We start from the raw sequence: 72,089 nt of genomic DNA, 5'->3' as shown, positions 1-72,089 counted from the left end.
GAGAGTAGTAGAGAGTAGTAGAGTTGTAGAGAGTGAGTAGTAGAGAGTGAGTAGTAGAGAGTAGTGGAGTAGTAGAGAGTGAGTAGTAGAGAGTAGTAGAGAGTGAGTAGTAGAGTGAGTACTAGAGAGTAGTAGAGAGCGAGTAGCAGAGAGCAAGTAGTAGAGAGTCTGTAGTAGAGAGTGAGTAGTAGAGAGTAGTAGAGAGTGAGTAGTAGAGAGAGAGTAGTAGAGAGTGAGAAGTAGAGAGAGTAGTAGAGAGTGAGTAGTAGAGTGAGTAGTAGAGAGTAGTTGAGAGCGAGTAGTAGAGAATGAGTAGTGGAGAGTGAGCAGTAGAGAGTAGTAGAGAGTGTGTAGTAGAGAGTGAGTAGTACAGAGTGAGTAGTAGAGAGTAGTAGAGAGTGAGTAGAAGAGAGTAGTAGAGTGAGTTGTAGAGAGTAGGAGAGAGTAGAAGAGTGAGTAGTAGAGAATAGTAGAGAGTGAGTAGTAGAGCGAGTAGTAGAGAGTAGTAGAGTAGTAGAGAGTGAGTAGTAGAAAGTGGGTAGCAGAGAGAGTAGTAGAGAGTAGTAGAGAGTGAGTAGTAGAGAGTGAGTAGTAGACAGTAGTAGAGAGCGAGTAGTAGAGAGTGAGTAGTGGAGAGTGAGCAGTAGAGAGCGAGTAGTAGAGAGTGAGTAGTAGAGAGTGAATAGTAGAGAGTGAGTAGTAGAGAGAGAGTAGTAGAGAGTAGTAGAGTGAGTAGTAGAGAGAGAGTAGTAGAGAGTGAGTAGTAGAGAGAGAGTAGTAGAGTAGTAGAGAGTGAGTGGTAGAGAGCAGTAGAGAGTAGTAGAGTGAGTAGTAGAGAGTAGCAGAGAGTGAGTAGTAGAGAGTGAATAGTAGAGAGTAGTAGCAGAGAGTAGTAGAGAGAGAGAGTAGTTGAGAGTGTAGTAGAGAGTGAGTAGTAAAGAGTAGTAGCGAGTGAGTAGTAGAGAGTAGTAGAGAGTGAGTAGTAGAGTAGTAGAGAGTGAGTGGTAGAGAGTAGTAGAAAGTAGTAGAGTGAGTAGTAGAGAGTGAGTAGTAGAGAGTGAATAGTAGAGAGTAGTAGAGAGTGAGTAGTAGAGAGAGTAGTAGTAGACAGTGAGTAGTAGAGAGTAGTAGCGAGTGAGTAGTAGAGAGTGAGTAGTAGAGTAGTAGAGAGTGAGTAGTTGAGAGTGAGTAGTAGAGAGTGAGTAGTAGAGAGTGAGTAGTAGAGAGTAGTAGAGAGTGAGAAGTAGAGAGTGAGTAGTAGAGAGAGAGTAGTAGAGAATAGTAGAGAGTCAGTAGTAGAGTAGTAGAGAGTAGTCAGTCAGTGTCAGTCAGTGTCAGTCAGTCAGTGTCAGTCAATCAGTGTCAGTCAGTATCAGTCAATCAGTGTCAGTCAGTTTCAGTCAATCAGTGTCAGTCAGTGTCAATCAGTGTCAGTTAGTGTCAGTCAGTCAGTCAGTGTCAGTCAGTCAGTGTCAGTCAATCAGTGTCAGTCAGTGTCAGTGTCAGTCAGTGTCAGTGTCAGTCAATCTGTGTCAGTCAGTGTCAATCAGTCAGTGTCAGTCAGTCTGTGTCAGTCAGTCAGTGTCAGCTAGAGCAGCTCTGCTGACCTTGTTCTCTGGCTCTAAAGCAGCTCTGCTGACCTGGTTCTCTCTCTCTAAAGCAGCTCTGCTGACCTGGTTTCTCTGGCTCTACAGCAGGTCTACTGCCCTGGTTCTCTGGCTCTAGAGCAGCTCTGCTGACCTAGTTCTTATGCTACAGAGCAGGTCTGCTGATCTAGTTCTCTGGCTCTACAACAGCTCTGCTGACCTGGTTCTCTGGCTCTAAAGCAGCTCCGCTGACCCAGTTCTATGGCTCTGAAGCAGTTCTGTTGACATGGTTCTCTGGCTCTAGAGCAGCTCTGCTGACCTGGTTCTCTCCCTCTAAAGCAGCTCTACTGACCTGGTTTCTCTGGCTCTGCAGCAGCTCTGCAGACCTGGTTCTCTGGCTCTAGAGCAGCTCTGTTGACCTGGTTCTTAGGCTCTAGAGCAGCTCTACTGACCTGGTTCTCTGGCTCTAAAGAAGCTCTGCTGACCTGGTTCTATGGCTCTAAAGCAGCTCTGCTGATTTGGTTCTCTGGCTCTAGAGTAGCTCTGCTGACCTGGTTCTCTGGCTCTAAAGCAGCTCTGCTAACCTGGTTCTCTGGCTCTAAAGCAGCTCTGCTGGCCTAGTTCCCTGGCTCTAAAGCAGCTCTGCTGACCTGGTTCTCTCCCTCTAAAGCAGCTCTGCTGACCTGGTTTCTCTGGCTCTACAGCAGCTCTGCTGACCTGGTTCTCTGGCTCTAGAGCAGCTCTGCTGACCAAGTTCTTAAGCTCTAGAGCAGCTCTGCTGACCTAGTTCTCTGGCTCTACAGCAGCTCTGCTGACCTGGTTTTCTGCACTCACGATGCACGCACCCAACTTCGCGAAAATATATTTAAAAATAATATAAGTTTATTATAAGTACAAATATATTATTTTGATGAATATCTTACATAATCTCTTGCCTTAATATGTATATTAAAGACACATACATATCATTTTGGAACATACTTTTTTTTGTGGGAGTCGCGCACCCAGCGCGCCCCAGCACGTATATGATGTCAAGCCGGACCCTCAACCGCGCAAACATCTTGTACCGTAATGCGCATGTGTTGCAAATGCACGGGAGCAGGAGTCGCAGACTGGTCGCATACCAATCGCGCATATCACGTGATATTAAATGTATATGATGTAACTGAAAAACACGCAGCCGTCACACACCATACGCAGATCCTTCATGACTTTTCTAAAATGGTGGCTAGAATGCACGCACCCACCGTGATGTGTACACTTCGAGTGCGCAACTCCGAAAAAAATTGTAATTTAAAAAAAAAAGAAAATAATATAAATATATTAAAATAAAAAACTGAAAACAAGAAAATTAATCAATATTTCAGATTTAATTAAAAAACAAATTTTTTTCAGAAAAATATATAATGTTATTTAATGAATAAAATATTTATAAATAGTTAAAAAACTGTAGAAAATCAGTACAAAAAAATAGATATAACTACTGTCACACTTAAAAGTTAGCATTTAAAAAACCTTTGGAATTCACTGAAAAAAAACATAGGTTTCTGAGCCGTTATAGTTAGAAATTAGCATTTAAAAAACCTTACAAATTCACAGAAAAAAACATAGGTTTCAGGGGTGTTATAGTTAGCTGCCCATTTCACTCATACAAAACCATAGAAATTCCTCCGTTATAGTTAGTTTTGCTAACTATAACTCACGCGCCCGCAATGCACTGCTGATGATGTCACATATTGCATCATTCATGACATGGACAGTGACATCACTGATGACATCTCAAATGACATCTCAAATGACATCACTGACATCATCCACTTGACAATCTGATACACCTCATCATACACTAGTATAACCTTTCATCACTCACTGTAAAATACAGAGTACCATATTTGAAACCATTAACACACCAATACCAGTTACTACATACCCACTCACTGATTCCTAAGTCTACACACACAACTACCCATTCAACAACAGAACCATCTATACATGCAGTCATTAATTAATAGAACACTATCAAATGCACTTATACACATATATAGACATTGACACATCAGCAGTCATCTTAGTCGGTTATGCAGTCATCCTACTCACTCATGAAAAAAATGTATCACACTTAAATTTACTCACACAATTATCCAACAACACCTCATTTATTCAAACACATAGTAACTCATTGTTAATATGTTAAAAAACCACCATTACAATTATACACTCATTCATATAGTTACTCTCACAATCACTGACTCTTACACATACTTATTCATATACACCAACTCTCACATACAATGCCTTTTATTTTTTTACTTTTTTACTTTGTTGAAGATGGACAACTAAAACATATATTCGCTCACCAACACACAAATAAATACACTCAGTCACCCAAACAACTGTTTCCACATGCAGTCTTAAACCCATACACCTAGTCAATCAACCATTCACACATCTATGCATAGAGTTACACACACCCCATCCAACCACACACAAACTCAGTGTCCCATACAAATACTCACCCAACTAATCAATAACTAATATACACAATCATGTAGTTAGTGACCAACTGATGCAGCCTGTTATACAACAACAGAGACAGTGCTGCACACATTCACATAGTTTAGTTACTAATCCATGTATTAAGTGAGACACTTTTAATTACTCACTTAAAAAGACAGTCAGACAGCTCCTAAATCCTCCATCCAGACAGTTATATATCCACTCAATCTTCAATACAGATTGGTATATATATAATACATATTTAAATTTCAAACTAAACCACATTCAGTGGATGATGTCATCAGTGATGTCATCAGTGATGTCATTTGAGATGTCATCAGTGATGTCATTGACCATAAAAAAATAAATAAAAAAAAACAAAGGAAATGATGAACATTGCAAGCAATCACCCCCAGTCAACTGATCTGGGTTTAATCCATCACCGTTCTTTAGCCCACTCTGCCACCCCAGTTCAGGCATGGCCATATGCAAATCAGTCTGACCCTGTGCCTCAGGTAGAGGTGTAGAGGTAGAGAGGTAGAGGTAGAGAGTAGTAGAGAGAGAGGTAGAGAGAGGTAGAGAGGTAGAGAGTAGAGAGCGAGTAATAGAGAGTAGAGAGTGAGTAGTAGAGAGTAGTAGAGAGTAGTAGAGAAAGTATCAGAGAGTGAGTAGTAGAGAGTAGTAGAGTGAGTAGTAGAGAGTGAGTAGTAGAGAGTTAGTATTAGAGAGTGAGTAGTAGAGAGTAGTAGAGAGTGAGTAGTAGAGTGAGTAGTAGAGGGTAGTAGAGAGTAGTAGAGAGTGAGTAGTAGAGAGTAGTAGAGAGTGAGTAGTAGAGAGTGAGTAGTAGAGAGTGAGTAGTAGAGAGTGAGTAGCAGAGAGAGAGTATTAGAGAGTAGTAGAGAGTGAGTAGTAGAGAGTAGTAGAGAGAGAATAGTAGAGAGTGAGTAGTAGAGTGTAGTAGAGAGTGAGTAGAAGAGAGTAGTAGAGAGAGAGTAGTAGAGAGTGAGTAGTAGAGAGTAAGTAGTAGAGAGTAGTAGAGAGTACTAGAGTAGTAGAGAGTGAGTAGTAGAGTGAGTACTAGAGAGTAGTAGAGAGCGAGTAGCAGAGAGCAAGTAGTAGAGAGTGTGTAATAGAGAGTGAGTAGTAGAGAGTAGTAGAGAGTGAGTAGTAGAGAGAGAGTAGTAGAGAGTGAGAAGTAGAGAGAGTAGTAGAGAGTGAGTAGTAGAGTGAGTAGTAGAGAGTAGTTGAGAGCGAGTAGTAGAGAATGAGTAGTGGAGAGTGAGCAGTAGAGAGTAGTAGAGAGTGTGTAGTAGAGAGTGAGTAGTACAGAGTGAGTAGTAGAGAGTAGTAGAGAGTGAGTAGTAGAGAGTAGTAGAGTGAGTTGTAGAGAGTGAGTAGTAGAGAGAGAGTAGTAGAGAGTGAGTAGTAGAGAGTAGTAGAGAATGAGTAGAAGAGAGTAGTAGAGAGAGATTAGTAGAGAGTGAGTAGTAGAGAGTAGTAGAGAGTGAGTAGTAGAGAGTAGTAGAGAGTGAGTAGTAGAGAGTGAGTAGTAGAGAGTGAGTAGTAGAGAGTAGTAGAGAGTAGTAGAGTTGTAGAGAGTGAGTAGTAGAGAGTGAGTAGTAGAGAGTAGTGGAGTAGTAGAGAGTGAGTAGTAGAGAGTAGTAGAGAGTGAGTAGTAGAGTGAGTACTAGAGAGTAGTAGAGAGCGAGTAGCAGAGAGCAAGTAGTAGAGAGTCTGTAGTAGAGAGTGAGTAGTAGAGAGTAGTAGAGAGTGAGTAGTAGAGAGAGAGTAGTAGAGAGTGAGAAGTAGAGAGAGTAGTAGAGAGTGAGTAGTAGAGTGAGTAGTAGAGAGTAGTTGAGAGCGAGTAGTAGAGAATGAGTAGTGGAGAGTGAGCAGTAGAGAGTAGTAGAGAGTGTGTAGTAGAGAGTGAGTAGTACAGAGTGAGTAGTAGAGAGTAGTAGAGAGTGAGTAGAAGAGAGTAGTAGAGTGAGTTGTAGAGAGTAGGAGAGAGTAGAAGAGTGAGTAGTAGAGAATAGTAGAGAGTGAGTAGTAGAGCGAGTAGTAGAGTAGTAGAGAGTGAGTAGTAGAAAGTGGGTAGCAGAGAGAGTAGTAGAGAGTAGTAGAGAGTGAGTAGTAGAGAGTGAGTAGTAGACAGTAGTAGAGAGCGAGTAGTAGAGAGTGAGTAGTGGAGAGTGAGTAGTAGAGAGCGAGTAGTAGAGAGTGAGTAGTAGAGAGTGAATAGTAGAGAGTGAGTAGTAGAGAGAGAGTAGTAGAGAGTAGTAGAGTGAGTAGTAGAGAGAGAGTAGTAGAGAGTGAGTAGTAGAGAGAGAGTAGTAGAGTAGTAGAGAGTGAGTGGTAGAGAGCAGTAGAGAGTAGTAGAGTGAGTAGTAGAGAGTAGCAGAGAGTGAGTAGTAGAGAGTGAATAGTAGAGAGTAGTAGCAGAGAGTAGTAGAGAGAGAGAGTAGTTGAGAGTGTAGTAGAGAGTGAGTAGTAAAGAGTAGTAGCGAGTGAGTAGTAGAGAGTAGTAGAGAGTGAGTAGTAGAGTAGTAGAGAGTGAGTGGTAGAGAGTAGTAGAAAGTAGTAGAGTGAGTAGTAGAGAGTGAATAGTAGAGAGTAGTAGAGAGTGAGTAGTAGAGAGAGTAGTAGTAGACAGTGAGTAGTAGAGAGTAGTAGCGAGTGAGTAGTAGAGAGTGAGTAGTAGAGTAGTAGAGAGTGAGTAGTTGAGAGTGAGTAGTAGAGAGTGAGTAGTAGAGAGTGAGTAGTAGAGAGTAGTAGAGAGTGAGTAGTAGAGCGAGTAGTAGAGAGTAGTAGAGTAGTAGAGAGTGAGTAGTAGAAAGTGGGTAGCAGAGAGAGTAGTAGAGAGTAGTAGAGAGTGAGTAGTAGAGAGTGTGTAGTAGAGAGTGAGTAGTACAGAGTGAGTAGTAGAGAGTAGTAGAGAGTGAGTAGAAGAGAGTAGTAGAGTGAGTTGTAGAGAGTAGGAGAGAGTAGAAGAGTGAGTAGTAGAGAATAGTAGAGAGTGAGTAGTAGAGCGAGTAGTAGAGTAGTAGAGAGTGAGTAGTAGAAAGTGGGTAGCAGAGAGAGTAGTAGAGAGTAGTAGAGAGTGAGTAGTAGAGAGTGAGTAGTAGACAGTAGTAGAGAGCGAGTAGTAGAGAGTGAGTAGTGGAGAGTGAGTAGTAGAGAGCGAGTAGTAGAGAGTGAGTAGTAGAGAGTGAATAGTAGAGAGTGAGTAGTAGAGAGAGAGTAGTAGAGAGTAGTAGAGTGAGTAGTAGAGAGAGAGTAGTAGAGAGTGAGTAGTAGAGAGAGAGTAGTAGAGTAGTAGAGAGTGAGTGGTAGAGAGCAGTAGAGAGTAGTAGAGTGAGTAGTAGAGAGTAGCAGAGAGTGAGTAGTAGAGAGTGAATAGTAGAGAGTAGTAGCAGAGAGTAGTAGAGAGAGAGAGTAGTTGAGAGTGTAGTAGAGAGTGAGTAGTAAAGAGTAGTAGCGAGTGAGTAGTAGAGAGTAGTAGAGAGTGAGTAGTAGAGTAGTAGAGAGTGAGTGGTAGAGAGTAGTAGAAAGTAGTAGAGTGAGTAGTAGAGAGTGAATAGTAGAGAGTAGTAGAGAGTGAGTAGTAGAGAGAGTAGTAGTAGACAGTGAGTAGTAGAGAGTAGTAGCGAGTGAGTAGTAGAGAGTGAGTAGTAGAGTAGTAGAGAGTGAGTAGTTGAGAGTGAGTAGTAGAGAGTGAGTAGTAGAGAGTGAGTAGTAGAGAGTAGTAGAGAGTGAGTAGTAGAGCGAGTAGTAGAGAGTAGTAGAGTAGTAGAGAGTGAGTAGTAGAAAGTGGGTAGCAGAGAGAGTAGTAGAGAGTAGTAGAGAGTGAGTAGTAGAGAGTGAGTAGTAGACAGTAGTAGAGAGCGAGTAGTAGAGAGTGAGTAGTGGAGAGTGAGCAGTAGAGAGCGAGTAGTAGAGAGTGAGTAGTAGAGAGTGAATAGTAGAGAGTGAGTAGTAGAGAGAGAGTAGTAGAGAGTAGTAGAGTGAGTAGTAGAGAGAGAGTAGTAGAGAGTGAGTAGTAGAGAGAGAGTAGTAGAGTAGTAGAGAGTGAGTGGTAGAGAGCAGTAGAGAGTAGTAGAGTGAGTAGTAGAGAGTAGCAGAGAGTGAGTAGTAGAGAGTGAATAGTAGAGAGTAGTAGCAGAGAGTAGTAGAGAGAGAGAGTAGTTGAGAGTGTAGTAGAGAGTGAGTAGTAAAGAGTAGTAGCGAGTGAGTAGTAGAGAGTAGTAGAGAGTGAGTAGTAGAGTAGTAGAGAGTGAGTGGTAGAGAGTAGTAGAAAGTAGTAGAGTGAGTAGTAGAGAGTGAGTAGTAGAGAGTGAATAGTAGAGAGTAGTAGAGAGTGAGTAGTAGAGAGAGTAGTAGTAGACAGTGAGTAGTAGAGAGTAGTAGCGAGTGAGTAGTAGAGAGTGAGTAGTAGAGTAGTAGAGAGTGAGTAGTTGAGAGTGAGTAGTAGAGAGTGAGTAGTAGAGAGTGAGTAGTAGAGAGTAGTAGAGAGTGAGAAGTAGAGAGTGAGTAGTAGAGAGAGAGTAGTAGAGAATAGTAGAGAGTCAGTAGTAGAGTAGTAGAGAGTAGTCAGTCAGTGTCAGTCAGTGTCAGTCAGTCAGTGTCAGTCAATCAGTGTCAGTCAGTATCAGTCAATCAGTGTCAGTCAGTTTCAGTCAATCAGTGTCAGTCAGTGTCAATCCGTGTCAGTTAGTGTCAGTCAGTCAGTCAGTGTCAGTCAGTCAGTGTCAGTCAATCAGTGTCAGTCAGTGTCAGTGTCAGTCAGTGTCAGTGTCAGTCAATCTGTGTCAGTCAGTGTCAATCAGTCAGTGTCAGTCAGTCTGTGTCAGTCAGTCAGTGTCAGCTAGAGCAGCTCTGCTGACCTTGTTCTCTGGCTCTAAAGCAGCTCTGCTGACCTGGTTCTCTCTCTCTAAAGCAGCTCTGCTGACCTGGTTTCTCTGGCTCTACAGCAGGTCTACTGCCCTGGTTCTCTGGCTCTAGAGCAGCTCTGCTGACCTAGTTCTTATGCTACAGAGCAGGTCTGCTGATCTAGTTCTCTGGCTCTACAACAGCTCTGCTGACCTGGTTCTCTGGCTCTAAAGCAGCTCCGCTGACCCAGTTCTATGGCTCTGAAGCAGTTCTGTTGACATGGTTCTCTGGCTCTAGAGCAGCTCTGCTGACCTGGTTCTCTCCCTCTAAAGCAGCTCTACTGACCTGGTTTCTCTGGCTCTGCAGCAGCTCTGCAGACCTGGTTCTCTGGCTCTAGAGCAGCTCTGTTGACCTGGTTCTTAGGCTCTAGAGCAGCTCTACTGACCTGGTTCTCTGGCTCTAAAGAAGCTCTGCTGACCTGGTTCTATGGCTCTAAAGCAGCTCTGCTGATTTGGTTCTCTGGCTCTAGAGTAGCTCTGCTGACCTGGTTCTCTGGCTCTAAAGCAGCTCTGCTAACCTGGTTCTCTGGCTCTAAAGCAGCTCTGCTGGCCTAGTTCCCTGGCTCTAAAGCAGCTCTGCTGACCTGGTTCTCTCCCTCTAAAGCAGCTCTGCTGACCTGGTTTCTCTGGCTCTACAGCAGCTCTGCTGACCTGGTTCTCTGGCTCTAGAGCAGCTCTGCTGACCAAGTTCTTAAGCTCTAGAGCAGCTCTGCTGACCTAGTTCTCTGGCTCTACAGCAGCTCTGCTGACCTGGTTTTCTGCACTCACGATGCACGCACCCAACTTCGCGAAAATATATTTAAAAATAATATAAGTTTATTATAAGTACAAATATATTATTTTGATGAATATCTTACATAATCTCTTGCCTTAATATGTATATTAAAGACACATACATATCATTTTGGAACATACTTTTTTTTGTGGGAGTCGCGCACCCAGCGCGCCCCAGCACGTATATGATGTCAAGCCGGACCCTCAACCGCGCAAACATCTTGTACCGTAATGCGCATGTGTTGCAAATGCACGGGAGCAGGAGTCGCAGACTGGTCGCATACCAATCGCGCATATCACGTGATATTAAATGTATATGATGTAACTGAAAAACACGCAGCCGTCACACACCATACGCAGATCCTTCATGACTTTTCTAAAATGGTGGCTAGAATGCACGCACCCACCGTGATGTGTACACTTCGAGTGCGCAACTCCGAAAAAAATTGGAATTTAAAAAAAAAAGAAAATAATATAAATATATTAAAATAAAAAACTGAAAACAAGAAAATTAATCAATATTTCAGATTTAATTAAAAAACAATTTTTTTTCAGAAAAATATATAATGTTATTTAATGAATAAAATATTTATAAATAGTTAAAAAACTGTAGAAAATCAGTACAAAAAAATAGATATAACTACTGTCACACTTAAAAGTTAGCATTTAAAAAACCTTTGGAATTCACTGAAAAAAAACATAGGTTTCTGAGACGTTATAGTTAGAAATTAGCATTTAAAAAACCTTACAAATTCACAGAAAAAAACATAGGTTTCAGGGGTGTTATAGTTAGCTGCCCATTTCACTCATACAAAACCATAGAAATTCCTCCATTATAGTTAGTTTTGCTAACTATAACTCACGCGCCCGCAATGCACTGCTGATGATGTCACATATTGCATCATTCATGACATGGTCAGTGACATCACTGATGACATCACTGATGACATCTCAAATGACATCACTGATGACATCATCCACTTGACAATCTGATACACCTCATCATACACTAGTATAACCTTTCATCACTCACTGTAAAATACAGAGTACCATATTTGAAACCATTAACACACCAATACCAGTTACTACATACCCACTCACTGATTCCTAAGTCTACACACACAACTACCCATTCAACAACAGAACCATCTATACATGCAGTCATTAATTAATAGAACACTATCAAATGCACTTATACACATATATAGACATTGACACATCAGCAGTCATCTTAGTCGGTTATGCAGTCATCCTACTCACTCATGAAAAAAATGTATCACACTTAAATTTACTCACACAATTATCCAACAACACCTCATTTATTCAAACACATAGTAACTCATTGTTAATATGTTAAAAAACCACCATTACAATTATACACTCATTCATATAGTTACTCTCACAATCACTGACTCTTACACATACTTATTCATATACACCAACTCTCACATACAATGCCTTTTATTTTTTTACTTTTTTACTTTGTTGAAGATGTACAACTAAAACATATATTCGCTCACCAACACACAAATAAATACACTCAGTCACCCAAACAACTGTTTCCACATGCAGTCTTAAACCCATACACCTAGTCAATCAACCATTCACACATCTATGCATAGAGTTACACACACCCCATCCAACCACACACAAACTCAGTGTCCCATACAAATACTCACCCAACTAATCAATAACTAATATACACAATCATGTAGTTAGTGACCAACTGATGCAGCCTGTTATACAACAACAGAGACAGTGCTGCACACATTCACATAGTTTAGTTACTAATCCATGTATTAAGTGAGACACTTTTAATTACTCACTTAAAAAGACAGTCAGACAGCTCCTAAATCCTCCATCCAGACAGTTATATATCCACTCAATCTTCAATACAGATTGGTATATATATAATACATATTTAAATTTCAAACTAAACCACATTCAGTGGATGATGTCATCAGTGATGTCATCAGTGATGTCATTTGAGATGTCATCAGTGATGTCATTGACCATAAAAAAATAAATAAAAAAAAACAAAGGAAATGATGAACATTGCAAGCAATCACCCCCAGTCAACTGATCTGGGTTTAATCCATCACCGTTCTTTAGCCCACTCTGCCACCCCAGTTCAGGCATGGCCATATGCAAATCAGTCTGACCCTGTGCCTCATGGGAACAGTCCAGGGTATGCTCTGACGTGAGTCCCTTGCTCACTTTGCCACTGGATTCAAGCAAGCCTGGCTGAAGACGGCTGAAATGCCAGAAACCGGTCCTAGGAAGCTTGTTTCCGGTCCAGGGAAGGCATGGCTTGGCAGTTCGGGCTGGACTGTTCCCATGAGGGACAGGGTCAGACTGATTTGCATACGGCCATGTCTGAACTGGGGTGGCAGAGCGGGCTAAAGAACGGTGATGGATCAAACCCAGATCTGTTGACTGGGTGTGAGTGTTTGATTGGTTCTGATGCTCCGTCCATCACCACCCCCTTTTGTACCGCTTTGTTCGCCATAAGTTGGCAGGGTATGCTCAGACGTGAGTCCCTTGCTCACTTTGTCACTGGATTCAAGCAAGCCTGGCTGAAGACGGCTGAAATGCCAGAAACCGGTCCTAGGAAGCTTGTTTCCGGTCCAGGGAAGGCATGGCTTGGCAGTTCGGGCTGGACTGTTCCCATGAGGGACAGGGTCAGACTGATTTGCATATGGCCATGTCTGAACTGGGGTGGCAGAGTGGGCTAAAGAACGGTGATGGATCAAACCCAGATCTGTTGACTGGGTGTGAGTGTTTGATTGGTTCTGATGCTCCGTCCATCACCACCCCCTTTTGTACCGCTTTGTTCGCCATAAGTTGGCAGGGTATGCTCAGACGTGAGTCCCTTGCTCACTTTGCCACTGGATTCAAGCAAGCCTGGCTGAAGACGGCTGAAATGCCAGAAACCGGTCCTAGGAAGCTTGTTTCCGGTCCAGGGAAGGCATGGCTTGGCAGTTCGGGCTGGACTGTTCCCATGAGGGACAGGGTCAGTCTGATTTGCATATGGCCATGTCTGAACTGGGGTGGCAGAGTGGGCTAAAGAACGGTGATGGATCAAACCCAGATCTGTTGACTGGGTGTGAGTGTTTGATTGGTTCTGATGCTCCGTCCATCACCACCCCCTTTTGAACCGCTATGTCATTGACCATGTCATGAATGATGCAATATGTGACATCATCAGCAGTGCATTGCGGGCGCGTGAGTTATAGTTAGCAGAACTAACTATAACGGAGGAATTTCTATGGTTTTGTATGAGTGAAACGGGCAGCTAACTATAACACCCCTGAAACCTATGGTTTTTTCTGTGAATTTCTAATGTTTTTTAAATGCTAATTCCTAACTATAACGTCTCTGAAACCTATGTTTTTTTTCAGTGAATATATATATATATATATATATTCCCCAAGTCGATTGGCTGTTCCCGAGCCTCTTCATACGGCGGGCACACGACAGGGGTAGCCACCCCCAATGATACCAATAAATCCACTGCGTCTCACTTTCCACAGATAAGGACGAAAGAACAAGCACTGGAGTCGTGGCCTCAATCCAAAAAGTGTGTTTATTTTAACACTAGGTCCGACGTGTTTCGGAGTTTACTGGCACTCCTTTATCACGGGCAACATATATATATATATATATATATATATATATATATATATATATATATATTACCTACTAGACGTTGCCAGTAGGTAGTTATAGTTTGGACCTATTTTCCATAGGAAATCTGCAACATTCTATTCCCAATAACATTGACGCCGGTTGACGAATCTTCGCAAAATTTCCGAAACTTTTGGCCAGCTCCAGACCGCTCCTATCCTGAAAGTCTTAGGGTGATTCGTCAAGCGGGGCCAAGAAAAAAGGGGGTCCCAAAACATGTTTTCCCCATGCAATTTTCCATAGGAACGTTTAGTCGCAGCTACAGCCCGAACTGCTGAACGGAATTACACCAAATTTGGCAAAAAGGTAGCCCTTGGTCGTGTCTTTTGGTGAAATGGTGTAAATCCATTCCGTAGTTCCTGAGAAAATCAAAAGTAAAATCACATATATATCTGGGCGGAACCTAACCACACATCTCATTGTGATATCTGATTGGCTGTCAGCACTTCATCCAAGAAGTGTTGGCAGCCATCTTGGGACGAATATACATGATAGCACCTCATTAAAAAGCATTGCAGTTAATAGGTTTTAAGACTTTAGTTACATTATAAATCATTTGTTGATGGTGCCATACTAATTTTAGCAATTGTGGTGTGTTCTAAGGTGATTTTACCATGTGAAAAATCCTTCTGCTGGGATATCATGAATCATGTTTGAGAGAAAACTATTTTCTCATGCATTTCCCACAGAGGTTTGGAAGGTGGTCTATAAGCTAAACTGAGAGCATATTTTCTGTAAATTCACATTATCTTTCTCAGTCATGTGAGAATGAAGTCTGACATTCTCAGTAAAACATGTACATCCAACAAGGGCAGAGACTGACAGTTGATTCCTTTTTGTTATACTGCAGCTTCCCAGAGTGTTCGAAAGAACAACTAGAGCGCTAACAGTCCTACTTATGACAAACGGAATGCACACCTGAAGCGATCTTGAGTGGAATAAAGTGGTAACTCTTAAAACATTTAATTTAAAAAGGAACAAAATGAGGGGGTTCATTTTGCCATAGAAACTATGACTAGTGCTGCAGAAAGAAAAATGAAGGCACATTTTGAGTGACTTCTCAAATCCTCTTCTATTTCATTAAAAAATTCTGACATGCAGACTGAAACATGCACTTTCAATACCAGCAGCAGACTTCCGTGGTGAGCAGTAGCTTTACTACAGTGATCTAATGAGCAACTAGAGTGCTAACATTCAGAATGTATGGCAAATGTGTGACATATCTGAATACCTTCTTGATGGAATCAAAGTAAAAAACTGAAAGCATTTCCTACTGAGGAGACTGCAGTAAATGAGGAAATTAGGAAACTTCATAACAAATAAATCTCCCAAGATGGCCACCAGAGACAAAAGAGCCCAAATGTGGCACAAATATCACCCAATGTAGCTCACATGTAGCCCAATGACAGAGAGAGCAAAACACATTTTATTTTTTGTGTTTTTGCAGTTTAATATAGTGCAGACTTATCAGTTATTGGAGTGCTTTACATGAGCATTGGCTACATCACACAATAAAAAATTCAAGTTGGTTGTAGACATGGGGAGATTAAGTGATTTGACCAGAATCACAGAATGTCGAGCTGAAGCAGAAACTCCAACCTGGTTCCCCAGTTGCAAAGTCTGCAGCTCTGGAAGTAACACCACATCCTCTCCCCTAAGTGCAACATTTAATCAAGTGGTCAACTAGATAAAAAAACATAAAGATAACAAATAATTTAAAAGTGCTTTGTCGCTATGTGAAAACTCAGAAAATATGTCCTCATTTTAGTTTTTTAGAGCACTAACCACAATTTTGATGCACATAAGACCCTCTCATATATGTAATGTCTAAAGGAAATGCTCTAGGTATACAGTTTTTATTACATCAAGATGATGTCAGGCTTTCCACACTTTTGTAATAAATATAGAATGTTAGCAATCTAGTTGTTCATTAGGATACTGTTGAGAGGCAGAGGCCAGGGGCACAGACACTGAAAATTGAAGGCAGGTAGGAGGGTGCAGAGGCAACAATTTAACCACACTGGGCAGGCAGGAAGGGCAGTGGCAGCACAACAGTCTATGGAGGGCAGTGGAAAGGAGGGCAGGGGCAACAAACCAACAATACAGGACTGGCAAGAGAGGCTGTGGCAATATAATAGTCCATTGTGGGCAAAAGGAAGAGTCAGTGGTAGTACAACCATGCATGCTAACAGGCCCGATTCAGGCAGGAAACGTCCAATGTTTTTAAGCCCAAATGGGCTTTATTTGATCTGTCTCCTGTCTACAATCTCCTCTTTTTCAATGTAAGTCAAAGGGGAAAATCAATACCCCAGTTTCTTTTCAAAATCTCCCTCATACCAAGTTCAAAATGTTAGCAAGTATGGTACATTGGATCATAGAAGGCAGGAGGAATTGGGGTAGGGACATGGACTCGGATAACAGAGGACAGGTGGGACATGGAGAGGTGCACCAAACTGACCCTACAGGGCAGGCATCAGGGTTTGCAGCAGCACAATACACCACACAGGGCATGCGGGACGGGAGTGCAGCACAACAATCCATAGAAAGCAATAGGGGGGGACAGGACCATGCACATGGACAACAGAGAACAGAGGGGAAAGAGGCAATGGTAGCTAGCTGACCATAATGGACAGACAGGAGAGAAAGCTGCAGCATAACAGACAATAAAGGGCAGGAGGGACGGATCAGGGGCATTACGATGGAACAGACAATCCAGGAGGGAGGGAATAGGGGTCTGCACATGGAAACAGAGGGCTGGGGGCAAGGGGGCAGGGCAGGAGCAGCAAGATGACCATGGAGGTCAGGCAGGATGGGCACTAGAAGCAAGACACACCATGGAGAGCAACAGTGAGACTATGATGGCATACACACAGACCATGGAGGGAAGGTGGGAGGGGGTCTGGGGCAGCTAGCTGACCACACATGGAAGGTGGGAGGGGCCGTGGCAGCACAGAAGACCATGCATGGCAAGTGGGAGGGTTAGTGGCAGCACAATGGCTATGATGGGCAAGCAGGAGGGTGCAGGGGCATGCACAAAGGACCATGGAGGATAGATGGGAGGATCAGGACCTGGGCACAGACAAAAGAGTTCAGGGGAAGGGGCCTCACAACAGACCACAGGGGGCAAGCAGGAAGAGCAGTTGCAGCACAACAGACCAGGGAGGGCAGAAGGGGGGGGGCAGTAAAATGGACCATGGAGGACAGGAGGAAGGGGATAGGGGCATGGAATGTGGACAGGCAGGGACAGGTTACAGTTATCTGACAATGCTAGGCAGGTGGGAGGGGAGTGGCAGCTCAACAGAACACTCAGAGTAGATAGGAGTGGCAGGTCCATGGAACATGGTGGGCAAAAAGGATGGAGCAGGGGCATGCACAAAGACATCGAAGGGCAGGGGGAAGGAGAATAGGGGCAGCAAGCTAAGCACAGAGGCTAAGCACAAGGTCAATGATGGGGAATAGAATTGGGCAATGGAGGGCAGGAGGAGTGGACTGGTACATCATGCTAAATGGAGGGCAGTGGCAGCACATCAGACCATGCATGGCAGGAGGGAGGAGGCTAGTCCATGGATTCAGACAACAGAGGATAGGGAGGAGGTGGATGGGGCAGCAAGCTAACTGTTCAGAGAAGGCGGGTAGGCCTGTGGCAGAACAACAGCCACACAGGGCTGTAATAAGGGAGCAGGGACATGGACTTGGACAATGGATGGCTAGGAGGAGGGAAGGCAGGAGCAGCTAGCTTGGGTGGGGCCAGCACGATGCCAGGCCCTGCTTCCAACCCCCCACCATCCATTGTGATATGCATCTTACTTAACGTAAAAAAAAAACCTAGAAATTTGCCGAAAAAAACAAAGATTACAAGGACGGTATAGTTAGACTCAGATTTCACTCATACACAACCAGTGAAATTCAGCAGTTATAGTTACCTGAGCTAACTATAACTTACGCCCCCGCAATGCACTGCTAATGACTCAGACATTACCTCATTCATGACATGGTCAGTTACATCAATCATGACATGTCAAATGAGCTGTGAATGGAATGGAACTATAATCGCTAGAACTTTATTTAGGGATAGTGTGTGTATATTAACACCCCTTTTTTTCCTTTTCTTCCGTGTAAGAACCATTATAATACGCAACGCGCCCAGAATAATATGGCCGTTAGCCTTTCACTTTAAAGTAATGTGTAGTCCATTGTTTATGTTGATGTTTGCAATTCTAAGTGTGTTTATTATGAATAAGTCACGTTGACGAACATACAAGTATGGCGGCCACGGGGCAAGATATGCTGAAATGACATTGTGTGCATATTAACACTTGTTTTCTTTTCTTTATTGTATCAATTCCTGAATTTTCACATCGTGATCAGGCCAATATGGCCGCCAGCTTTTTGGATTAAAGTAATGCACTGCTGATGACGTCACATATTACATCACTCATGACATGGTCAGTGACATCACTCATGACATCACTGATGACATCTCAAATGACATCACTGATGACATCATCCAGTGAATGTGTGTTTTTCTGAAAATTACATATGTTTTATATATGTATATCTCAAGATCGATGGAAGAATAAATGGGTATATATGGGCATCTAAATGGATGATTTGTTTTTGAAAATTCGATTGTATAACTGACTGATTAAGTGTATCTTAGTGAATACATGGCTTAGTGAGTAATGATTAAATGTGTAAATATCTGTATCAGTCTCTCACTTTGTGTATAAGTGGCTGCATTGGTTGGTGAGTAGCTACATGAGTGTCTATATAGGGTATTAGTTGGTTTTTTGAGTATCAGTATGAGTGTCTGAGTGTCTGTATGGTTCGGTGGGGGGTATTACGTAGTGCATAGGTGCATGAGTGAGTGACTCACTGTTTGTATGTGTTGAAGACAGCATGTGTGCAGGACTGTATGGGTGGATGAGTGTGTGCATGGGTGTGTTAGTGAGTGATAGACTGTCTCAATAATGTCTTTATGAGTAACTACATATGTTTTAAACTAGTATATGTGACTATTGGTGTATATAAGTGAGTATATGTGAGAGTGAGAGATTGAAATAGTTCCTGTATGAATAAGTATGTCTTTCTATAAGTGATTGTTTAAAAGACTAAGTATGTGTAAGTTTCTGTAGAAGTAAGTGTGGTGGTGTGTGTATAACTGTATATGCAAGTAAATGGATGTTTGATTCTTTATTAGCATGAGTGACTATGTGTGTGAGTAACTCTATGGATGAGTGGCATTGTGTAACAGGATGTATAGGTTTGTGAGTACATATGATGAGTGATTACATGTATGAGTGACTGTATAGGACTGTTGGTGAATGAGTGGATGTGTACGTGGATCTTAGAATTACTGAATAGGTTGTTGTAACTGGTATTGGTATGTCCATTGTTTTGAACATTGTAGTTTCTATTTTTGAATGTGTGTATCAAAGGTTATATTAGGGGAAGAGGAGGTCTGCCACTCTATCACAAGGATGATGTCATCAGTGATGTCATTAGTGATGTCATTTGAGATGTCATCAGTGATGTCATGAGTGATGTCACTGACCATGTCATGAGTAATGTAATATGTGACGTCATCAGCAGTGCATTGCGGGCGCGCGAGTTATAGTTAGCTGAACTAACTATAACGGGGGAATTTCAATGGCTTTGTACGAGTGAAAAGTTCAGCTAACTATAACGCCCCTGAAACCTATGGTTTTTTCAGTGAATTTCTAAGGTTTTTTAAATGCTAATTCCTAACTATAACGTGTCTGAAACCTATGTTTTTTTCAGTGAATTTCAAAGGTTTTTTAAATGCTAATTTCTAACTATGCCTACAGAGATAGGACATGTGAAGAAAGAAGAAAAAACGCACAGAAAGAAAAAAAAGAAATGCAGAATGAAGCAACAGAAGTCCTCAAAGACGAAGAAAAGTGCAGGAAGAAGGATAACGTGCAGAAAGAACAAACAGAAGAGCAGAAAGAAGCCTTGTTGCAAAATCATCCTGTACCCTCAACTTTTTCAGACGGATACTGGTGGTAACTGAGTCTGACTAACCAGTCCTAGAGCCAGTGCTATGTTAAAAGACCCTCAGAATACAGTGAAAACACCTACATACACTAGGGAACACTATGCGTTGGGGTCCCCCTGTGATCAGCATGACCTCCTCTGTAAGCCCCTAGTATATAATAGGGCAGGGGATTAAAACTACCTCTTAAAACGTGCCAAAGTGCGTGTTTGCACACGTCACCTCAGGCCCCGTCCCCTCACTTCCCCACTGTGTAAACACGCCCTGTGGCCGTTTTAAGTTGGGAGATTAAGTTCATTTGGATCCTGAGGGTCCCTAGGGTCCAACTAGCCCACACGGTACCTCCAATATGCGCCACAGAGCTGCGTTTCAGAGAGGTGTAAAAAGTGGCACGGCCTGGACCACCTCTCTGCAACGCAGCTCAGTGGCGCTTACTGGAAGCACCTGGTGGGCTAGTTAGCCCCCAGGGGCCCTCAGGATTGAAGGGGAATTATTTCCCCAACTTAAAATGCGCCACAGGGCTTGTTTGCACACGTTAACTCAGGCCCCGTCCCCTCCCTTCACCACTGTGTAAACACGCCCTGTGGCCGTTTTTTAGTTGGGAGATTAAGTTAATTTGAATCCTGAGGGTCCCTAGGGTCCAACTAGCCCACTAGGTACCTCCAGTATGCGCCACAGAGCTGCGTTGCAGAGAGGTGTAAATAGTGGCACGGCCTGGACCACCTCTCTGCAATGCAGCTCAGTGGCGCTTACTGGAAGCACCTGGTGGGCTAGTTAGCCCCAGGGGCCCTCAGGATTGAAAGGGAATTATTTCCCCAACTTAAAACGTGCCACAGGGCGTGTTTGCACACGTCACCTCAGGCCCCGTCCCCTCCCTTCACAACTGTGTAAACGCGCCCTGTGGCCGTTCTAAGTTGAGAGATTAAGTCCCCTTGAATCCTAAGGCTTCCTAGGGTCCAACTAGCCCATTACCTCCAGTAAGCTCCACAGACAAAATGGAATAGTATGTTAAGCAGGCCGGGGGAGGGATCATATATCCGGATTGTCTTCTATTACTCAACGTGTTAAAAATAAGATGATGGGGGTTCGTCCACGGATATTAAGAAGGTTATAATAATAGTGGGGTCTCGACGGGACCTAAGAGTAATTTCTTTTGTTGTTTAAATTTTTGGTTTCAACGGCTAGCCGTCACTGCAAATCACGCGCACCATCCTAAGCACAGACTAGGTCTGACCGCTTCACTAGAAGGGGGGTGGCACAGGGGGAGGGGGGGCAGGGAGGGTAAGGGTGGTGGGTCAACAAAAAATGGAAAATATGGATGCAGTACGATGTTTATAGAAATTTGTCATTTTTGTAGGCAGGTAAGAGTGATTAAAACCAGTGCTAAATCGCCAAAGGATCAGATGGTCTTTGTTATATGTATATATTTTAGGGATGACAGGTATTAAAATCTGTTCAGTCAATATTGGGGGGATGAATGATTGGAGGAAACGTAACAAACTGGCATCGTTTGTGAGGCTTAATAATTTTGACATTTTGTGCCTACAAGAAACTCACCTCCCCTGGGCTCGGAGAAGCCTCATGCATATCAATGTCTTTGAGCTATTAGCTTGTACTACCCAATCATCAACAATTAGAGGGGTCGCTGTTTTAGCCAGGACCTCCATGGGGGGTGTTAGACGAATTAAAACTGACAGTAGTGGGAGATGGCTATTGGTGGAGATGGTAATAGGCTTGACACTGTGTGTTGTCTATGGATCAAACTGTGACGACCCGGAGATTTTTGATTTCCTAGAAATAGAGTTGGTAAACTGGATACCCCCTATAATTATGTGTGGGGATATGAATATCTCGGCTGACTGGGTCAGTAACATAATGTATACCGGACGGAAACCTAGAGTTTTCAGGGCTATAAAAGCTCTTATGGATTCACATGGGATGATTGATGTGTGGGGTGTGAAAGAACCTTCTAAATCTGGCTTCACTTATTTTTCGAATCCTTTTCGAAAATACTCAAAATTGGATTATTTCTTTACATCCTCCTCAGAAATTAACAAAGTAGAAATCTTTAAACTTCCCAAATTCCTGTCGGATCATAACCCTTTGGTATTGTCATTTCAAATGGTAGGAGTACCTAAAACTCGGACACGTTGGACGTTTGAAAGAAAGCTGTTATTGGATACCCGCTATGTTGGTCATATCAGGAAATGGTTGGTTGATTTTTTTGATGCCAATAGATATAGCGCATCACGAAATGGAGTTTGGGAGGCGTTTAAGGCCGCTTTTAGAGGTGAAACAATAAGCTGTGCAGCAAGGTTGAGAAAAGAGGATAGGAGAAAGGTCGAAAAATGTCTGGAGGATTTATCAGCTGCAGAGGAACAACATACCTCTGATATTGCTCAAAACCGGGCTAGCAACGAGAGTTATAGGCTACTATTGGTAGCCAGAGCCGAACTACAGAAGGAGATTACTCAGAGAGCAATGTTGGAGTATCTATCGTCTAGGGCTAAACGGTATGAAACAGGGGAACAGGCAGGCAGAATATTAGCCTTACAAATAAGGCAGGGCAAGTCTAAAAATATTATATCTCAGATGGAAGAAAATGGTATAGAATATTCAGACCCTCCAGATATTCTCCAGGTTTTTAAGAATTTTTATCAAAAATTATACACAGAAACAATATTAAATGAACCTGGGACGGAGGAGATTGGGACGGAGGAGATTGCTGATAATGGCCCTCGTTTAGGGGATGCTGCAATAGAAGAGATAGAGAGTGAGATTTCCGGGAGGGATATAGCGGAAGCCCTGCAAGAGTCAGCCATTGGCAAAGCGGCAGGCCCTGATGGAATACCTTTAGAAGTCTATCGATGTTTTGAGGCAGAGATTACCCCGCTTCTTAGTGATCTTTTCAACGGGGTAATGGGAACAGGGGTGGCCCCGGATTCATGGAAAGAAACAAATATAGTGGTGTTCCATAAGAAAGGGAAACCAAAGGACAAACCGGGCTCCTATCGCCCAATTTCGCTAATTAACTCAGACACAAAGTTATATTCTAAAATCTGGGCTAAAAGACTGGGCAGGGTCATTGGTGATCTCGTCTCCCCTTGGCAGCATGGATTTGTACCTGGGCGAGGTACCACAGATCATATTAGGAGGGCAATAGCCTTATTTGATATCCAGTCTGCAGTGGGAGGAGAGATGGCCATGATCCTGCTAGATGCAGAGAAGGCCTTTGACCGTGTCTGTTGGAATTATTTATGGCGGATTTTAATCGGTAGAGGCTTTGGTAAGAACTGTATTACAGCTCTGCGGGCAATGTATCGCGATCCAGTTGCCCGGGTTGTGGTTATGGGAGAGCGTTCTGAGAAAATTTATATAACGAGAGGTACGCGCCAAGGTTGTCCTTGTTCCCCTATCCTTTTTGCTCTTTATATCGACCCTCTTATTCGGGAGATCTTAGGCAGCCCCCGGATAGAACCAGTGATACATAATGGATTTGAAAACAAAATCATGGCATATGCCGATGATTTGGCTGTGATTACAACGAACCCGCAACAGACACTTGGGGTTTTGGTTCAGATGGCTTACATTTTTGGCATGAGGTCGGGGTATCTGTTAAACGAATCTAAAACCCAAATTATCTGTACAGCAAATATAGATAAAGCCGACTCTAGATATGTGGATTCAGCAATTTATCTGGGAGTTAGAATTAATGCCGCGGTTAATAAGATCACAGCAGAGAATTTTATCCCACTTGGGAAAACGATAGAAGTAGATCTCAAAAGAATCGATGTTTTACATCTCTCATTGATAGGCAGGGTCAATGTTCTCAAGATGACAATGTTTCCAAAAATCTTATATCTCTTTCGAGCTATACCTTTGTTAGTAGAGGAAAAAACTATTAAGTGGCTAGAGTCAATATTCATTAGATTTGTTTGGCAATACGGGAAACTTAGACGCTCCACCAACCTTTTATCACTTCCATGGGATAGGGGGGGGCTCTCCTTACCCAATTTAAGATTGTATCATTGGTCCTGTCAGCTGGCAGAAATGTTTATTCTTTTTCAACCAACTCAACCCAATGATTCAGGGCAAGGTGATCTACAGACCCCACCATCTATATATGAGCTATTAGTTGGAAGTAAGGCATATGGTCTCCTGATGTGTGAGGTTGAACGGAGGTATTATAAAAGACCACGTTTTAAGATATTGGAAGGAGTATGGGGACTCTGGAGAGCTATATCTTGCTTTTGTAAAATTACCAAAATCCATGCGCATCTGCACCTTAGTAATTCAAGCTTATTTCGGGGTAGAGGTCTTGAGAGGAATATCCGGATCTGGCAGGAGCATGGAATCAGCACATTAGGTGATATAGTGGGGGCAGATGGGCTGATCGGCTTCGAAGCACTGCAGAGTAGAGCTGCCATCCCTTCAAGTCACTGGCTCTCCTATGTTCAGCTGGCCAGTGTCATTAAAGTTTTAAGAATCAGATGGCCAACAGTGTTAAAAGTTCCTCTGATTGATATGTTGGTAACAGGGGGTATAAGAATTAAAAATGTCTATTTGTCGTTGCTGGATGCTTTACAGAGCGATATCGAGAAAATGGAGAATACTCTTGTACGGAAACTGGATAACCCCGATGTGGATCTCGATAAGGCACTCTATTTAAATAAAAAAATCTTTCGCTCTACGAATTTGAGGGCCCAGCATTATAAAACCCTGTTTGATTTATATTTCACTCCAGCAAAGCTTTTTAGGTGGGGGGTTAAAGATGATGACAGGTGCCCCAGATGCAATTTGGCCCAAGCAGACTTGACGCATATGTTTTATAACTGTAGCTCGTTATTAGCTATTCAGGGAGAGATAGCGAAATTTTGGGTGGAGGTGCTTGGTCGAAGGGTTGAATGGTCCTCCTCGTTGATGATATTGGGTCTAGATAATAGTTTAAAACTTGGGAAATCTGAGGAAGCTTTGGTCTTTTTAACTGTAGCAGTACTTCGGATATTAATTACCTCAGGGTGGAAAGATGTAAATGCCCCTTCTTTCCAGCTATGGTTATCTAGATTATTGGCTATATATAACATTGAAATTTCTTTATATGCTCAGAAAGGGAGGAAAAAACAGGACATCGGTAAAAAGATATGGTCTCCAATCTCTGACTGGATTGCTGGAAGACCAAGAGTTTGATGTATATTGTATTGGATTTTCGAATGTATGTACATAATGCCTCCCCGTCTCATGTTTTGATATGTTCTTACCGGGCTTTGGTGCCTCTTGAAGATTTAGCATCTGTTTAATTGTTGATAATATATGGTTCTGTCTAATGTATTATGTAACATCTAAATTGCATCAATAAAAAAAATTGAAAAAAAAAAACAAAAGAGCTGCATTGCATAGAGGTGTAAAAAGGGGCGTGGCCTCAGAACACCTGTCTGCAACGCAGCTCCCTGGCGCACACTGGAGATACCTGTTGGGCTAGTTGGCCCTCAGGGACCCTCAGTATTGAAGGGGAATTAATTCCCCAACTTACAACTGGCCAGGGGGTGCGTTTGCAGAGTGCTGCAAGGAGGGGGTGTGGCCTCCAGCGCGATGCCAATCTTTTATTTATTTTATTTTTTTAAGAAGGAGGGCTGTGTGGCCCCCCTTCTTTTTCTAATTTACTGGCCCTGGGCCTGCACCCTAATTTTTTTTGTTGAAAAAAATAAATTTGGTCCTCCCAAGGCCTTAATCTGCCCCGGGGACCCCAAACCCCGGGTCATGGCCTTTTTTTAATTTAAATTCTTTAGGAGGGGGCTGCGTTGCCCCCCTCCTCAGGCCACTTATGGCTCCGGGGACCCCATCCCCCGGGGCCGGCCTTTGTTTTTTATTATTTTAAAAATATATATATTTATAGAAACACCTAGGACATGCTGGACAAACCGTATGTACCTATCACCATGACGATTTGCATGATATTCATTAAAAGGCGACTATGCATAGAATGAATCCACATGGAATATATTTACACCGCTAGTGAAGCTCTAACGTGTCTGACGCCCTACTGTGCCTAATCCCGGCGCCCCCGCCGGTGGGTACTCTCCAAGTAGACACCCTTGTCGTTTATTTATACAAACATGGGTAGCTATTGACGGGCACATTTAATATACACGCACACCAAGCCATTCAAAGGGGATTCGACAAAAATTCGACCAAACTATGCAAGAAACCCCCCTCAAGGTTAATAAAAAACACATCCACCGCCGGATGTGTAATACTTTTTATTTTACTCTCTGGAAAGGAGACGAACCTCACTTGAGAGTAACCCTGGGTGTAGTTCGCGAAGTAGCACTTCGCGAAGCTACGCAAAGTGCACTTCGCACTATGCGTAGCACTTCGCGAACTGCGTAGTACCTTGTTCGCACTGTGCCAGATGTCATTTTTAATGATTGCACAGTGCGGATAAGCAACCGTCACTGTGCAATCATTGAAAATGGCATCTTGCAACGTGCAAGCTGTAGTTTTCTGCTGCTCGAGTAGATTTTTACTCGAGCGGCAGCTTTCTCAACGCGAACTGGTAGTTTCTCATCGTGAGCGGTCCCGAGCATACGCGACCACTCGCAGTGAGAAACCTGACCTCCTCACGTTGGGAATCTCGCCGGGAGGTTTATTTTCCATGCTCGCGATCGCCAACTTGAAGTTGCTGATCGCGAACAAGGAAAAAGTCTCGCCGGGATGTCATTTTGCTTGTCCGCGGTCGCCAACTTGACGTTGAGGACCGCAAGCAAGCAAAAAATGACCGCAGCACTACGCAACACTACGCTACGCGTGTTCGCACTGTGCTACGTGCAATTTGCGTAGTGCGAAGTAGCGCGAACTTCGCAAACTACGCGAGCGTAGCGTAGTGCTTTGCCCAGGCTTACTTGAGAGTCACAGCGTGCTCCTGGCTGAGCCCAATGCTGTGTTACACCCACCAGTGCCCGCCGATTGCCTCACACCTCTGTGTTGTATTCCACCAGCTAGTGCGTATGCTATGACACTCTCTAGCCCATGTGCACTGTAACACCACCCCGTGAATATGTCATGCCACACTTGCCTTTGCACAGGTTATATTGCCCCATCTAACGTGCCTTCTTCGATGTGTATGTTATAATGCACAACATATTACAATCTGGGATCCATATCTTTGTCACAGTGCATATGCAACATTACACTCCCCAGCACATATTTTATATTACAACTTTAGAGACTAGTTATGTTACACAACACTGCCCTGTGCATATTACACTCCAAGGCGCATATCGCATAGCACGCGCTAGTGCCTGTGCTATCTCGCGCTCTCCAATGAATCTGCCATTGCGCACAATGTATTGCATATTATATTTCACGCCCCAGTTCATCTTATATCACACTTTTTGGTGCATAGTTTATACCATATACTATATCTAGTTTTCATTTTCAATCGTGCTCTCAGGACTATGTTCTATATAACACTGCGTCCACCTACCATTTTCACGGGCATTACATTTTGCGATGGGGGGTGGAGGGTCAGGGGGTGTTTCTGCCAAGTGAGCCCGAAGTCACAGTCACAAACGTCCTCTTCTTCCTGAATAAAAGTGAGATTATGCTGCATACTTGTTCATATTTTAAGTAGTTCGCACAGACATACATTTTAAAAACAATAAAGTTCCTAATACCCACCTTCTCTGAACAGTTAACTTGCTGCCCCATCCACCTCCTCCCTATCCTCTGTTGTCTGAATACATGGACTAGCCTCCTCCCTCCTGCCATGCATGGTCTGATGTGCTGCCACTGCCCTCCATTTAGCATGATGTACCAGTCCACTCCTCCTGCCCTCCATTGCCCAATTCTATGGCCCATCATTGACCTCCTGCTTAGCCTCTGTGCTTAGCTTGTTGCCCCTATTCTCCTTCCCCCTGCCCTCCGATGTCTTTGTGCATGCCCCTGCTCCATCCTTTTTGCCCTCTATGTTCCATGGCCCTGCCACTCCTATCTACTCTGAGTGTTCTGTTGAGCTGCCACTCCCCTCCCACCTGCCTAGCATTGTCAGATGACTGTAACCTGTCCCTGCCACCTCCACCCTGCCTGTCCACATGCCATGCCCCTATCCCCTTCCTCCTGTCCTCCATGGTCCATTTTACTGCCACACCCTTCTGCCCTCCCTGATCTGTTGTGCTGCAACTGCTCTTCCTGCCTGCCCCGCTCGGTCTGTTGTGAGGCCCCTTCACCTGAACTCTCTTGTCTGTGCCCATGTCCTGACCCTCCCTTCTATCCTCCATGGTCCTTTGTGCATGCCCCTGCACCCTCTTTCTTGCCCATCATAGCCATTGTGCTGCCACTAACCCTCCCGCTTGCCATGCATGGTCTTCTGTGCTGCCATGGCCCCTCCCACCTTCCCTGTGTGGTCAGCAAGCTGCCCCTGACCCCCTCCCACCTTCCCATCCATGGTCTGTGTGTATGCCACCATGTTGCTCTCCATGGTGTGTCTTGTTTCTAGTGCCCATCCTGCCTGACCTCCATGGTCATCTTGCTGCTCATGCCCTGCCACCTTGCCCCCAGCCCTCTGTTTCCATGTGCAGACCCCCTATTCCCTCCCTCCTGGCTTGTCTGTTCCAGTGTAATGCTCCTGATCCGTCCCTCCTGCCCTTTACGGTCTGTTATGCTGCAGCTTTCTCTCCTCTTTCCCATCTGTTTTCTGTTGTCCATGTGCATGGTCCTGTCCCCTCCCTATTGCGTTCTATGGATTGTTGTGCTGCACTCCCGTCCCGCATCCGCTGTGTGGTGTATTGTGCTGCTGCAAACCCTGATGCCTGCCCTGTAGGGTCAGTTTGGTGCACCTCTCCATGTCCCTCCTGTCCTCTGTTATCCGAGTCCATGTCCCTACCCCAATTCCTCCTGCCTACCATGATTCAATGTACCATACTTGCGAACATTTTGATCTTGGTAAGAGGGAGATTTTGAAAACAAACTGGGGTATTGATTTTCCCCTTTGAGTTACATTGAAAAAGAGGAGCTTGTAGAAAGGAGACAGATCAAATAAAGCCCATTTGAGTTTAAAAACATTGGACGTTTCCTGGCTGAAAAGGAAAGGTCTGTTGGCATGTATGGTTGTACTACCACTGCCTCTTCCTTCTGCCCACAATGGTCTATTATATTGCCACAGCCTCTCTTGCCAGTCCTGTATTGTTGGTTTGTTGGCCCTGCCCCCCTTTCCACTGCCCTCCATAGTCTGTTTTGCTGCCACTGCCCTTCCTGCCTGCCCACTGTGGTCAAATTGTTGCCTCTGCACTCTCCTACCTGCCTTCAATTTTCAGAGTCCGTGCCCCTGGCCTCTGCCTCTCAACAGTATTGCAATGAACAACTAGATTGCTAACATTCTATATTTATTACAAAAGTGTGGAACGCCTGACGTCATCTTGATGTAATCAAAACTGTAATACCTAGAGTATTTCCTTTAGAAATTACATATATGAGAGGGTCTTATTTGCATCAAAATTATGGTTAGTGCTCTAAAAAACTAAAATGAGGACATATGTTCTGAGTTTTCAAATAGCGACAAAGAACTTTTAAATTATTTCTAATCTTTATGTTTTTTTATCCAGTTGACCACTTGATTAAATGTTGAACCTTGGCGAGAGGATGTGGTGTTACTTCCAGAGCTGCAGACTTTGCAACTGGGGAACCAGGTTGGAGTTTCTGCTTCAGCTCAACATTTTGTGATTGTGGTCAAATCACTTAATCTCCCCATGTCTACAACCAAAATGAATTTGATCTTGTGTGATGTAACCAATGCTCATGTAAAGCATTCCAATACCTGACAAGTCTGCACTATATAAAACTGCAAATACACAAAAAATAAGTCTTTTGCACACTTCTGTCATTGGGCTACATATGGGCTACATCTGGGTGATATTTGTGCTGCCTTTAGGCTCTTTTGTGTCTGGTGGCCATCTTGGGAGATTTATGTGTTATGAAGTTTCCTAATTTCCTCATTTACTGCAGTCTCCTCAGTAGGAAATGCTTTCAGTTTTTACTTTGATTCCAACAAGAAGGTATTCAGATATGTCATACATTTGCCATAAATTCTGAATGTTATCACTCTAGTTGCTCATTAGATCACTGTAGTAAAGCTTCTGCTCACCACGGAAGTCTGTTGCTGGTATTAAAAGTGCATGTTTCAGTCTGCATATCAGAATTTTTTAATGAAATAGAAGAGGATTTGAGAAGTCACTCAAAATGTGCCCTAATTTTTCTTTCTTCAGCACTAATCATAATTTCTATGGCAAAATGAACCCCCTCATTGTGTTCCTTTTTAAATTAAATGTTTTAAGTGTTACCAGTTTATTCCAATCAAGATGGCTTCAGGTGTGCCATACTTTTGTCATAACTAAGACTGTTAGCGCTCTAGTTGTTCGTTAGAACACTCTGGGACATTCTGTCATTGGGCTATACTTGGGCTACATCTGGGTGATATTTGGGCTACATTTGGGCTCCTTTGTCTCTGGTGGCCATCTTGGGAGATTTATTTGTTATGAAGTTTCCTAATTTCCTCATTTACTGCAGTCTCCTCAGTAGGAAATACTTTCAGTTTTTTACTTTGGTTCCATCAAAAAGACATTCAGATGTGTCACACATTTGCCAAACATTCTGAATGTTAGCACTCTAGTTGCTCATTAGATCACTGTAGTAAAGCTACTACTCACCAGGGAAGTCTGCTACTGGTATTCAAAGTGCTTGTTTCAGTCTGCATGTCAGAATTTTGTTTATGAAATAGAAGAGGATTTGAGAAGTCACTCAAAATGTGCCCTAATTTTTCTTTCTGCAGCACTAATCATAATTTCTATGGCAAAATGAACCCCCTCATTTTGTTCCTTTGTAAATTAAATGTTTATGTGTTACCACTTTATTCCAATCAAGATGGCTTCAGGTGTGCCATACTTTTGTCATAAGTAAGACTGTTAGCGCTCTAGTTGTTCGTTAGAACACTCTGGGACATTCTGTCATTGGGCTATACTTGGGCTACATCTGGGTGATATTTGGGCTACATTTGGGCTCTTTTGTCTCTGGTGGCCATCTTGGGAGATTTATTTGTTATGAAGTTTCCCAATTTCCTCATTTACTGCAGTCTCCTCAGTAGGAAATACTTTCAGTTTTTTACTTTGATTCCATCAAGAAGGTATTCAGATATGTCACACATTTGCCATAAATTCAGAATGTTAGCACTCTAGTTGCTCATTAGATCACTGTAGTAAAGCTACTGCTCACCAGGGAAGTCTGCTGCTGGTATTCAAAGTGCATGTTTCAGTCTACATGTCAGAATTTTTTTATGACATGGAAGAGGATTTGAGAAGTCAAAATGTGCCCTAATTTTTCTTTCTGCAGCACTAATCATAATTTCTATGGCAAAATGAATCCCCTCATTGTGTTCCTTTGTAAATTAAATGTTTTAAGTGTTACCACTTTATTCCATTCAAGATGGCTTCAGGTGTGCCATACTTTTGTCATAAGTAAGACTGTTAGCGCTCTAGTTGTTTGTTAGAACACTCTGGGACATTCTGTCATTGGGCTATACTTGGGCTACATCTGGGTGATATTTGGGCTACAGTTGGGCTCTTTTGTCTCTGGTGGCCATTTTGGGAGACTTATTTGTTATGATGTTTCCTAATGTCCTCATTTACTACAGTCTCCTCAGTAGGAAATACTTTCAGTTTTTTACTTTGGTTCCATCAAAAAGACATTCAGATGTGTCACACATTTGCCAAACATTCTGAATGTTAGCACTCTAGTTGCTCATTAGATCACTGTAGTAAAGCTACTACTCACCAGGGAAGTCTGCTACTGGTATTCAAAGTGCTTGTTTCAGTCTGCATGTCAGAATTTTGTTTATGAAATAGAAGAGGATTTGAGAAGTCACTCAAAATGTGCCCTAATTTTTCTTTCTGCAGCACTAATCATAATTTCTATGGCAAAATGAACCCCCTCATTTTGTTCCTTTGTAAATTAAATGTTTATGTGTTACCACTTTATTCCAATCAAGATGGCTTCAGGTGTGCCATACTTTTGTCATAAGTAAGACTGTTAGCGCTCTAGTTGTTCGTTAGAACACTCTGGGACATTCTGTCATTGGGCTATACTTGGGCTACATCTGGGTGATATTTGGGCTACATTTGGGCTCTTTTGTCTCTGGTGGCCATCTTGGGAGATTTATTTGTTATGAAGTTTCCCAATTTCCTCATTTACTGCAGTCTCCTCAGTAGGAAATACTTTCAGTTTTTTACTTTGATTCCATCAAGAAGGTATTCAGATATGTCACACATTTGCCATAAATTCAGAATGTTAGCACTCTAGTTGCTCATTAGATCACTGTAGTACAGCTACTGCTCACCAGGGAAGTCTGCTGCTGGTATTCAAAGTGCATGTTTCAGTCTACATGTCAGAATTTTTTTATGACATGGAAGAGGATTTGAGAAGTCAAAATGTGCCCTAATTTTTCTTTCTGCAGCACTAATCATAATTTCTATGGCAAAATGAATCCCCTCATTGTGTTCCTTTGTAAATTAAATGTTTTAAGTGTTACCACTTTATTCCATTCAAGATGGCTTCAGGTGTGCCATACTTTTGTCATAAGTAAGACTGTTAGCGCTCTAGTTGTTTGTTAGAACACTCTGGGACATTCTGTCATTGGGCTATACTTGGGCTACATCTGGGTGATATTTGGGCTACAGTTGGGCTCTTTTGTCTCTGGTGGCCATTTTGGGAGACTTATTTGTTATGATGTTTCCTAATGTCCTCATTTACTACAGTCTCCTCAGTAGGAAATACTTTCAGTTTTTTACTTTGATTCCATCAAGAAGGCATTCAGATGTGTCACAAATTTGCCATAAATTCAGAATGTTAGCACTCTAGTTGCTCATTAGATCACTGTAGTAAAGCTACTGCTCACCAGGGAAGTCTGCTGCTGGTATTCAAAGTGCATGTTTCAGTCTACATGTCAGAATATTTTAATGAAATAGAAGAGGATTTGAGAAGTCACTCAAAATGTGCCCTAATTTTTCTTTCTTCAGCACTAATCATAATTTCTATGGCAAAATGAACCCCCTCATTGTGTTCCTTTTTAAATTAAATGTTTTAAGTGTTACCAGTTTATTCCAATCAAGATGGCTTCAGGTGTGCCATACTTTTGTCATAACTAAGACTGTTAGCGCTCTAGTTGTTCGTTAGAACACTCTGGGACATTCTGTCATTGGGCTATACTTGGGCTACATCTGGGTGATATTTGGGCTACATTTGGGCTCCTTTGTCTCTGGTGGCCATCTTGGGAGATTTATTTGTTATGAAGTTTCCTAATTTCCTCATTTACTGCAGTCTCCTCAGTAGGAAATACTTTCAGTTTTTTACTTTGGTTCCATCAAAAAGACATTCAGATGTGTCACACATTTGCCAAACATTCTGAATGTTAGCACTCTAGTTGCTCATTAGATCACTGTAGTAAAGCTACTACTCACCAGGGAAGTCTGCTACTGGTATTCAAAGTGCTTGTTTCAGTCTGCATGTCAGAATTTTGTTTATGAAATAGAAGAGGATTTGAGAAGTCACTCAAAATGTGCCCTAATTTTTCTTTCTGCAGCACTAATCATAATTTCTATGGCAAAATGAACCCCCTCATTTTGTTCCTTTGTAAATTAAATGTTTATGTGTTACCACTTTATTCCAATCAAGATGGCTTCAGGTGTGCCATACTTTTGTCATAAGTAAGACTGTTAGCGCTCTAGTTGTTCGTTAGAACACTCTGGGACATTCTGTCATTGGGCTATACTTGGGCTACATCTGGGTGATATTTGGGCTACATTTGGGCTCTTTTGTCTCTGGTGGCCATCTTGGGAGATTTATTTGTTATGAAGTTTCCCAATTTCCTCATTTACTGCAGTCTCCTCAGTAGGAAATACTTTCAGTTTTTTACTTTGATTCCATCAAGAAGGTATTCAGATATGTCACACATTTGCCATAAATTCAGAATGTTAGCACTCTAGTTGCTCATTAGATCACTGTAGTAAAGCTACTGCTCACCAGGGAAGTCTGCTGCTGGTATTCAAAGTGCATGTTTCAGTCTACATGTCAGAATTTTTTTATGACATGGAAGAGGATTTGAGAAGTCAAAATGTGCCCTAATTTTTCTTTCTGCAGCACTAATCATAATTTCTATGGCAAAATGAATCCCCTCATTGTGTTCCTTTGTAAATTAAATGTTTTAAGTGTTACCACTTTATTCCATTCAAGATGGCTTCAGGTGTGCCATACTTTTGTCATAAGTAAGACTGTTAGCGCTCTAGTTGTTTGTTAGAACACTCTGGGACATTCTGTCATTGGGCTATACTTGGGCTACATCTGGGTGATATTTGGGCTACAGTTGGGCTCTTTTGTCTCTGGTGGCCATTTTGGGAGACTTATTTGTTATGATGTTTCCTAATGTCCTCATTTACTACAGTCTCCTCAGTAGGAAATACTTTCAGTTTTTTACTTTGGTTCCATCAAAAAGACATTCAGATGTGTCACACATTTGCCAAACATTCTGAATGTTAGCACTCTAGTTGCTCATTAGATCACTGTAGTAAAGCTACTACTCACCAGGGAAGTCTGCTACTGGTATTCAAAGTGCTTGTTTCAGTCTGCATGTCAGAATTTTGTTTATGAAATAGAAGAGGATTTGAGAAGTCACTCAAAATGTGCCCTAATTTTTCTTTCTGCAGCACTAATCATAATTTCTATGGCAAAATGAACCCCCTCATTTTGTTCCTTTGTAAATTAAATGTTTATGTGTTACCACTTTATTCCAATCAAGATGGCTTCAGGTGTGCCATACTTTTGTCATAAGTAAGACTGTTAGCGCTCTAGTTGTTCGTTAGAACACTCTGGGACATTCTGTCATTGGGCTATACTTGGGCTACATCTGGGTGATATTTGGGCTACATTTGGGCTCTTTTGTCTCTGGTGGCCATCTTGGGAGATTTATTTGTTATGAAGTTTCCCAATTTCCTCATTTACTGCAGTCTCCTCAGTAGGAAATACTTTCAGTTTTTTACTTTGATTCCATCAAGAAGGTATTCAGATATGTCACACATTTGCCATAAATTCAGAATGTTAGCACTCTAGTTGCTCATTAGATCACTGTAGTACAGCTACTGCTCACCAGGGAAGTCTGCTGCTGGTATTCAAAGTGCATGTTTCAGTCTACATGTCAGAATTTTTTTATGACATGGAAGAGGATTTGAGAAGTCAAAATGTGCCCTAATTTTTCTTTCTGCAGCACTAATCATAATTTCTATGGCAAAATGAATCCCCTCATTGTGTTCCTTTGTAAATTAAATGTTTTAAGTGTTACCACTTTATTCCATTCAAGATGGCTTCAGGTGTGCCATACTTTTGTCATAAGTAAGACTGTTAGCGCTCTAGTTGTTTGTTAGAACACTCTGGGACATTCTGTCATTGGGCTATACTTGGGCTACATCTGGGTGATATTTGGGCTACAGTTGGGCTCTTTTGTCTCTGGTGGCCATTTTGGGAGACTTATTTGTTATGATGTTTCCTAATGTCCTCATTTACTACAGTCTCCTCAGTAGGAAATACTTTCAGTTTTTTACTTTGATTCCATCAAGAAGGCATTCAGATGTGTCACAAATTTGCCATAAATTCAGAATGTTAGCACTCTAGTTGCTTATTAGATCACTGTAGTAAAGCTACTGCTCACCTGGGAAGTCTGCTGCTGGTATTAAAAGTGCATGTTTCAGTCTACATATCAGAATGTTTTAATGAAATAGAAGAGGATTTGAGAAGTCACTCAAAATGTGCCCTAATTTTTCTTTCTTCAGCACTAATCATAATTTCTATGGCAAAATGAACCCCCTCATTTTGTTCCTTTTTAAATTAAATGTTTCAAGTATTACCAGTTTATTCCAATCAAGATGGCTTCAGGTGTGCCATACTTTTGTCATAAGTAAGACAGTAAGCGCTCTAGTTGTTCTTAAGAACACTCTGGGACATTCTGTCATTAGGCTATACTTGGGCTACATCTGGGTGATATTTGGGCTACATTTGGGCTCTTTTGTCTTTGGTGGCCATCTTGGGAGATTTATTTGTTATGAAGTTTCCTAATTTCCTCAATTATTGCAGTCTCCTCAGTGGGAATACTTTCAGTTTTTTATTTTGGTTCCATCAAGAAGGCATTCAGATGTGTTACACATTTGCCATAAATTCTGAATGTTAGCACTCTAGTTGCTCATTAGATCACTGTAGTAAAGCTACTGCTCACCAGGGAAGTCTGCTGCTGGTATTCAAAGTGCATGTTTCAGTCTACATGTCAGAATATTTTAATGACATAGAAGAGGATTTGAGAAGTCAAAATGTGCCCTAATGTTTCTTTCTGCAGCACTAATCATAATTTCTATGGCAAAATTAATCCCCTCATTGTGTTCCTTTGTAAATTAAATGTTTTAAGTGTTACCACTTTATTCCATTCAAGATGGCTTCAGGTGTGCCATACTTTTGTCATAAGTAAGACTGTTAGCGCTCTAGTTGTTCGTTAGAACACTCTGGGACATTCTGTCATTGGGCTATACTTGGGCTACATCTGGGTGATATTTGGGCTACATTTGGGCTCTTTTGTCTCTGGTGGCCATCTTGGGAGATTTATTTGTTATGAAGTTTCCTAATTTCCTCATTTACTGCAGTCTCCTCAGTAGGAAATACTTTCAGTTTTTTACTTTGGTTCCATCAAAAAGACATTCAGATGTGTCACACATTTGCCAAACATTCTGAATGTTAGCACTCTAGTTGCTCATTAGATCACTGTAGTAAAGCTACTACTCACCAGGGAAGTCTGCTACTGGTATTCAAAGTGCTTGTTTCAGTCTGCATGTCAGAATTTTGTTTATGAAATAGAAGAGGATTTGAGAAGTCACTCAAAATGTGTCCTAATTTTTCTTTCTGCAGCACTAATCATAATTTCTATGGCAAAATGAACCCCCTCATTTTGTTCCTTTGTAAATTAAATGTTTATGTGTTACCACTTTATTCCAATCAAGATGGCTTCAGGTGTGCCATACTTTTGTCATAAGTAAGACTGTTAGCGCTCTAGTTGTTCGTTAGAACACTCTGGGACATTCTGTCATTGGGCTATACTTGGGCTACATCTGGGTGATATTTGGGCTACATTTGGGCTCTTTTGTCTCTGGTGGCCATCTTGGGAGATTTATTTGTTATGAAGTTTCCTAATTTCCTAATTTACTGCAGTCTCCTCAGTAGGAAATACTTTCAGTTTTTTACTTTGATTCCATCATGAAGGTATTCAGATATGTCACACATTTGCCATAAATTCAGAATGTTAGCACTCTAGTTGCTCATTAGATCACTCTAGTAAAGCTACTGCTCACCATGGAAGTCTGCTGCTGGTATCGAAAGTGCATGTTTCAGTCTGCATATCAGAATGTTTTTATGAAATAGAAGAGGATTTGAGAAGTCACTCAAAATGTGCCCTAATTTTTCTTTCTGCATCACTAATCATACTTTCTATGGCAAAATGAACCCCCTCATTTTGTTCCTTTTTAAATTAAATGTTTTAAGAGTTACCACTTTATTCCAATCAAGATGGCTTCAGGTGTGCAATACGTTTGTCATAAGTGGGACTGTTAGCGCTCTGGTTGTTTTTTAGAACACTCTGGGAAGCTGCAGTAGAACACAAAGGAATCAACTGACCGTCTCTGCCCTTGTTGGATGTACATGCTTTACTGAGAATGTCAGACTTCATTCTCACATGACTGAGAAAGATAATGTGAATTTACAGAAAATATGCTCTCAGTTTAGCTTATAGATCACCTTCCAAACCTCTGTGGGAAAAGCATGAGAAAATAGTTTTCTCTCAAACATGATTCATGATATCACAGCAGAAGGCCTTTTCACATGGTAAAATCACCTTAGAACACATCACAATTCCTAAAATTAGTATGGTACCATCAACAAATGATTTAGAATGTAACTAAAGTATTAAAACCTTCTATTAACTGCAATGCTTTTTAATGAAGTGCTATCATGTATATTGGTCCCAAGATGGCTGCCAACACTTCTTGGATGAAGTACTAACAGCCAATCAGATCTCACGATGAGATGTGTGGTTAGGCTCCGTCCAGATATATCTATCTTTTTAACTCTAATTTTCTCAGGCACTACTGAACGGATTTATACCATTTAAGCAAAAGGCACGAGTCTGAACTGAGGACTACCTCTTTGCCAAATTTGGTGTAATTCCATTCAGCAGTTCGGCCTGTAGCTGCGTCAACAGGTCCTATGGGAAAATGCATGAGAAAAACACGTTTTGGGACCCCCCTTTTTTCTCGGCCCCCGCATGACGAATCACTGTGAAATTTTCAGGATAGGAGCGGACCGGAGCTGGCCAAAAGTTTGGAAAATTTCGCAAAGATTCGTCAATTGGCGCCAACGTTATTCCAAATAGAATGTTGCGGATTTCCTATGGAAAATAGGTCCTAACTATAACTACCTACTGGCGACTGCCAGTAGGTAATATATATATATATATATATATATATATATATATATATATACATATATATATATATATATATATATATATATATATATATTCACTGAAAAAAACCGTAGGTATCAGAGACATTATAGTTAGTTGGACATTTCACTCGTACAAAACCAGAGAAATTCGAACGTTATAGTTAGTAGAGCTAACTTTAACTCGCGCCTCTGCAATGCACTGCTGATGACGTCACATATGATGTTCATTAAACCTATAGTTTTATCAGTGATTTTAAATTATCATTCCATTCTCAACCTGGTGAAAACAGCCGATATCGCCAGTTTTCCAGCAATACCTTCCACAAAAAAAATCGCCGCAAATGAGAGCAACAACTAACGCTAATAATATGCAGAGTAGGCATTCCTGTGCAAAAATAACACAAAAACACCACTTCCCGATATTTTCAACGAGCAGCCAAATCTGTGGTGCGATCCAAAAACAGGCGATAAGCTGCGTTAGCAGTAGGAATGTAACATCTGCCTTTTACTGGTGTAAAGTAGGACGACTACCTACAGTGTGAAAGGGAGCCCAGCCCAGAATCACATCTGAAGACCAACACATGTCATAGAGCTACTGATTATGCACCTCTGACACCCAAGAAGGCCACAAAACCCACTGCCACCACCCTCGGGACCTCCCCCCTGGATCCCCACACTACCACCGAGGCAGCGCACAATAGGACTGCGGACCTTCCAAAAACGGCATGGCCCCTCGGCCACACAATAGCTGAATGTTGCGAGATGTGGCAAACAAATATGTGTGAAGGACGCAAGTCACCCACCAATAATAATGCACACAATACCGAGTGTAGCGGTGATGTGCTGAACAGACCTCACTATGCAGAGCACAAACCTCTCCATGTGTACATATACTTCTGGTGCTTGTAGTGTTGTGGACAGTGGACGCAACCATGTTACCTCAGGCAGTGGGTAAGATCTCGGTCATGTACCTGTGTCATCATTCTCTGTAAGTGGAAGCGCAGTGGGCTGGTCCAACTTACGCCACTCCAGCATAGAAGTGTGAATAAATGGGCTGAGGCTCTGGGCGTGGTTCACTTGTGTGAAGGCCTACGCATTTGGCAGAGTGGTGGCCCCCACCCTGCCACGTGGCTGCCACCATGACCGTGGGCCGCCTCTACACAGGCCCCCTGCGAACACAACGGCACAGCACCACAGAGTTATGTCTGTACAGACTACTGCCTTCGATCTACACTGTGGACAGCAGGGCTCACAATTCAGATGGAGTCACCATTGCAGATAACGCAGTCCAGTAGGCAAGACACATTGCTCCCAGTGCGGCCTGCCCGGACCACGCATCATCACAGGCTGCGTACATACTGAGTGCCAGAGGTACCACTAACTCAGTGGCCCACAAGTCAACACCACATGGCCTTATTAAGGCAGAATTCACTAGACAAAAGACATTGCTACCAGTACGGCCCGCCCGGACCATGCATCATCACAGGTTGCGCACACACTGAGTGCTTCAGGTGCCACTAACTCAGTGCACCATAAGTCATCGCCACATACCCTTATTAAGGCAGAATTAATACACAAAAGACATTGCTACCAGTGTGGCCCGCCTGGACCACGCATCATCGCAGGCTCCTCACACACTGAATGCTTCTGATGCCACTAACTGTGCAGCTCAACTCAATGCCTCGTGGTTGTGTGCCCTTGCCGACCACTGCCTCTGGCCTACACTGCGGTCAGCAGGGCTCACAATTAAAATTGAGTCTTGATTCATTAATTACAGAGTCCAGTAGGCAACTAACTACAACATCCCTAAAACCTACATAATATCCTTTTAGTATCCTTGCTTCAAGAACTTTTTTGATATCACTTATAGCTTTAGTACAATGACCAAATTCATCTTGCAAGTCCAAAGGAACACTGAATGGCAGTCTACACTGCGGACAGCAGAGCTCACAGTTCAAATTCAGTTTTGATTTATTTCTTGCAGAGTGAACTGTACTCTCTGTTGTTGGATTTTCTCAAAAGGAAGTCACAAAAAGCATTTCTCGATATCTGTGCTGACTACTGCCTTCGATCTACACTGCGGACAGCATGGCTCACAATTCAGATTGAGTCACGATTGCAGATGACGCAGTCCAGTAGGCAAGAGACATTGCTCCCAGTGCAGCCCACCCTTACCATGCATCATCGCTGGCTGCGCACACGCTGAGCGCCACACCTACCACTAACTCTATACAGCTCAAGTTAACACCAGGTGGCTGTGGGCCCTTCCTGACCACTGCCTCCGGTCTACATGCGGTCAGAGGGGCTCACAATTCAAGATTAGTACCCATGCAAATTGTGTAAGAGACTATAATTGGTGAAGAAAACCAAATGCTCCCAATCTGTGCAGCTAAAGTCAACACCAGGTGGCTGTGGGCCTTTGATGACTGCTGCCTCCAGCCTACACTGTGGTCAGCAGGGCTCACAATTCAAATTCAGTCTTGATTCATTAATTTCAGAGTCCAGTAGGCAACTAACTATAACGTCCCCGAAACCTACACATTTCGACAATGTATTCCATACATATTTCATCTTTTGGTACCTACACGGCGGTCAGCAGAGCTCACAATTGACATTGAGACATGATTTATTAATTGCAGACAGAATTGTACTCTATGTCCTCGGATTTTTTCAAGAGGAAGTGACAAAAAGCATTCCTCGATGTCTGTGCTGACTACTGCCTTCCATCTACATTGCGGACTGCAGGGCTCACAATTCAGATCGAGTTGCGATTGCAGATGATGCAGTCCAGTAGGTAACAAACATTGCTACCAGTGTGGTCCTTCCGGACCACGCATCATCGCTAGCTGTGCACACGTGGAATGCTTCTGATGTCCCTACCTCAGTGCACCACAACTCATGGACCCTGTATGATAGAATCTTTTGTGCATGATTTCAGATCTGCTGCCCCTACCTTAGTGTACCACAAGTCATGAACCCTTTATGATAGAATCTTTTGTGTATTATTTCACATCTGGTGCCCCTAACTTAGTGCAGCACAAGTCATGGACCCTTTATGGTTGAATCTCTGTGTGTGATGGGATGATTACTGTTGTACTTGTTGCCAGCAACAACCATTCCCTGAGGGTTTGCTCACACTCACCCCACACACATCCAGCACAGATGTCATTGGACATGTGACCCTGGTAATAAAAAAGGGGCCGAGCGCACGTGCCTGTACTCAGTTCCACTATCTATCTAACTGTGTCCATGTGTTCATTATGTATGCATGATGCTGCCCCTGGGGCCTACCACATTACATTCTGCTGTGGACAGCGCTCATAACCATGTTACCTCTGGGAGTGTCAAAAACTTTGGTTATGTAACTTTGTCTCGGTCATTGTATAAGTACATACCTGAGACTGGATCATTAGAGTACTGCAAGGAGAGTGTATAGTGAATTTATAAGTGCTTTGGAATTAGCGGAGTGATTGGATAAGTACATATGTTGACGGAGCCTAACCCCCGAGCACGAGCTTGGCTCTAAATGGCTGTCCTCCATGTGCCAAAAACTGAAATTTGTGCTTTGCATGGCCCTGTATTGCTGCAGCTGCTACACTCCACTGAATGTGCAATAAACATTAATACCACACAGATATGTCATGTGCACGATCTTTCATGTGTGGAAGTATGGATGAATGTAGGGTCAGTGATTCCCCCTATCTTCCATGTTGGCCATGTTTTATGACTTGGGTCACAGGGTGACACATTGGCGCTTGTGGCCCGGGTCGCAGCAGCACTATAACAGGGACACCCGCATCAGTTGATTCCTCATACAGCCCAGGACAGAACCGCGCCCAGAGCTCTGGAGTCATTGTTCACAGACTCACGCAGGACAGGCATATGCCAGGCCAGCCCAATCCGCTTACGCATACAGGGAGGGACAACAACACTACATGGCACAGATTTTCATTGTAGTGATCTGCTGCTCACGGGTCTAGTTGTCAGTACGCCACAGCCGCTCCCTGATGGCTGGTTTACACCCACACCACACCCATCAAGCACAGGCGTCACAGGACACGTGACCCTGCAAATAAAAATGACAGGGCGCACGTGCTCCACGCCATTTCCATTTCAGACTTGGTGGCACCAGATGCACTGCGGCCAGCACAGGCACACCGCCACGGGATGGTGACTTTCGGTGCACTGAGGTAGGGGCACTGTAAGTGATGAGCGGGTGTGCAGCCTGCGATGATGCCCCGTCCCGGTGGTCCGGACAGGTCAGGTTTTGTGTGCCCTGCTGGACCGCAGTGTAGGCCTGAGCCATCGAACAGCAGGGGCCTACCACCATGTGGCATGGCCTCACTAGTCACAGAGTTAGTGGCACCGCAAGGGCTGAGCGGGTGTGCAACCTGCGATGATGGCTGGTGCACTGGTATGTCCTCTGCCATGGTAAAATCAAGATGCAGCACCAAATGTGAGACCTGGTGGCCTGCGGGGCTGTATGATGTGGAGGGTACCCTGTCTACGGAAAGGTGAGCAGTGAGGCCTGGGTGCACGGGGTGGGCAGACACCTCTGGGCGGCAGTAATGGATGGGGTGCAGCAGCCTGGGTGCTCAGCGGAGGGCAGACACCTCTGGGCAGTGGATGGGGTGCAGCAGCCTGGATGCACAAAGGTAGGACAGCGATTTAGGCATACGCAGTCGTATGTACTCTGCCATTACTTATTCTATACTATGTTTTTAGATGAGTGAGCTTGAGGGCTCCACTATGTCCCAGCACGTGGTTGGAGACACACCGGTGGTGGAAAGGTGAGCTGTGAGGGTTTTGTCCACAGTGTGGGCACTCACTGTCCCTCTCCATCTCTTCCTTTCTCTCCTCACACTCTTTCTCTCTCTTCCTCTCTCACACTGTTTCTCTCTTTCTCTCTCTCTCTTCCTCTCTCTCTCACTCTTTCTCTCTCTCTTTCTCTGTCTCTCACTCTTCCTCTGTTTCTCTCTTCCTGTTGTTTCTCACACTGTTTCTCTCTTTCTCTCTTTCTTCCTCTCTCACTGTTTCTCTCTCTCTTCCTCTCTCTCCCACTCTTCCTCTCTTTCTCTCTGTCTTCCTCTCACTCTTTCTCTCTCTCTCTCTCTCTCTCTCTCCGTTGATGGATGCATGACGCACAATCTTATCTGGCTTTTTGTCTAGCAGGCTGTGATTCACAGATTGACGATCCCCCCACACGGACCTCCCGCCACGAGGAGATGACTTCAGTTCCCTTGAGTTAGTGCCACAAGTGCTGAACGCGTGTGCAGCCTGTTATGATGTGCGACCAACCTGGCAATCAACACCCACTCTGAATTGTGAGCTCGGCTTGACCGCGTGTACACAACGGCTGAGGATGTTGCTTCGGCACGTGATGGACCCTCTTACACACACACCGATGATGGAAGGTGAGCAGAGATGCTTGTTTCCGCAGCAGCAGTCAGTCACCTCTGGGCGGTGGGAGTGGATAGTGTGCAGCTGCCTGGGTGCACAAGAGCAGGCAGACACCTCCGAGCAGTGGGAGTGGATGGGGTGCAGCAGCCCGGGTGCACAGGAACGGGCAGGCACCTCTAGGCAGTGAGAGTGGATGAGGTGCAGCAGTCTGGGTGTGCAGGAACGGGCAGTCACCTCCGGGCACTGGGAGTGGATGGGGTGCAGCAGCCTGGGTGCACAGCAGCCGGCAGACACCTCTGGGCAGTGGGAGTGGATGGGGTACAGCAGCCTGGGTGCGCAGAGGCGGGCAGACACCTCTGGGCGGCAGGAGTCGATGGGGTGCAGCAGCCTGAGAGCGCAGGGTGGACAGACACCTCTGGGCGGCGGGAGTCGATGGGCTGCAGCAGCCTTGGTACGCAGGATCAAAACAGAGAATTACGCGTGTGCAGTTGTATATACTCTCCCATTACTGATTCAATACTATGTTTCAGATGACTAAACTTGAGGGCTGCACTATGTCCCGGCATGTGGTTGGAGACACACTGGTGGCAGAAAGGTGAGCTGTGAGGATTTTCTCCAGTGTCAACACTCACTCTCCCTCTCATCTCTTCCTTTCTGTCACTCAAACTCTTTCTCTCTCTCTCACTCTCCATCTCTTCCTTTATCTCTCTCACACTCTTTCTCTTTCTCTGTCTCTTCCTCTCTCTCTTATTCTTTCTTTCTCTCTCTCTTCCTCTCTCTCTCACTCTTTCTCTCTCTCTCTTCCTCTCTCTCACACTGTTTCTTTCTCTCTCTCTCTTCCTTGTATCTCACTCTTTCTCTCTTTCTCTCTCTCTTCCTCTCTCTCTCACTCTTTCTCTCTTTCTCTTTCTTTCTCTCTCTCAATCTTTCTTTATTTCTTTCTCTCTCTCTTCCTCTCTCTCCCTTTTTCTATCTTTCTCTCTCTCTCCTTTGATGGACGCATGAAGCACAATCTTATCTTTCTTTTTGTCTTGCAGGCTGTGATTCACAAATTGTCGAGGGATGACACGCTATGCCTGCACCTAGTTTTATTTTGTTGTTTTGTTTAAATAAAATGTTTTATATGTAAATCCATAGATGACTGAGATTCTTATTTGGCCAACCTCAAATGCACCTTCTTTATAATAATTTGTGCAACATCAGCCAATTTGTTACTTTCCAGATTTCCTAAGGTTGCTGTCACATTTGTTTGTGGGGGGTAGTGGGTAAGGGGGGATGGCAGACAAGGGGCTGGTGGCGGGGGGTGGCAGAGTAGTGTTGGGTGTCCGAGCTGCATGATTGTTGGCTCCATTGCATCTGTTGTCTTTCAGGTGTTGCTCTGGGCTGGGCTCCCTTTCATGTTGCAAGTTGTAGTCCAACTTTACACCAGCTCAGAGCAGGTGTAAACTTCCTGTTACTAACACACCTTATCACCTGTTTTGTACTCTCTTCAACGATCTTGCTGGTGGTTGAGAAACTTGCGAAGTGATGTGTTTGCTGCTTTTTGCACGGGAACGCCTACTCTACATCTCATTCGCAATATTTGCCGGGGTCATCCATGACTATGCTTTTTGAGGCTGCTATTGCTGGTAAACTGGTGATATGGGCTGTTTGCTCCAGCTTGTGAATGGTGTGTTAAATTTATCACCATTTTGGTTGCGATAAAGTGCCGTTAACTCAGCGATGTGTCCTTCAGAATATACACCTCGGTGTTTGAAAGACTTAAGAAGTACTCTAGTGCCGCGCTGAGAGCCGCGCACCCATCGCTTTTACACGGGGTCCGCGCTGAGAGCCGTGCTGAGAGCCGCGCTAGAGTCGTGACTCCTTTTTTTTTTTAAACGTCCACTTTCACTTATTTACATTCGCCTCGGGGACCCCATCCCCTGAAGCATGCCGACATGTTCATTATTTTTTTTAAAAAATAAACGAGAAGAGGGCCACGTCGGCCCCCCTCCCGTGGCCAATTACAGCCCGAGGACCCCATTCCCCGGGGCCAGGCCTCACCACTGGGGACCGTGGGGGGAGCCCCAATGCCCCCACGGTCCCCCCTGCCCCCTGCATCCTGCGGGAGCCGGCATTGCTTTTCCACACGGGGAGCTGCTGACATGCAGCTCCCCGTGTGGAATAGCAATTAGCTTTGGATTTTGGAAGCGAGAGCAGGTTTCCCTGCTCTCGCTTCCAAAATTCAAAGCAAGTTTGCTATGACAGGGCAGGAGCCATGCGGCTCCCGCCCTGTCATAGCAAACAGCAGTGTCCCGGGGGTGGGCACCCCGGGACACTGCAGGAGCCGGCCCTGGGGAATGGCAGCCCCCAGGCTCATCACGGGCACCAGGAGGAGGGCCGTGCCCCCCTCCCAACATAAGTGAAGCCCCGGGAATGTGGTGGTCCCCAGGGCTGCGGGTGCCCCAGCGGGCCCCGCTAATATTTTTCAAGGAATGCCCTCGGGACCTAGACCACCCCGGGGCCTCATTAAAATAAAACGCGAGAACCCGCGCTTCATTGTTTTTTAACAATTTCGGTGGAATTCGCTACCTCTGCGTGTATTGCGCTGATTTTTATTTTTTTTTAAATGCTTTTTTTGCCCCTTGGGGTCCTTCTGGGCACCCCCTTAGCAGGCCTAGGGTGTCAGGGTGTTTCTACCCTGCCCCCTTCTCTTGTTTTATATCTTTGTTTCTCTTTTTTCCTGTGACTCGCTTCTATCGAGTCACAAGATGGCTGCCAACGCTTTCTGGTTTGGAGTGTTGACAGCCAATTAGATTGAAGTTCGTGGTCATGGCAGCCAATTAGAATGAAGCTTGTGGTCGGGAGGGGTCGCGACTCCACCGCTGCCCTAGATATTGAAACTTTTATTTTTTGAATTTCTCAGCAACTACTGAACGGATTTACACCATTTTAAAAAAAGGTCGCTTTCTGAACCAAGCGCTACCTTTTTGCCACATTTGGGGTAATTCCGTTCAGCAGTTTTGGCTGTAGCCTTGCCCAAAGATTCCTATGGGAAATTGATTTTTTGACTCCTATTTATTGAATTTCTCAAAAACTACTGAACGGATTTACACCATTTGGAAAAAAAAAGGTTGCTTTCTGAACCAAGCGATACCTTTTTGCCAAATTTGGGGTAATTCCGTTCAGCAGTTCGGGCTGTAGCCCGTCTCAAAATTTCCTATGGGAAATTAACATGAAGAAAACACGTTTTGGGACCCCCCCTTTTTCTCAGCCCCTGCTTGATGAATCACCCCCAAACTTTCAGGATAGTGGCTGACCTGGATAGACTTTTTTTGGGAGAATTTCGCGAAGATTCATCAAATGATGCCAAAGCTATTAGCAAATCAAAAAATGCTTTTCCTGTTGAAACTAGGTTTTAACTATAACTACCTACTGGCGACTGCCAGTAGGTTTTATATATATGTATATGTATTTATATATAAAAATACCCTTTCAGGCATAGAGTGATGAATAAATGATGCAGAAAAGAAGCAGAGAGCTCTGGGTAGTTCTCAAGTTTCATCATCAACCAACAGAATCTCTGACTCATCCACTCACACCCCCACATATCCATTCATACACCCACTCCAACTTCCACACAACCATTCTCATAACCATTGACATACCCATACCAGTACTTACTGACCCACTCACTGATTCATAGGTCTACACACACATCCACTCAGTTACCCATACAGCTACTCATACACCAACTCACCCACTAATACAGCCACTGCTATATCCACTGTGACACCCATACAGCCACTCACTGATATCTCAAATTACATCACTGATGACATTATCCACAGAACCACTCACAGCCCCACTCATACTCCCATGCAACATCTCATATACCCCCCTCATGCACCAACACATGCATTCACATACCCATTCAAAAACCCATACCATTTCTCATGCACCCACTCACTCATGCACAGAGAAAATTACACACCCACTCACTCACTCATACTGACACTCACACAACCAGTCACTCACCCATACAGATACTCACACACCCACTCACATTACTCATACAGATACTAACACAAGTACTCAATCAACTAAACATTCACTGAGGCAGCCATATAGTCTCTATAGAGCCTCTCTCACACTTACCTATTCACCGATACAGGCACTCACACACCCACTGAATTGCCTATACATCTATCTATCTATCTATCTATCTATCTATCTATCTATCTATCTATCTATCTATCTATCTATCTATCTATCTATCTATCTATCTATCTATCTATCTATCTATCTATCTATCTATCTATCTATCTATCTATCTATCTATCTATCTATCTATCTATCTGTCTATCTGTATCTATATATATCTATATATATATATATTCACTGAAAAAACCATAGGTTTCAGGCACGTTATATTAGGAATTAGCATTTAAAAAACCTTTGAAATTCACTGAAAAAACCATAGGTTTCAGGGGCGTTATAGTTAGCTGGACATTGCCCTCGTACAAAACCATTGAAATTCCCCCGTTATAGTTAGTTCAGCTAACTATAACTTGCGCCCCCGCAATGCACTGCTGATGACATCACATATTACATCACTCATGACATGGTCAGTGACATCACTGATGCCATCACTGATGACATCTCAAATGACATCGCTGATGACATCATCCATTGACAGTGTGTTTCTGTAAAGTTTAAATATGTTTATTATATATAGGGAAAGGCATATTGAAGAATGAGTGGGTGTATAAGTGTGTGAATGGATGATTTTGTAGGTGCATGACTGACTCTATAAGTGAGTGATTAAACTTATCTTACTGAATGCATGGGTTAGTGACTAAACTGTGTGAATGTCTGTATCCGTCTGTCTGTTGGTGTGTAAGCGGCTGCATGGCTTTGCAAATAGTTTCATGAGTGTCTATATGGGTTAGAGATTGGTTGTCTGAGTAACTGTATTGGTGCTTGAGTGTTTGTGTGGGTGGGGTGTGTGTGACTCTGTGCATAGATGTGTGAGTGGGTGATTCACTGGGTGCATGGTTTCAAGACTAGGTCTGTGATGGACTGTATGGGTGGGTGAATATGTGTATGGTTGTGTTAGTGAGTGAATATTTATTTCATTAGTACATGTGTGATTTAGTACATATGTGAATGGCAGTATATATATATGTTGGAGTTCAGAAATGACTATAAGTGAGAGTGTATGATAGTGTGAGTGGCTGTATGGATGAGTGTGTTCTTGTATCATTGATTGTATAAGAGCATAAGAATGTGCTAGTATTTGTATGAGTAATTGAGCTAGTGTGTGTATAATTGTATAGGTGAGTAAATGGCAGTGTGATCAATTATTTGCATGACTGAGTACATGTGTGAGTTCCTCTATGGATGAGTAGCGGTGTGTGAGTGTCTATATAGGTGTATGAGTGCATATGATGGTCCTTTACTGAGTGACCATAAGTATGAGTGACTGTACGGGTGAGTGAGTGGATGGGTGTTTAGACCTAAGACTCTGTGATGGGATATGTACTTATTGGTGTTGGAGTGTCTATGGTTTTGAGAGTGGCAGTATGTAATTTCGAGTTGAGAGTGCTCTATACAGGAGCTGCTTTCCACCTAAACTTGAGAACTATCCAGAGTTCTCTGCTTCTTTTTTGCATAATTTATTTGTCACTCTATGGCTGATAGGGTATTTTTTGACTTATACTGGGTGCTCCCTTGTGTCTGGACAAAGCTATACCTCTCTGAAGAGCTCTAATTAGAGCAAAATCACCACACTTTTTAACACTCTGCCACATTGTGTCACTACTCATCTAATTTAGAGATGAGCAGAACAACTGTTGTTTATGAATACAATATACATTAAAGAATACTAATACCTGCCTCCCCAGCCATTCCTTCAGCTTTGGGAACCTGGAATAATCTGAACAGTTGCACTTGCAGGCGAGAGCGATGGTTAGCAGTTGTTTTGGCACCTTAATTGGCAGCATTGATGGGGCAATGGGTAGTGCAAGCTGCAGTAGCCTCCTAGTCAGGGACCTGGCACTTATTATTTTACAAATTAAGCACTCTCTTGATGCGATGTTTAAAGGACACCTAGCCCAATGTAGGAGAAAATCTAGTCAAGCTGCAGTGAGTGCAAACAGATCTCAATCTGGGAGTCAATTTTACCATTGTTGGTGAGAGCAGACAGTATTTTAGTTGGGTTCAACTTTAAGAACATAGTTCACATTAGCAGCTGAGATAAGTGTAGGCAAAGTTTCTGGTGTTTTATATCATTAGCTAAAGATACTTAAAGGTCAATTTGATTGTCATCCACAAAACTTTAAAGTCTATGCCATGTATGGCCAGTAGCACACCTTGACGCTCCATATGAATGTTAAATATCACAAGAATAATGATGAAGCTCCGAGGAACATTGTTTGAATTGGAGCAGAATGGATTTGGAGGACTCCTGGTGAACTATCTGAGAGGCTTGAGGTGACACTTTTGAAGATGGTTTTGGTGATTGTAATGGTGTTGGCGACACACAGTTCTCACAAATTGATGATCAACAGTATCAAAGAGAGCTAATAGGCTGAGTAGAAATAGAGACAGGGTCATCTTTGTCTCTGATTAGTCGTGCATCATTGATGACTTACAATGCTACAGTTTTGGTGCTGCAAGGGGGTCAGAAGCATGCTTTTTCACTAACAAAGCTAAAGAATAGGAGAGAATTGATAAGGCAACTGCGCCCAAGGTAATCAGAGTTCTATTTTGAGTTTTTCCTTTGTGTGTGTGGAAGCGAGCTGGTTTTAGAGTATAACAGAGGGACTATAGTTAACAGAATTGATAATATGTAGATAAGGGGAGACAGCAGCATGAAAGAGATTTGATTCTCAAAGAAGGAAGGAGGAAGTTTCACTGCATTCTGGGAAGTGGCCTTGAGGGAGCAAAGACTATTAATCAGGTTTGTGAATGAAGAAAACTGAAAAGACCGCATATATGAAAGTTCCTTTGGGGAAATGACCTTACTGTGTTGTGTAAATTGGCTAGTTTGTCACTGTTATAAATGGTTACATTTTGTTAGTAAAGACATTATTGACATTGATTGCTTTTTCAATTGAGTGATGATGAAAGGGAAATAGGAGCAAGAGTTTGAAGTGCTTTGAATAATGTTTTGCTTTTTTTCCCTGTTCTGGTAAAGACTTTGCAATACTAAGCAGATTTGGATTGGCAGACTGATTGGGATGGATGTGAGGTTTTGAAGGCCATTCAAACTTCATATTATGGGAGTGACAGCATATTTTCTTCAGTTTTCATACTGGACTTTTGGATGAGTTCAGATCTTTAGAGTACCAGGGGACATTGGACTTAGATTTGACTTCTTGGTGTGAAGAGACACATGCATTTTTTTTAATTGAGTATGTCTTTGAAGATTTTGTAAGAGATTTTAATTTAGAGGGCAGAGAGGCCTCTATGAAGCAGCTCAATGAGGATGTTTTTAAAGGAGCAGTAAATGCTGAGAGGTTGATGTGACCTTCTTGGGAAGGGTCATGAAAAAGAATATATCAGTGTTTCTTTAACACTAATCTCAACCCTCCACAATGAAACTCACTGTTATCATGGTAATGGGAGAATGGGCAAGGGGATGGAAATCTCTTTCAGTGGTCAAAACTGTAAGCATAGGTGATTCAAGTGTGGTGGTTTCACGACTCATTGCTAGTCTAAATGAAGAAAATGCAACTGCCAATTATTCTGGAAAAATAACTGTACAAATGGTAGAGCTCAGGGTTATCAAGAAATGCTTCTCAAGATGAAGAGCATTGAAAAGAATGAGGACAACCTGAAATCATCCTCTACCTCAGAGGAAGCCGTAGTGCAGATTGGGAAAGGAACAAGATATAAAGCCACAGGAACAGCAGCAGAACAACAAGAAAAAGAAGCTATTGCCCTAGTAGTCACCAAGAAAACTGACCCCAGGAGAAAGAAAAAGGGGGAGAGAGACAGGTTGGGTGCCGATACCACATAAACGCCAAGCTTTATAACAAACTGCTGATGATAGGAATTCATGTTAAACCGATGTCCCTTCCTATTCTGCCCCAGAATCAGAACACTCTCTCTGCGATGCATGGCTTCACCCCATGAACAACCTCCTACAATCCTTCTACACCAAAGTGCATATCTCGGATGGGCCTGCCTTTCTTTTCCCCTTCGCCATTTACTCTGCCATGTGAGTCTGTCCTTACAGTAACAGAGGGATTCATGAAAAAGCCCCAGAGATACTGCTCAATGTCTTGGCTAATGTACTCAGTCAGTCCCATCTGTTTGTGAATGATGACTAGTAAATGTAATGTTAATGCTTCAGGAGAGTATTCTAAATTAGGGAGACAAATTGAGAACCCCTTATCTGCTTCAATAATGTCAGGCAACCTCTCAATGTATAATCTAATTAAGACATTTTTTGTGCAAGCTCTGGAACATATGATAATTCTGCCAAGAGTATAAAGTGTACCAATTTTGCTAAAAATGTTTACAGTCACCAGTAAAGTGGTATATCTATTTGACATGAATAACTCTTTGATAACGCCTATTAACATTTGTGACCATAGTTGTTTAGGAAAAGGTTAGGGCTGTAATATCCTGCAAGTAGTCTACAATCTGCTTTGGACAGGGAGAATATAACACATCTTTTAATGAACTGGGCCATATTATGTTGTAATTGCAGCTATTAAAATGTCTGGAAAGAAGCTCCATAGTATTCTCTATGATGTCCTGCTAAAGGTCACTGATGTCCCCATTTAGTACATCTCTGTTGCAAAACATATCCAGGTAAATAAAATGTCTAGCTTGTGAGATAGTATATTATTTGTTGGGGTGCATAGACATCCTACATAGGTAATAATTTCACTATTGTTGTTAGGTCCTGTAAAGGTTTTAAAAATTTAAACCTGAGCTTAACCCACTGGTGACTATGACAAAGAGCAGACATGCTTAACTTAAGCTTCACCCTTATTGGGTCTCATCAGTCGAGTGCAGCTTGGCTCCAGTGGCACAGTGAGCATGAAACCCATGTCTGGAAATACCCTTGCCACGTAGGGCAGTACATCAAACACACAGAAGATGATGGGGGAATGCTTACAATAAGTCTTACCACTGGCAATCGGTTGGGTAGCATTACAACCCATCATTCTTTTGCCCACCATACCACTTCATTTTGGATCCAGCCAAGGTGTTCCCAAAACATTGCAAAGAATAGTGTATCAGTTAAACGACACACCATCTATTACACATGCTTTCCTTTAGTAGATACCAATAATGGTTGATTTTCAAATGCAAAGTTACCAGAAGTAAGTCGATACCATCTATTCTTACAATGGCTTTACTTTCTTCCTTCCTTTCTATGCACTGGTATTGCCACTGCTTTCTGTAGGGTGTTACCTATTAAATAACAAGTAGTTCCACTGTCAATCAATGCAGATATTTGCAGATGGTCTTTTCATGTGGCAATGATCATAAGAAGCAAGAAACACTGTCTTTAGTTAGCAAACTTGGTCCTGTTTAATGAGTCCAATCCTGGATCGCGATTAAAATCTGTGCTTTCTTGTTTACTTTCACTTGAGGACACTGACAAAAGTAATATTCCTTTAGTCCACAATATAAAATAGCACCCTGACTCCCTCAATAATCCTTTTCTTCAATAGGTAAAGGTTGTCTCAAATTACCAATTTGCATTGGAGTGAAAGCTGAGGCATACACCTTAGGATTTCCTATCTTCTTTCAGCCCACTGTTTTTTAATAGGGCCTCAATTTGTATTCAAAACTATTAAATATGAAGTAGTCACAGGAATATTGACAATAACAGCTAAAGCATCCTCAATTTCATCTCAGAATCCATGACAGAATGCAGCAGCCTTATCACTCCACATAGTCTGGCATTGAGTTACTGAAAATGACTAATGGATTAAACTAAACCATTAGATCCTTGCTTCAAAGTGGATAAATCCATATGGGCTGATTGAGTATCATGGTGTCTTCCTAAAGTAGTAGACAACTGGATCATGAAAGCATTAAGTGGACTGTCATCATTAATCAAGAATGTTGCCAACTTTAGGAGTCCTTCATCAAAAAACAAAATGTAGACAACCTTTGTTAGATCAGTTGGAACCTGAACATGAGAAAGCTTAAACACAAATGCAATTTACACAGTACATAAAAGAACCTGAAAGCGTTCAGATCTCTATCAGCTGAGGAGAGACTGGGAACATTAAAAGGAGCTACTCTAGAAACTAAAGTCACAGTACAACTACTACCAACTTCTGCAACTCCTGGCACAGAATGTAACCCCCTTGTTGAATTAGCTTGAACCTCAGAAGTACCCCAAACTGAGTGATCATGGTTAATAAAAACGTTTTGTGCTGGATTACCTACTAATAGGTTTTCCTGAAATTTTGCACTGGCCTGAGCCATCGTTTGCATGGGATCAACACCAGGATCCATGATGGGACTAGCAATCTTTCATGCAATCCGAAACCCTCCACAATGAAACTCTGTCAACAGGGTAATGGCGGAACAGAAAATGTTAGCTGAGAAAGAAGGACATGGGGATGGTCAAAATTATCCGTGTGGCTTACTTGAAGTGCTCTAAGGACTGGTAAAATGTTGCCTCAAGAATGAACAAGGGTACTCTCTAAACAAAGGAAAGGCAAAAGGTAAATATTTTGGAAGAAACCCCACACAAATGGTAGTGCTAAGACAGCCTTTCCAAATGAAGAGCAAGGACAAGACAAGAAAGAGAAAAAGCCGGAGTCATCCCCTCCCACAGAAAAAGCCAAGAGGCCTCTGGGGGAAGTAACAAGAGATGAAGCCACAGCAAACGGAAACTAAAACCTTAGGAATCTTTAAGAGAACAGACCACAAGAACCACAGTAGGAAAATAAATTGTTGAGAGATGTGGGTAACTTGCCAAAACTACATGTGCACCAAGCTTTACAGCAAACTGACATTCCTAGGCATCTACGTTAAGCCACTATCCCTTCTTATTCCACCCCAGGGCCGGAACACTTCATCCTTGGCCCAATGCTGCTTTGAGTTGTGAGTCCATTTACGTGAGAACCTATACCTCACTACACTTGCCCCTTTGGCCCTTTACTCGGCCTGCTCAGTCAATCCTTACAGCAGTTTATTGAGTGAGAGGTGGCAAGATAGAGAAAGATGTTCCATTTAAGTAAGAAGGTGGACTTGAGAGGCATATATAATGAGTTCAAGATTATTTCCCACATAGAGAGTAGCGGTTCTGGTTTAGGAAGGCCAAGAAGAGTGAGACTGTGAGGCTTAGAAGATTTGTCATTGTGTGATTAATGAGAACTTCAGGAAGTTTGAAATTATACATTCCGATTGTTATCCGTATTAGAGAGGGAGGAAGAGGTGAGATTACATGTCCAAGAATTTTTTGTTGTAGTCAAAAGAATGGTACATGAGGTTAAATGTGGTATGTATCAATTAGGAGACGGTTGAAGTGTGCCAATAGGCATCTGAAGCTGTTTTTGGTGGGTTAGAGGAAGGTGGTGAAGTTGAGAGAAAGTTTGCCAGTGATGGTGATGCTACCACCTTTTTCTCGCGGCAAGGTAAGTGGTGTATCTTATAAGCTTCAGGTATGCACCTTTAAATACTGTGGAATTCTTTGGCAATGAAAAGAATATTTGAACTGTAGTTTGTGATATCCGCATTTTTTGACTGTGTGGTCTTGAACAAAGATCAGGTTGATGAACCTGAAAGGAAGGTAATGAGTAGTATGGGACAAGGGTTGAGTAGTACATTTCTCATTGTGCAAGACAACAGAAGTGTCATTGAAAAAGTGTTATGTATGGATCTGCAAACTTGTTAAAGGATGTGGAGTGCTGAGGGACTCGGAAAAAACTTACGTCCAATGGTCAACATGCACTAAGCGTACAATCCAGATCCAACAGAAGTGACAGTCGATTCTACGCTTCATTGAAGCCATAGTCAATCTCACACTACTGTTAGGAAGGTTAGCAATAGACTTGTAGGTTAGCAATAGACTTGAGGAAATCAGAATGGGACAAGAGAGAGAAACAAAGACATTAGAGTTTGTCACACTGCCTGGTTGCATATATGTGTTTTAAAGGAACAAGGGCTCCTTAGAGTAAGATGCCATAAACGATATTGCACAGAAATATGATGAATTTTATGTCAAATGTCCAAATGGATTTTCAAATGGATTTATTAAAAAATAGAAAGCATTAATGCAGTGGGAAACACAGCCAAAAAGGTAAGTAAAAAACTTGTAGGCCCAGACATTCTTCATGTGACTACAATGAAAGCAATAATGTCACATATCTCATACAGTACCAATGCTCATGTATATAACAATAGTAGACATCATGGTACTATTGTTGATGACGTTTTGTTCCCGTTATATGATATTGGGGCCATCTTCCGGACATAATCGAGTATGTCTCAGACGAAAATGCCTAGAAAAGAAAGCAATCTGAGTGGGAGGTTGAGCTCCAAGTTATTGGCAGGAGCGCGCACTAATCCGTCCCTGAACAATACAATCTGAATAGAATGGAGAAACAATAACAAGTCATATGGGAAGCCAGACATTTTGACTCACGAGTAACAAGACAAAACAAGGAGATATGGCTACAGTGTGGACTTTTGTTGATTAGCGTATGATGTTATATATATCATACATCATCACACTCTATGTATTACCAGTCTCTGCATTAGACTGAAACTCAATGCTGCTTTTGAACTTAAATGCAATTAAAGTCGATACAATAACTCTGAACAACTCTTTGAGTTATAATATGTTGTTGGCTTATAGAGGCCTACCTTCACAGTTATGAAATGACTTTCCATGGTGCTGCTAAAATCCAATGTAACTAGTTAACAATTGAAATCTGAAAAGCATTCAGTAATACTATATAAATTGTCGAACCACTTGGTAATTATATCAAGGTAATTATTGATATTTGTTTACTAGTCTAATCATAATACTTCTATGCAAACATGATTCAACTGAATTCCCATAGATGCTTCAAATATATGATTTGCTCTTAATCCAAGAAGAAATTTCTTTGTGGAAAAAACATAGTACAAATAGAATTTGTAATCCTAATGGAAGTCATCTTGTGAAAATGAACAAGTTCAAACAGTATTTGAAATCCTAATAGATGCCTCCTTGGGGAAATACACAAATGCAACAGAGTTAGTTAAAAAAGGAATGATTTGTTATGAAAACTAATAAGTGCAAGCCAATATACTTTTCGAGTTTGATGCAAGACGCTTCTTTGATCTCAAAGAAATCCCTCATCATTTTCACAGGATATGAGTATTCAAGTACTCCAGCAGCAGGTCCTGGCTGAAGTAACAATGTTTCACGATTGCGTTTCAAAGACGTTATGGACCAAGAATAACTAAGGGGCATATTACCAAGGGCCTCATCGCGGCTTTAGCTGCATTTTTGCCGCTAAAGCGGCGATTTTTTTATCGCCCTATCAGCAAGCTGTCATTAACAGTAGTTAGCGATAGCTTTCTGACGAAAGCGACCGGTTTGGGTGCCGCTTTGCATGTCAGCGATATTCATCGCTAATGACATTCAAAGTGGGCGTTCCCAACATCAAAGCGACTGAAAACAGTCGGTAACTCACATCCCCCATTACCAAGTCCCGCAGAGCGAAACAATAACTCACGCTAACCCCGAATATCCCCTGAAAGTTACACCTGCTAAAATCCCTATTTAGGCATGCATATAATGGGAGGTGGATTATGGGGTTACGGCCACATGGCCGAATCAGCAAGCATTTCGCCGTATTGCCAGGATGTTCGCTGGTTTTTCAGCGATGCCTGGCTGTTTTTCACGCTATAAATATAATATCACAAAAAAGAGACTAGGGAGAACAAGAGCCTTCTCTGACTCCCCTATCAAACGATGAAACTCACTACACAGAGAAGAACTACAAAAAATTATTATTTACAAAGCAATAAGATAATGACCAGGAAACGATTTTATCCTTCACTATCTAAAGCCCAGAGGTATAGCAAGAAGGAAAAAACATTTTCATTATAATACTGCCCTCACACACTTTGCAGTGACATGCTTCATCATTGGGCCGCATCAAACGCCCCCGTGCAGACCAACACAGTGGGCGGAGCGCAATATTTTTTAGAATGAAGTATATAGTGGTGAGGTTACAGAAAGACGGACAGTGTCAAAAAAACACAAATAGTGAAGACAAAACAAGGAGAATTATTCCCTAAAGAAGGGACCACAAAGTGCAGACATAAACACTTAAGACTGCCTAGGAGGGGACTGTCTTCAATTTTATTCCTGTCACCCCCTGGCAGGATTAAAAATAATCTCTCGGGACAATTAGGGGAGGTAAGGACCCCTAAATCCCTGCTGCGTAAACCAACATGTATCTGCCACTGTTACACGCTCATCTGAGTCGTACTGGCATTCATCAGGGTGTTGGTCCCATTTTTCTCTGGTCTACACCCCTAATTGGGGTTTTTTACCTTTTACCGACAAACAGCCAATACTTTTCACGCTATCCCTGGAATATTTAACGCCATAGCGCTATTCGTTGCTAATACAGCGTTAGCGTGGCTAAATATTCCAGCGATAGCAGGCGATAAAACTATTTGCGCTAAGCGCGCTCTTTGATGTTTATCGCAGTTTGTTGGTAATATGGCCCTAATTCTCTTAACATTCAAGGTGGCCACCACCATTGGGAAGTCTCATGACAGTCTTGTTGATCCATGAAAAATATAGGGGCATATTAGCAAAACCGGCGATAAAATTATTGCCGTTTTAGCGCCAGGAAACTTCCGCTAAAACAGCGATAATGGGCATGCTAATATGCGTTATAGAAGTCCAATAGAAGCCGAGGTTAGATGTGCAGGACATCTAACCTGGGCTTCTATTGGAATTCTATAACGCATATGAGCAAGCCCATTATCGCTGTTTTAGCGGCAGTTTCCTGCCGCTAAAACAGCGATAATTTTATCGCCGGTCTTGCTAATATGCCCTATAGTTTTTGTTTTCATTCAGGTGTTTAAGGTGGAACATTCCTCTGAAATGCGAGGCTTCTGTCAGTCAACACCCCTCCATTCTCTATACTGAAAAGAAATATGACAGCGAGTAATAGATACCACATCTTTTTCTTGTCCACAATATATTTATAATATTTGTATTAATAAAAGATGTGTGCGTTCATTAAATGCATTTGCTGCCCGACGATTTGACCATATGGTCAGATATACTCAAAGCATAACTAAAAATGCAAATTTCAAAAAACACTTTCTCAATTCTTCTTTTTTATCGTTTCTACTTGTAAAAAGATCCAACAGTTATCGCACAAAACAGCTAACGCATTCTGTCCATAGATTAGACTTCTGCAGGGAAAAATAATATAAATACAATATATGTCCAAGGCCAATGACCATTTAAAATCCATCCCTTGATAGGAAGAATTATCTCCAAGTCCAAAGATTGTAGAGAACCAGAATAGGACTTCTATTAATCAAAAGGTCGGTGCCCATCCGTCCCCATGATCAGTGCCGTATTCAGCACCAAGTGGCCTTACAGGTCCATCTCTCCCGTCTCAATTAATATCAATAAAGAATGACTTTTTTTGGCCAGCAGCTGACCACAGTCACTCTGCTGTTCTGCAGTAAGAGTGGGGAGCGGTTGCCACCCTCTACTGACCCATCATGCTCTTTGGCATAAAAGAGGTCAGGTAAAGGCTACCTCTCCTCTTCCGCCCCTTCATCTGTCACCAAGAGCATACTGACTATGGGCCTCTCTAAGTGTGATTGGAGATGATCCATGTGGAGTACCGTTAAGGGGGCTCTAGGGGTCTTGAGATCCACCAGGTAGGTAGACTCCTCCTTATGCTTCTTCACTTCACATGGGCCTGCCCAGTGATCTTGGAGAGCTCTGGGCTCCACTGACTCCATGACCCATACTTTCTGGCCAGGTTGAAACACTAGCAGAATGGCCTTCTGGTCATACCTGAGGGTCATAACTTCTTGACTGGCCTCAAGATTGTTTTTCAACTTCTTCCAGAAGCAATGCATCTGGTTGTGGAGGGCCAGCTTGTAGCTGACCACATCCTGAGTGGGCTACATGGGAGCTTCCTCCTACCCCTCTACAAAAAGGCTGAGTGGTCCTGTAACAGGGTGGACATAAAGTTCCAAGAAGCTAACCCCAATACCCTTCTGTGACATCTCCCTATAGGCAAAGAGAAGGCATGGCAGGATGATTTTCCACTGACATCTCATGGGCTCAGGTAAGCTTCTTATCATGTCCATTAGGGTCTTGTTAATTCTCTCCACAAGACCGTTTGTTTGGGGTGATAGGGTGTGGAGAACTTATAAGTTACTCCAGAGTCATCTCACATGGCTGTCATGTATCCTGACATATAGTTAGTGCTTCTGTAAGACACTACCTCTTTGGGAAACCTCACAAGGATGAAAATCCCCATCAGGACCCTTGCCACCACAGGTGCAGTCACCAACCTCAGAGGGATAACCGCTGGGTAGCAAGTTGCGTGGTCCAACAAGACTAGGATGAACCTGTTGCTTAAAGCTGGCTTGGGGTCCAAAGGTCCAACAATGTTGATGCCCACCCTCTTAAAGGGTGTGCCAATAACAGGTAATGGGGTCAGGGGAGACTTGGGCTTTATCCCTGACTTCTCACTGGCCTGGCAGGTGGGACAGGATCTACAGATAGTATCTAAAGCTGTCTTAATCCGGGGTCAATAGAAGTGGGCAACAGGACCAGCACAGGTCTTACCTCGGCCCAGATGTCCTGCCAGGGGAATCTCATGAGCCAACGCCAGTGGGAAGGCCCTTTAACACTAGGGGGCTCGAGCACATGGGCTGCTAAAGTCCATGAACCTTAGGCTTTCTATATAGGAGGTTATTTTCCCAATACACAAGGTGATTTTCAGAGGTATCACCTGCTGCCTGAACCCCTGCTTGTCTCCTGAAGTCCTCTAGAGTGAGGCATTCTTTCTGAACTTTGCAGAATTGCTACCTGTTTGGCACACCCTCCACCTGCCAACCAACAAGCTCAGGCAGGTCACACAGGGTTGCAATGTCCATAATGGTTGCCTCAGGATCATCCTCCTCAGGTGCCCGTTCAACCTGGACTGGTGGAACTTCAGGGGCTGGATTTCCATGCCTCTTGCCCCTGCTCTTCTTGGCATGCTTGGGCCATTGTCCAGGCTCCAGGTGCCCTAAACGCCCGGCTCCACCCCCCGCAGGCAGAGTTTAAACAAAGGTATGCAGTTCCTAGTAAAAAATAGGGAACAAGGACTGTCCAGGATGGTTTTTTTAAGGAAGGAATATGCTCCAATAGGAGCATGGGTCTCACATACCTGAAGGGGTGTCATACTTCACAATTGGGCTAATTCCCTATTTGCAATCTAACAGAGAATCCACAACAGACTTATCGTAACCGACCTCGCTGTTAATTAGTAATAAAAAGGAAGGTAGTACTAATGATATAGTTGGTAATGAAACAGGCGAGCTGACTGAACCCTCTGTATTTGGGATATCTAATGACAGTGAGTCAGATAAAGGAAATTTACAATCTGCTGTTCCGACCACAGGGAATACGGATACACTTGTATTTCCACACTTACAGAGGCCGGCAACAATAGACATTGTCGAACTGCCTAACTTGGTGGATACTTTACTGACTGGTGTGGAATTATCAGCTGACACATCATTACTCTCTTTATCACCAATGAATATAGATGACTCACCTAATTACTCATCAGAGGAGACTCCCAATTCCCAGCCTCAGTCTGTAAAGAAGAGCAAGCGCAATGCTAAGCTGGTTAAAACGGCAAGGGCTGGTCATAAGGCTGGTGTATCTAACAAAAATACTCCTACTTACCAACAACAAGGTAAAATCATGACTGTTTCTAAAAGTAATTTAAATAAAGCCAAATCAAACACACAGGATAGCCCTTTACAAAAATGGGTTACTTCAAAGGGAGACGTTACAGCGATTGTCTCGAGGCTATCTGGCTTAGTTCAAACTTCGCTTAATTTCAGCAGTCAGCCTGTCTCCTCTCCTTCTGTAACTGATTATTTGTCTAAGCGTGTAAATACGACAGAGAGTCTGGATACGGCTGAAATTCCCGTAATACCCAGCACAACTTTGGCTGATGACTCACTTAGTGCTTCATCAATACCAACGATACCATCAGAGCCTTCACTAGCTCTAATTATGCAGGCATTGTCAGAGCAAAGATCTGAGGCACAGGAATATTATACACAACTTAGAGTGGGTAATGCCATCATACAGCAGTCATTGACAGCAGTAACCAGCAAGGTCTCAGAACTTGCAACCAAAATGATAATCTTACAACAACAGCTATCTGATAATCAAGACACAGTAACACACTCAACTAAGCTGCTTCAAGAACATGATATGCAACTTATTGTCCTACAGGGAAAAGTTGAAGATTTAGAGAACCGTCAACGCCGGAATAACTTGTGAATATTTAGGATCCTGGAAGGGAGAGAAGGCTCGGACCCACAATCACTTATTGTAAAAACATTTCAGAAAGCTTTTCCTGATCTAGCAGACTGGGATTGGGACTCCCAAATACAAAGAGCTCATAGGTTACCAGCTTTCCTTAACCAAACGAATCAGACCGGTCTACGCCGACCACGACCAATACTTGTATATGTTGGCAACTTTCTATTGCATCAGGCCATTGTAATCAAAACCTAGCCTAATACACCAGTCTTAGTCAATGCCTTCTCCATCATTGCAAGATCTGATCTATGTAAAATTACGATGGATAAAAGGTGGAGGATGAGGCAACTTATTGATTCTTGGAAGGCTCTCGGTGCATTGGTCTATCTGCAATAACCTGCCCGGTTGAAGGTTATTAAAGATTGCAGTTGACAGATTTTTCATACTGATCAAGATGCAAAACTGGTGCTTGCCAAACTACAACAACATCCTTAAATAAGAACTTGATCTGAAGTACTTACTGTTTTTTGTGACATTTGAAGCAAGCTTGTTTTGAATTTTTACGAATATTGGGGATCACTGTCCTTTCTTTTTATATTTATATGCTTTTTTCTTCTCTAACTTTCTGATCTCTTTGCTTTCACTCTTTTTTCTCCTTTTATTTTTCTTATTTCTCTATTTTTGACTGTTTAGGAGCTGCATTAACAGTTAATGTCGGGAGGGTCTTGGAGAGTTCTGCTTCTCTGTGCTGTCATGATCGACGGTTAGTGGGGGTGATTCCTTTTCTAGGACACGGGGTAGGTGGGTGGACAACCTGTCAAGGTTCTGGGAGGAGTGGGGGGAGGGTTTTTGGTGACTAAGTGGTTATGTGTTGATAAACAATGGTTATGGGGGTATAAATCACGGGGTGTACAGACTAAACTAATATGGAATATGGATATAAGTTACAGAATCCGTATGGGCAAGACTAATCTGTTTATGTTTTTCATTCAATTACTTAATAGACTGTTGCTTTCGAAATTATGTTTGAAGCTCTCCATGGGGAGAATCAGTGTGAGCCCGAAGTGTCTTAAGTTTACATAATGGGTACAATTAGATGTATAAGTTGGAATGTGGCAGGGTTAAACTCATCTACTAAGCGACGTTTGGTGAGTGAGGAGCTTAAGATATATAAGCCACATTTGGCTGTTTTAGTAGAGACACATTTGGCATTTAGAAACAGGGGCTTGTTTAAACAGCTTGGTTTAGAAGTATTAGAATGTACTTCGCAGGGTGCAGCAATCAGAGGCGCAGCTATCCTTAAAGGCAAACATTTTGTCTGTAAAAAAACTTTAAAAGCTTCTGACCCAGGTGGCAGATGGATAATTCTGCAACTTGAAATTAACAACAGGAAATGAGTTATGTGTGCATTATATGGGCCAAATCAGGATGCTTCTACTCTTTTTGATAAACTAATGTTGGAGCTCTTGGATTGGCAGGGGAAAATCATAATTTTGGGGGATTTTAATTGTACCTTAACTATTCTATTGATTCAGCAAATCGGCTTGCCTATCCAAGAATGAGTAGGGTCCGTAAGTCGATTCTTGAATTAGCTTGGCTTCACGGGTTGACTGATTTATGGTGTGCATTACACCCAGCAATATCCGGCTTCACGTACTATTCCAGACCCCATCAACACCACTCTAGAATCGATTTAATTTTTGTGCATAGCTGTCTCTTAGAAAAAGATTTGTCCATGGATAACATCTGATCATAACCCGTTATTGATATACTTGCAGTCTTTTACTGAGGACATGAGCAATCGCCTTTTCTCATTACCTAGGTATTTGCTGTCTGATCCAGATTATATCTCTCATACTCAAGGGGTTCAATATAATATGGATACTGCTTCTTCTTTCATCGTATGGGATACGATGAAAGCCACCATACGGGGGTCCACTCAACAATACATTTACCATTCGAATAAGGTCACCCAAAGGCGGGTGATTGAGCTTTGTAATACTTTAACAAAATTGGAGTTATCACATACTCAGGAGATTATGTCAAATGGGTCAAATAAAGAAGCCATATACTCTGCATTAATAAATACAAGGGTGCTTATGACTCGACAATTTAAAGAGAAGGCTGCAGCTGCCTATAATAAAAATTGACTCAACCAATATGAATATGAGGCTCAGGTTGGCTGGCTACTGGCTTACCAGGTGGCAGACAAGAAAGCTAGAACCCGGATAGATCTAATTGAGGGTAGAGATGGTCGATTGTATAACTCGACCAACTCAATTCTAGAACAATTTTATCAGTTCTACTCAGAGCTGAATGCTTTGTCTGACAACTCTCAGTGGTGGCTGAAGAATATTTACAATTATTGAATCCTTATGCTCTTGATTTAGAGGCTGTCGACCATCTTCAGCTCGATATAACAGAAGAAGAAATTATAACTTCTATAGCTGCGCTACCTTCAGGCAAGGCTGCTAGGGATGATGCTCTACTCATAGAATTTTATAAAGTCTTTAAGACTTTAATTCTTCCATTCCTTCAGGTAGTAATGCATCAGATAGCTGAGTGTAAGCAAGTTCCTAAATCCTGGAACACGACTAATATTGTTTTTTTCCTTAAGAGAGGGAAGAGTGCCGATGGCTGAGGGTCCTATCGCCCAATATCTCTCATCAATACTAATGCTAAAATATTTGCTAAAGTGCTGGTGAACCGTCTGGCGCTGTATATGCCTGGTCTGGTATCCGAACACCAACATGGATTTATTACAAGCAGGGATACTACTGCACACGTCAATACAGCCATAAGTGCTTTTGATATTGCTAATAAAACTTCTGGTAATATAGGGATAATTCTTTTAGATGCTGAAAAGGCATTTAATTGGGTGGTATGGGATGCAGTGTGGCAGATACTACGTAACAAATGTCCTACCAGATTGATTTATAAATTGGATTAAGGCCTTATATACTAACCCGCAGGCTAAATTAGCATATGCTAACTTGAATTCTAATACATTTTCAATACAACGTGGCACAAGACAGGGTGCCCACTATCCCTCCTGCTTTTTGCTCTCTATATTGAGCCTTTTATTTAAACTTTAAATTGAAATAGAGATATTATTCCATTCAGTAATGGTATGTATCAACTCAAAGCTGTTGCACACGCAGATGATATTGCGGTTTTCACATCGACCCAGCAACAACTGTCAGTATTATCCAGGAAGAAGCTAAAACTTTTGGGCACTTCTCGGGAGATAAACTTAATATTAGTAAAACTCAAATAGTACACAATTTGGAACCCGCTACATCTATCACTGGTGCTTGCACTGTAGCTACATATTTAGATGTTAGGGTCGCTAAAAATGTGAATCAAATTTTGAAACTTCATTATGAAACCTTATTGCAGACAGTAATCAAACAGCTCAAGAACTGGAATAGGCTGCCAATAACAATCATTGGTCAAATCACTATAATCAAAATGACAATTCTACCAAAATGTGTATATTTGTTTCGGGCTATTCCTATATGGGTTCCTAATTATTATTTTTATAAATTAGCGGGCTCAATGAGCAGTTTTATTTGGGGATGTAAGAAAGCTCGCCGTTCGATAAAATCTCTTAAGTTCTCTTATAAATTTGGCAGCTTGCAACTTCCTGATTTTAAATTATATTTTTATGCGGCATTTACAGGGCGTATACAAAGTCTATTAACTGCTAAATTGCCATACTATGGGCTTATTTTAGCATTAGGTACAGATAGCCATATGTTTTTGTAGAGGGTCAATGATCCTAACTACTATAAAAGAGTCCGATTTAAGACCATAAGGGACATTGTCCGTATTTGGAATGAAATCCTTGGTTATTTTTTACTTACTTTTGAGGATCTTACTAGACATGAATATTGTAAGTTATGGAATAATCCATCTCTCCCGGATATATTTCATGCTCCAGTTGCTTACAATTGGGCTAGACATGGCATTAAAAGACTAGGACAGCTATATGATTACTCTAGCTTTTCTACCTATGCATCGTTGCAGCAATCTTTTGACCTTCCATACCAGTCATTCTTTAAATACTTACAACTTAGAGATGACTTTCTTAAACTAAAAATAACGCAATTGCCACTCTCTCATGTAGCTCTCACGTTTTTTAAATCTTGTTTACGAAACTAGAATTAGCACACTGTATACACATCTATGCTGTGTTAGAAATGCTGATCTCAATGAATTAGCAAATAAATGGAGTCAGACTTTGAATATGGCCATAGACGTATCAGAAATCGTGTTGGCCTTAGATAAATTAAATAATTCTGTACATTCTATTAACCTCAAGCTACAACAATTTCGCACTATTTGCATGCTAAATTATACTCCGGATAAAATAATAAAGTGGCAGCAATCAGTACAAGCATCTGGTAGTGGGAGTACTGATAGAACAAGCTGTTCTAAATGTGGTCAAAAGGCTGCCGATATTCTGCACGTTTTAATTATGTCCTAAACTATCGGATTTTTGAAAGAAGGTCATACAATATATTGATCAACGTCTGAAACTTGATTCAACTATTTCAGTTGAAGAAATTATGCTGAGGTTTAAGATATGTGATGACCCTTATATGGGATGTTTAATATCTATTTTATTAGTAACTGCCCGTCTTTGTATTGTGAGGGTGCGGATTAGCCCTAATTCTCCTTCATTATTTGATTGGTTGTTTCTTATGAAGGATATTTACGAAAAAGAACGTGCACTTGCTAAAACTCGATCCATTCATTCAATGTTGAGATTCAATCGTATCTGGAATTTGAACATTAGCATGTCTTCAAATTGATAGAGGATATTCCTAGAATGCTTTTGTATTAGCATTTCTATGATTTATTTAGAATCTGGCTATGACTTGCTTTTTAAAGCCTTGTATGGTTTTTTGTTTATGTACTGTTTAATGTACTGTCTAAATTATGTTCTTTTTTTTCCTTTTTTTACTGCTTTGTCTTAATTATTTTGGATGATCTCTATCTTCTTGTTTTTTCTTTTTCTTATTATTTTCTATTGTCTGTACACCTTGTTAAAATAAAAATAAATTTAAAAAAAAGATCTTTTTTAGAACATCTGTTTGATGAAGGGAAGTTATGTGGGCTAATAGTGTAGTGTAGATTTATAAGATAACTGTAAGACAATACTGAGTTAAAATAGGAAAAACAATGCTCAAAATCAAGAAATGTTAATGACTGAGTTCACTAGCCTAGTTAAATTGGTGATCGCTACCACCAGATATAATGGTCCTAGACGGCTTAGTGGATTATTGGTTTATTTTTCAACATATTTCTCACCTTGTCATAGTCAAAAAGGATCAAGTGTCTATTCTTCAAGATCTCAAAAGTACCTTAATCTACACAGTGACAGGAATCTCTGGGTGTGAATTTCTAAAGTGAGATAACCAGTCACTCGACAAATTTATGGTAATATTGCACCTTAAGTTCAATAAAAACCCTCCCAATTAGGGTAATGGTTCTGCCCCCACAAGTAAAGGCAGAGAGAACGATAGTTAGCGGCACAGACGCGGAACGGCATCCACAGTGAGACCTACCCTGGCTCTGCTTCCTTGGCAGCCATGGACCTTGTGGTCATACAGACCCGTTTAGTCAATCCCAAACATCTCCAAATATGACCTGAGTTCCACCTACTTCCAGATGAGCATGCTCCAGGTCGTTGCTAACAGACAATATACAGGCATGGCAGGGCTCAAAGCTACTTTTAGAGAACCTGAGATCTTCCTACTCAAAGGAAACCATAGCCACCGGTAGATGACTCTCTTGGTTGTCTGCAACCATGACTTGGTGGAATGTGTTAGGGAGGACCTGCTCTGAGGACACCAGCTGACATCTTACCGTAGTCATGCTGGCTCCTGCCTCTCTCAGAACCTCCACCCGTTTCCCATTGATGATGACCCGCTGCCTGTACTCAGAAATAATGGCAAGCATATGGGCTTTTGACACCATCTCCTTATCCCCCAGGTAAACTAGGATCACCTCTGTCTGCTTCCCAAAGCTAACAGGGACCACCTCCTCCCAAGTGCCACACTCCCCAACCCAGGTGTTTTCCCACTGGTGGAGGGCTGTATCCTCTTGGGACATTTGGTAGCTCCTTTGGAGTGGTCATACTTGTAACACTCTGTGCATTGGGGGACACACCTCCCTGTCGCTTTGTTCAAGAATCTCTTATTTGGGTTCTGAGTGAGACAAGTTATTACTGTTCCCTTAGCAATTATTTTGGGGACTTTTAAGAACTCCTTACTTTTAAACTTTTCTGCCCCCTCTTTATTCTAGTGGGACACCAGACCAACCTTTTGGGAGTCCCCCACATGCCTTTTGGGGTGCTCTTATGCTGACCCAGAGGTCCACCTCCTCAGCAAGCTTCCTGTGCTCAATCAGTTTGTTATCCACTGGTGCCGGTGCAGCTCTGTAAAACAAATATTGAGCATGTGCTCCCTGAGAATTGAGTTGTACAGCCCATCATAGTCATTGACTTTGCTGCCCCTCACCCAGCCCTTCAGTGCCTTGCTGGAGTAGTCCAAGAAACCCAACTAAGACTGTTTTGGGAGCTTGTTGCTGTCCCTGAACCTCTGGACCATACTTTTCGGGGGTCAGCCCAAATTTAGCTAGCAAGATGGTTTCATGAGGGTGTACCTGGTTTGGTCTTTTATTTTTAGGGTCAGAAGAGTATCTCTCCCCACTGGAGGCATTTGCTTGCTCGGGACCACCCCTCCCCCACAACCCAGTTCTCCTCTGGGATTTTGTTTACTATTAGGGTTGCTTAATAAACTGAAAACATTTCTCAATGTCATCTCCCACCACATAACTGGGCACCAGGTCTTTGGTATCCAGACCTTCTTGCCTCCTTCAGATACTTAAGGGCAGGACTTAATTTGTGCCGGTGCTTTCCGGTGCTTAGCACCGGCACTTACTTGACAGGGCCAGGTCTACACTCAGCTGCACTGCGCGCACCAGGCGCACAGCACATTTTTCAATTTAACTTTAAACTTACACTACTGTGTGTCTGTACTTACTGTCAGACTTTCGTGCCGTGCCTCAGCGTGTTTTTCGCATTGCATGCATCTCCCGAGGAGTGAGTGAGTCAGTCACAGAGTCACACTCACACTGTAGTTTGTATTATTATTCATAGATAAACTGTGTTGATCACTTGATGTCACGAAGGCGGCATCATCACACTGCGTGCTGCGGAGGCCTTAGCCATTTACTTGTTGCTGTGGGCGGGCCGGAGGAGGACACTAGTTCGGGCGTTTTTTGGGCTGGATTTGGTTAGGGGCTGTGCGACAACGTGCCAGATTTTTTACACATTGGCACGCCCCATCATAACCACCGCAGTGCACAACAGGCAGCTGATCTCGCTCACCATGACGAGTCATCGCCTTCAAGTGGGCCCCGGACCCCGCCGCACAAGGCACCCGACCCGACGACCTTGGTGGCGTGGTTGAGTTGAGGGCATCGATCAGCCAGTACTAGACTACTAGTAGTACTGTGTCTGGTACAATTAAGCAGCAGCAGGCCAGCAGTAGTAGCACCCATTCGGACCCGGCCTAATCACAGCCAGTGTGTGTCTGGCTGCTCTGTGTCCCGAGTCCCTGCCGGCCGGTCCACCACAGCAGGCAACTGGTAAGACCGATGTTAACTTAAGTACTTATGACACCGACACAGTATCCTGTTTACTGTTGTTACTTGCACAATTGTCACTTCTTCCTCATGTAACGTAACGTTTGCTCTTGTACTATGCACGCTTGTAATTTTCTCCTCATGTAACTTTACTGTTCCCATTGTGAAGCGCTCTGACACCTTCGGGTAAAGTCTGTGCTATATAAAAACGCATAAATAAATAAATAAATAAATTTAGTGTGCGTTTTGTTGTCCAGAAGTCCTCTTCGGGAAGCCTCTCCAAGCACACAAGCCTCCAGCGAGCCTTTCATAGCTAGCAGCGTGTTCGGCGCCCAGAAGCGGGGGCATTTAATGTGTAGGAGCTACCGGCCACCTAGCACTCTAAAGGGACCGCATCACAAGGAAAGTGCAGAAGGACATTTAGCCAGACACACAGCCGGGCACATTCATGGAGATTGGAATCTTTTTCATAGAGGTCACTCTGATTGTGTGTAACAACGCGCTCGTGCTTCGTGACGCAAATGCATTTCAAATGTCTCCTGAGCAACTCTTGGTGTGCGAGGACAGGAAGCAAAGCGAAGAAAGGGGTACACGCTCATACAATGCACGTCTTCTAATGCTTAAATACCATTTTGAAAAAAGTCCCTTGTATGATTGGTTTGATGACATCTCTTAAGCATTCATCGCATGACAGAAAGCGTACAGAAAACATAGACCATGCTAAAGAAGTTGACTGAGGCCTACTTCTGCTTTCACACATATGGTTAAAGTTGTTATACTTGTTGTGCTCCGGTTTAAAGCGAAAATTTCATGCCATACTTTTTCATGCAGTTTCTTTCCTCCTATAAGTATTCTTTCCCTGTACACGTCATCCCTTCATTGACACACAACACGCGATTTTTAGATTGTTGTGTGCTATGGACACTAATTTTCACTCAATTTACGACAGACCCATTTCTGTGTAAATCTGGTATTCCGGATTCTATCTCACATGGATTACACGTTTTGTGTCTGTGAGCGCAGTGAAGCCTGTTATTATGTGGTTGTTCACCCACCATGTTTGGTTGCTTTTATTACACAAAATTCAGTAGTATACATATAGGATTGTAGCTGGATAAAGTGTGAATGATGGGGATGACTTTCACCAAGGGGTTATGAGTGACATCAAATAGGCAACGAAAGCAAAGTTCACGTCATCTGTGATACCAGTAACCCTAAAGTGAAAAACATCACCGTTATTCATATTTTCCCCACTCCATAGTTTTTTTGTTCTATATGGCCCTCCCTAATCATCTGACCCTGCTCCCAACATATAATCAGGGAAGAGGAGCATTGAGGGAGCTCTATGTCATATGTAAAAAGAAAAACTTAAAAACTGTGCCTCTTTACTCCCACTGCACAACCCTTGAGATACCCCCTCCTACCCCAAATATAACAAGCATTGGTATAGCCAATAGGTATCGCTTTTGGGACCTTATAAGTATTTAGTTATGCAACACAATACCCTTGGTGCAACAACATTAACTGTTGCATGGCTAAGCACTTATAAGGTCCCAAAGGCGAGACCTATTGGCTATGCCAATGCTTGTTTACTTGAGCCAGGATTTCTCCAGGGCATCCGCATAGGTCCCAGTAGTGCGTTCTACCACGTGGGTGTGGTATTGGGGGGCGTCACAAGTGCTAATCTGTTAAATGAAGGTCACTGAAGCATCTGGGACAGCTTGCAATGGAGCTAGAAGGTGAAAAAATGGGCAGGCCTGGCTTACAAGCCGCAGCTTCCAAGGGCCGGGCTTTCTGCTGCAGTAGCTTCTGTTAGTTTTCCACCTTGTCAAGCTAGTGGAGCCCAGTGAGAAATAATGCGGTCACTGGGCAGTGCTAGAATTCCTACCGGCAGTCCAGCCAGCAGCTCGTGTGTACTGCTGCTGGTGATTATGGTGAGCCTTAGTAGGCAGTAGATCGGGGACACACACTTTTGTCTTTGACCGTCCTCGGGTTCAAGTTCCTAACCTAAACCAATGCCAATCCGCACAATGTGATTTTTCAATTGGGGGGGGTGGGGCCTGCCGCAGTACGGACCTGCCTGCCGCTACTCTATGTAGAGAGACGACTCGAGTAGAGAGAAAGCCAAAGCCTTGCCCGGCGTGTACACACAACCGCCTTGTTGTCCAAACATGGAGCGCAGCAGCCGCGGCCACGCAGGATGAATTAGGTTCAAAATCACAGCACTGCACAACATAAGCCTTTTATCTCACTTTGAAGAGATCTTGATTCTTAAAATATTTAGTTCCTCAAAAGAGTTGACGCTGTTTGTAATTAAAGCCTAGACTTAGGGTGTTGCCAATAAAAGCTTATTTCTCAAAGTGGTACACCAAAGAGAACAGTAATGGTGTGTGCCATTAGAATATGGGAGGGATGGGATGGAACAACCTGGGAGGAATAGAAGGAATGGAAGGATGGAAGCAACTACCTGCTTT

The sequence above is a fragment of the Triturus cristatus genome, chromosome 3_1 (genome assembly GCF_964204655.1).
Source record: "Triturus cristatus chromosome 3_1, aTriCri1.1, whole genome shotgun sequence".
NCBI classification, from domain to species: domain Eukaryota; kingdom Metazoa; phylum Chordata; class Amphibia; order Caudata; family Salamandridae; genus Triturus; species Triturus cristatus.
This window is presented reverse-complemented; position numbering follows the sequence as displayed.